Source organism: Chanos chanos, chromosome 2, assembly GCF_902362185.1.
Source record: "Chanos chanos chromosome 2, fChaCha1.1, whole genome shotgun sequence".
NCBI classification, from domain to species: Eukaryota; Metazoa; Chordata; class Actinopteri; order Gonorynchiformes; family Chanidae; genus Chanos; species Chanos chanos.
The window spans coordinates 38,134,459-38,206,547 of NC_044496.1; the positions used below are offsets into that span (position 1 = coordinate 38,134,459).

General features: G+C 41.2%; 3 protein-coding genes across 3 annotated transcripts; 2 read left to right on the forward strand and 1 right to left on the reverse strand.

Annotated features, from left to right (window-relative positions):
- Positions 1-2,635: 2,635 nt before the first annotated feature.
- On the reverse strand, positions 2,636-7,303 carry aagab (alpha and gamma adaptin binding protein). The gene is made up of 10 exons (XM_030766106.1): positions 7,161-7,303; positions 6,372-6,562; positions 6,151-6,247; positions 5,282-5,371; positions 4,999-5,082; positions 4,321-4,400; positions 3,774-3,870; positions 3,576-3,680; positions 3,359-3,408; positions 2,636-3,256 (listed from the first exon to the last, which is right to left on the reverse strand). The coding sequence occupies exons 1-10, from the start codon at positions 7,252-7,254 to the stop codon at positions 3,179-3,181; spliced, it is 966 nt and encodes a 321-aa protein (XP_030621966.1). The 5' UTR covers positions 7,255-7,303; the 3' UTR covers positions 2,636-3,178.
- A 382-nt stretch (positions 7,304-7,685) lies between these two features.
- On the forward strand, positions 7,686-34,254 carry iqch (IQ motif containing H). The gene is given in 21 exon segments (XM_030765314.1): positions 7,686-7,736; positions 7,941-8,063; positions 8,319-8,416; positions 8,561-8,636; positions 8,792-8,924; positions 11,906-12,025; positions 12,900-13,057; positions 13,692-14,246; positions 14,986-15,052; positions 15,832-15,915; positions 16,311-16,480; positions 18,117-18,389; positions 18,724-18,919; positions 24,987-25,100; positions 25,195-25,325; positions 25,327-25,482; positions 30,508-30,627; positions 31,997-32,122; positions 32,324-32,385; positions 32,745-32,853; positions 34,168-34,254. Coding segments are annotated over 21 exon segments (3,009 nt in total).
- A 1,193-nt stretch (positions 34,255-35,447) lies between these two features.
- On the forward strand, positions 35,448-36,109 carry c2h15orf61 (chromosome 2 C15orf61 homolog). Its single transcript, XM_030766863.1, has 2 exons — positions 35,448-35,796; positions 35,888-36,109. The coding sequence occupies exons 1-2, from the start codon at positions 35,454-35,456 to the stop codon at positions 36,013-36,015; spliced, it is 471 nt and encodes a 156-aa protein (XP_030622723.1). The 5' UTR covers positions 35,448-35,453; the 3' UTR covers positions 36,016-36,109.
- The last annotated feature ends 35,980 nt before the right edge of the window (positions 36,110-72,089 follow it).

Below are 72,089 nucleotides of genomic sequence, written 5' to 3' on the forward strand. Positions count from 1 at the left end.
GGGGGGGGGGGGGGGGGTTACTGAAGAATTTGCATTTCTGGAAGGTTAGGTAAAGTCACTTACTATGATGACCAGCAGTGAAAAAGTGCTTTTCTATGGAAGTTGTCTGTTAGTTGTCGTCGGGTGGACAGTACAGCTTCAGTAGACGGGCTGTCGAGTCCAGATCGCTTAGCTGAGAAGTCCCAGACCAGAGGAGAGTAGCAATCATACGTTCGTCTCAAGTGTCTCCTGGCCATTGCAAAGAAGGCCTCAATGGTCCCCCCCCCCCCCCCCCCCCAAGTGAAATCCATGAAGGTGAACTGATTAGCAAAGTCCAAGACACTCTGTAGACAAAGCAAAGTCCATTGATCCCATGATATTGACTTTGAATTGTTTTTTCCCCCCTTTTATAGGTACTTAGTCAGTTGTACCTCACATCTCATGATTTTAAGCACTTCTCTATACTACTCTATGACAGAGTAAAAAAGAAAAAAGTTTGGAATTTAAATTTTGTCAGTGACAAAGAGGTAGCTGTTGGTGCCATTTTTGGATATGTAATGGCAAAAGTAAATGAAATGAACTTTGCTCACTGAAGTGGAGGCAGAGATCTTTTTGTAATTATTATTATTATGTTTCTTTTGCATAATAGCCAGAACAGGGGAATCCCAAGAGTATATTTTTACTGTTGTTCTTTATCTGAGGTTGTATATAATATTATATAGTAAAGTGTTGGTACATCTTTAACACAATGGGCAGGTGAAAGGGCCAGATCCACTGTCATAGGCATGCCAGTCCAGATCCACTGTCATAGGAACGCCAGTCCAGATCCACTCGGGATGAGATCTTTCTCCTTTTCTTTCTTTCTCTCCTTCTCTGTAATTTTCTCTCTCTTTTTCTCACCCTGTCAGTTTTCTCACTGCATCATTCATACACACTTTCTCTCACTCTGTGTTCACACACACACACTATCTGACTGTATTGTTAAGATGATATCAAATTCTCAGGACCATCAAACCATGCAAAGGAAAGCAAATCAGGCTGTTTCATATCTCTCTGTATTACACACAAGTTTACCACAAGTTATTTTTGTGAAAAAAAAAATGGATGTTGTAATCTATTTTGAATCAAACAGTGAAAGATTTTTAATGGGGTAGGTACTGTTGGCAGCTCTTGAGTTTGCTGTATTTTTGTACTGAGCTTGACTGGATAGCTTTGTCTTTGAACCAGAACATCTCTCACCTAAATGGGCTTTGTTTCACTCAAAAAATCTGACTCTTTCTATTTTATTATTTTTGAATTATGATTCTTTTCTGTCTTGGTTTTGGAAATGTAATGTGGGTTTCACACAGACAAAGATGAGCTGTTCACTTGTATTGATGTATCGTGTGTGTTTTATCTTAGGATGTAAAACGCTGAATTTTAAGAGTATCTAAACCTTGTTAAGACATTCACACATCAGTCCCCACTTGTTGTTACTGTTATCTTTGCCAGAAATGGACACATTTCACAATGTGTCACATACTCTTCTCAAGGGTATGTGACACAAGGCTCCTATAGCATATTGACGACAATTTCAAAAGGCTTTGATCTTTGTGACAGCACTTTGTTTTTCTGTAGTACACCGTATATGTATGTGTGTGTGCGGGTATGCTGTACTCAGTGCCCTAGGCCCTGCTGGCGTTTACTCTTGTAACCCAACTGCTTTCCAGTAAGGAGCTCAGCGCAGACTGTCGAATCAGCTGCCCCCCCCCCCCTTTTTTCCCCTTTTTTTTGGAATATCCAAAAAATTGCTTTAAGAATGCAGGCTTTCCCTAAATCACCTTTCTCTGGCAAAACGGATACCTTTGGTGAAACATAACTTACAACACCTATGCTTCATCTTACGGTGTCACCATCTCTTTTCCTTTGCATTTTTAAATTGGTGCTTAGACAACTTGTTCAGCCCTGTATGTTAAGTTTCTTTGAATCTTTACCTTTAGATATGTTTCCCTTGCATTAATTGTTAAAGCTATTACATTGTAATGACTTGTTTTGTTATCCATGAAGTTTTAATAATAAAAATGGATATTTTAAACTTGATGGTTATTTTGTAAGTGTCTGAACTCTGTGTGTTATCTCTTCGGGTTTAGGGAGGATGAATCTCTCTCTTAACTCTCCTCAGGATCAGTTTATTGGGCAAATTTTGTGATTCTGTGACAGCAGCTTCAGAATCGCACCCATAATTCAGTGCTTTACTGTGACATCGGAATCACAGTTGTAAATAAGTCTGCACATTCAGACTTGGGGCACAACAGTATTTGAAATGTCTGAATGACTGGGCTGTGTCCCTGTTCTCAGAGCTTCCTTTTTGTGTGACCTTGCTCTCTTGATTAACAGGGCAAATCACAGTTTTGATGAAGACTCAGTAAGGCATTCATGTGACGTTTGTCTAGTATTGCTTCAACACATTCAGTCCCTATTGACTTTTAGGAACTTGGAAGGAAAAGGACACAAGGTTAAGAAGCCACTGGAGTAAACAGTAGTAGGACATGGTCTAGTCATTTTAAATACTTACATGCTTCTCATACGCTGAAGTCTGGGCTTATTGTAAACACACGTGTCCTTTTCCCAAGTGCTTGCTAAATATGTAACATCATGAAAAATACACGTTTATAAATAAATTTATGAAAAATTGTTTTTTTTTATTTTAGAGTTTTCGGTAGTGAGTTTCAACTGCGGACAGTGTTTTGAGGATAAAACAATGTTCTATCTGAAACAAATCCTGATGAAATGGTAAAACTTTTGATTTGATTTGGATCAATGTATGAATGATAAACATAAAGGCTTAAAAAAGCAAACCAAACAAAACAAAACCACTTTGACTCAGACTGAGTAGCTGTTTTGCATCGCCTATTTGCTCTCCCTAACACCCATCCATCGCATCTTAGCACAGAACTGAATGGTCCTGCCACTGGGGATAGAAATGTAGTCATCCTTGACCATTGCACATGGAAATGATAAGGTAGCACAGTACAGCCCTGAACTACACAACAGGCAAGAGAGAGTAACAATACACATATGATAACAAGCCTCTGTGGTCCAGTGTCTTTCCTCATCCATCTGTGATATGCCAGAGCCTTGGCTGGCCTGGATGGTGTGGGAGTGAGGGAGAGCAGGCTGGAGGCTGGAGAGGGGAGGACAGGGAAATGTCCACTCTGCTCTAATTCTCCTCTCCTGATGACAGGCCTTCGATCTCATCCTGGTCTCCACCAATGGCCATCCAAAAAGCTTTAGCTACCTAAGGAACAGTTGATCACCTGTCAGTCACTGACGATGAACAGATGTGATTTTTTTAAGAAAGCTAAATAAATAAATAAATAAATAAATAAAGCGCTCTTACCTTTTCTGCGTGCACTTTTCTCTGTTCGTGAGGTAACGATGATGCCTTATCTGTAGTGAACAAAGAGAAAGTACTGCGGTAAAGACCCGAGTCGAGAGACAATCGAAAGAGCGATAATTCTTTGTTCCAGTCTGGAAAGGTGCGATCGACGTCAGATATGCTGAGGTGCATCTTAAATCTTTTACGTTAACATGGGCTACACAAGCCTACACTTTACCTTTCATCTCTTTCAGCTTTGTGAAGAGCCGCTCAAAGTTTTCCACGTCAGAGTCTCCAGCGGTGAGGTTGGCCAGCTCCTGGATGTCCATGTCAATGGTGGGATCTGAAGGGTAGTCAGTCCCACACTACGTCAGTTAGCATCTGAACTGCAGCAGCATCTCCCGCCTTTCTCACAGCGTTACGTCGTATTACTCACCCGCCACCGAAGCCACGTCCGTCCCACTGCTCTGACTGTTCTCTGTTCTCTGGTTCCCTCTGTCACTGTCAGTGTTGTTGGACGGGGAGTAGGAGGACTAATGCACAGACAGGAGGAGACAGTTAAGGTCTAAATTAATCAAACCGCCGACAAACCACAGTCATGACACGTACGCTTTGGCAGACTTCCACTGCACAGGCTCCACGGCTTCAGATTTCACTATTTCAAACACGTTGAGATTCTTTTTTTTCTTTGATTTATTTTTTCTTTTTTCTTTTTTCCCTTTGGGGGTTGCTAACACAATGGTGGCTTACACTGAGGTTGAATATCAGTTGCCCTGTCAACGCTGTGTAGACTTGAGCCCCAGTCTAAGTTCACTTTGTACAAAGTTCATTCGATGATGAAACGTGCAAGTCCACGTGTAGTGTAAAATCAGTGTCAGTAGTACTTTAGTTTAACAGCACCACACAGCATGACTGTCTTCTGACTATCCTCAAAGGTAATTAGATATTCTACAAGTAGTCTGAGGTTTTTGAAGAGGTTTTACCGGAGGCTCCTGACTGGGCCGCGGGTTGTTGTGACGGGAGGCTACCAGACTGCTCATAAGGCCAAAGCTCTGGTTATGCTCTGGGGACGAACAAGAGAGAAGGAGGGTCGAAACAAACAGACATTTTGAATGACAGCTTTTAGTGAGAGGGAGCCAATAAGATTCAATTAACATTATCAACCCTACTCAGTGACATTATTGCATAGTTTCATTTCAGCGGTGTATGAGTTAGCAAGCCCTTTGCTGTGAAGTCAGGCTGGCTACTTTTACATTGAGCTTCATTTTTAATGAACATTCACAGTAACAGCCGATCTGGAATAAAACGCATTTGTGTAAAAAGCTGAACTGGATCTCAGTAATCATAACAGGGTTGATCATTGAGACACTGCATTCTGAATCAAAGGTCTGCTGTAAACTTTTGATAATCTGATATCCGTGGTTATTACACATGTCTAAAACTCTTTGATTAGAATCCTGTCAGACTAATGAGATATTTTACATTAATAAGCAGTCAGTGTCTGCACGTCTCGGCTGCTCACTGTGGCCCTGGTCATCTGAATCAAACGTACAGGACTAAAATGGGTCGGAGAGCCTGCATACCCCGCAGCTCTGTGGAGACAGAGTTCCCTACATATCAAGCTTAGTCTATTTAATTCATGTAAGACTTAAAGAACTCACCTTCCTTCATCTCAACACTGGACCACACATTAGCATTCAGGGCCTGTACAATTCGCTTCACCCCAGTGGATTCTGGGAAATCATCTGAGGGGTTGCATTCAGAAATAAGAGAGAGAAGAGGACTACAGGATGAGTGTAATATGAATGATGTTCAGTATTCAGAAATAAGAGTCAGATGGAAACTTAAGGACGAGTGTAATATGAATGTTTAGCATTCGGAAAATACAGACAAATGGAAACTAAAGGGTGAGGGTAATATGAGTGTGGTCTAGTATTCACTCACCATCCTCATCAGGTAGATCCTGTGGGTTGAGCTCCACCAATTCAAATGCATGGGCCAGGCACCACTGCTGTGCCTCATGTCTGTTTACACCTGTAACACAAACACATTCATACCAGGACTAACTCATCACTGACAATTATCGTAAGTCATAATCTCACGTCTCTTTACACCTCCCACTGTACAATAAAACCACACTTGTATACCAACAACCACATCAGCTTATTAACGTAACCGCCACAAAGTCAGCACTCTTCTAAGTACATTGCACTGTCAGAACGAGCAACGTAATGACTCAATCTGCTCCACACAGGCTTTCAGAATAAACATTCAGCATTACACATACAGAGCCAAAAGAGTTCATTTGACATGCACAGATGTGGTAAGGCAACACAACTGTCATGTTCCCTTCAGCGGATGTTTCGGTCTTAGTCATCCTCCCCATCACTCAGTGTTGGTCCCTGATAGTCAGGTGCTTATGAAGTTGTGACTGGAGTTACGACAAACAACACTCTCTTACAAGCTTGTATTGTCACTTGACAATGTTGCGTGACTTGTATTGTTGGAAAATGAGTGACTGGTTTTAATTGGCTCATCTGCTTGCCTCACTAATTCTGGCTGAAGAGACCACAGTGAGGAGAGGAGACTCATGAGGTCACAGGAAATTGAGTAATCCAAATTGAGAAGACGAGGGGGAAGTTTTAACAACAAACAAACAAACCAAAAACGGATCATGGAAAACATTAAAGTTCCCAGATCAAAGAGACAAGATCACAGGAAATTGAGGAATCTAAAATGAGCAGAAAAAGATAAAATTAAAATAACAAAAAAAGCAATGAAAATAATTTGATTTCCTTGTTCAGGGTACTTACCGCTATCACACACATGATCACACACCAAAATAAGTACTTCAGGACCTAGCTCTTCTACCACAGACAGCCATGGAGACACACTGCTCAGACCATCTTTCTGTAAGTCCCAAAGGCACATAAAGGTTAACAAACCTGCACACAAAGCTGCCTAACGGTTACATGACATAAATCACTGGACAGTCGCACAGCAAATGAAAAATTATTAATAATCTGTCACTCACTGCTTTGCTGTCAAAGTAGGCAATGAAAGCCTGCATAGACTGGGCAATCTCCGTGTTCATACTGAATGTGTTGGGAACGACACACAGACTAACATCCGCTGTGTAGTATTTGTTGTTGATGGTCCATGGGTACCATACCACGGAGCCATCCTGTTTGGATGGTTCTGGCAACGACGACGTACCCAAGATCTCTATAATGAAAATACATCGAATCTAGGTGCATTAGCGACATCAACAACAGTACTGCTCTATAACCGAAAAGCAGCTGTACTGATAGTATAGTAATTCTAACATTTTTTCTCTCTGAAGATCTAAAGAACACTAAACAATAAACATGGCACCTGCCTCATGTTCGAACGCAATCCACTTTAGATCACTGAACAGAAATTTAGACTTATTCGAAATTCGCTGACAATATAATTTATCCGTTAACGGTTGGATATGAAATGTACGTTACGTTAATTGTACAGCACATGATACAAGGATTCAATACAGGGATATACTAATGTTTTTTTTAACCATCCAGACCAAGAAACCTCAGTTAGATCCAACTCAAGATGACCTACAAATATAACCTACTTTACGTATCACGGCTTATGTAACATTTTGTTCAGATATCTGACAAAATATCCAGCCTCGTAGTTATAGCTTGGCAATCACTGAACCTTTTGTGGGATAAATGAACTTTACTTATATGTGCTAGCTGTCCTAACCTGAATTTCCAGCTAGCACGCCTTTAACAGCTCGATTGGCTAGCGACTACGAGCTATTTTTAAATTTGACACTTACGTCGGACCAATTCCTCTTCTTTAAAACCTGTATCACAACTTGAAATTAAGACACAAGGTACTGTTGTCACCTCGTCTTCATGTGACTCTGACATATTTGAAGATTCTTGGTTATTTCAATAACGTTAGTTCAGCTAGGATAGTTATTTGCAAGCCCAGAACATTTCAACTCTAACCTCGTTCGCAAGAATCGCTTCCGGGTTACTCTCGTATTTTATTTTGGAAAATGTCTTTGTTTATTTGTTTGTTTGTTTTGATATGGTAAACAACCTCTTTAAGTTAAAGTTTACACACTCCAATGTCACGGAAAAAAATAAAGTTCAGATTTTATTTTTTCAAACAGTTAATCTATGCTCACCCTACAGACGTTTCTGTCTAAGCGTCTCGTTGCTATAGCTACAGGCTGCGATGGAAGGCAGGAAAATGATTACTGAAATGACAATTTATGTTTTCGAATGGGCAGAGTTTTGATTAAACCGATAAGTTGACTCAGTAACGTTATTTACATATGAAATCAAGATCAAGAATGACGGATAATATTAGAAGTGAAGATAACCTGAGCCATGTTTTAGTAAAGGTAACTTTTATTGATTTTCCAAGCAGGAGCCAAAGCGGTAGTTTACATTAGATCCTTCTGTATAATAAAGGTATTTTGCAATATTTGGGCTATTTCCTCGTAATTCAAGTAACGAAATCTGGGAGCCATGAAAACTAATGGACATATATGAATAAATATAGGAAAATTGCTTTTGACTTAGTACTTTTGTTTACATTTCCCCAGGTTCAGGACGATTTGAAACGACTGAGACGGGACGTGGATCGCATCACTGCGCAGAGGAATGGCGAAACGTTGGACCTTCAGGCGCTGAACGCTGCCATCAGCAGAACAGAGGATACAATCAGAGTCAGACCCCCCCCCCCCCCCCCTTTTGTTGTTGTTGTTGTTGTTGTTGTTGTTGTTTTGTTTTGTTTTTTTACGGAAATAAAAGTTCTTATTTTTCCTCTGTTGTTATTTTTTATATTATGCAATTGTTGCGATTAAATCAATTGGATGGACCTGCATATTAATCAATAAGTTAAATAGTCGACCATTTAATTGAGCATTTTATATATCCACTTACAAAACCTCTGTTTGCTATGTGGCTCACCTTGTTAACAGAAACGGGCTGAGGAGTACTTAAAGATAGTGAACAGACAGATGTTGATGCTCCCGCCTATTGAAGACGTTGAGAAGAAGACTGTGAAGATTCCTAAATGGTATGAGTGTGCTGCAGTTGTGTTCAGAGTTTAGAGGAAATAGCCAGTGTCTGGGACTGATGTTATCGCTTTTGTAATTTTGTCAAACCTTCTTATGAAATTCTATATTAACTCAAGTTACATAACTCATGTTGTTATGTACAGGAAACCATCTACTGAGGCTCTCCTAGAAATACATCCTGAGAAACATCAGAAGGTTTTGATTTCACCTGGAGAGAAAGTAAGTATGTTTGGTTTGTCTTCAAATAGGATCAAACAATACATATAATAAGATTTGAATTGTTTGGTCGCACTCAAGATGTTTTCCAAATATCCCTTTATTGTTATCATCATCATTATCATCATCATCATCATTTTTTTTTCTCTTTGAATCAGCACAAGGCAGCATTTACTATGCGTTTATTGTACAACCCCACTCACCCACTGAACAGAGACCTCATGCACCAGAGATACGGCATTGAACTCCCAGAACCACCCAAGAGAGCTGGAACCAATGTGAGTTCCCCATGTAAGCTTACCTCACACAGACAGATCTTTATCACAGTAAATGCAGAATAATTTCTCCTGGAAACAATGAAATCTGTGGACCTCCAGTAGTAATGGATGTGCATTTCAACATGGCAAAGACTGAAATAATTGCTTTGTCGTCTTTTTGTTGTGTTTATTTTGGATGAGTTTTTGGGCTTTAAAATGTGGTTTTCTCCTCAGTATAGTTTCATGGCGCAGTCACCAGAACATTTCTCATAATTCAAAATTTTTTCATCTGCAGGCACTGTAACACAATCTCAGTATGTTCACTGAGGTGGTCCCATATGTGATGAGATGTGGTTTTACAGTTTAAATTATGTGGGGAAATGTTGTTTCGTACAAGGTGCTATTAGACTGGCAGGATGTAGTCTGCTTCAGCGGTCCTATCTTACAGAAATATTGTATGATTTTGTGGTGCAATCCACTCTTTCATACACCAATATTAATTAGATACACTTGAAACATCATATATTGTTTCGCTTTTCCTCAGGGATTTGTTAGGGAATTGTTACAGGTATGTTTTGAGCTAATTAAGATGAATTTGCAGTGGTAATGTGACAGTGGACAGGATTTATCTTAACTGACAGTTGCCTTAAACCCAGCAGATATCATGTAGCTCTCAGAGCAAGACTGAAAGGAGAGCTTTGGATTAACAGATGACTCAAGTCTCCACACTCACAAATGGGAGACAGGCACCTGAAGGTCACTTGGCTTTGTGTTGACAGCTAGAACATTTGTTGGTAAACAAATTAATCTTTTGAAAGGTCACCATTTGTTTTGAAGTGCTAGTTTTTTTTTTTCTATCTGCTTTCCTCTGCAACCATTTATCTATCTATCACACGTTGTTCGCGCGTCACGGGGAAAGGGTGTGAGGCTGTCACTTTTTTTGTGGCGAGGATGGGAGATCTGGCTGCTGGAGCTGGACAGACACAGATTGCAACACATCAGCATTCTTCAGAGGAGCCTAGCTGCCTGATTGCTGTTGTATGGGCTGCTGGTTTACAGCTGTCTCAGGACAGGCAGAGGTACCTGTTCCCGCATGCCAATAAGACGGCCGTAGTTTCCCCAACTGGTACTCGCTGGCTGTCTGCCCACTCCCTCCGCACCTCCGCACCATTGGCCGGCTCTCCTGAGCAGCTGTCTGTGATGGGAGAGAAACTCGTGCTTTTTTTCTTTTGCTTTTTCTTTATTTTGAATGCACGTCCCCGTCCCCATGCCCCCCCCCCCCCCCCCCCCCCCCCCCCCCCCCCCCCCCCCCCCCGTAGCATTCGAACAGCTGTAAGCTCTTCAGAGGAATTTCTCAACACACCTGGCAGGCGCTGCCGGTCTGTCGTGGGGTTTGCTGGTGTGAAAATACGGACGGGCCAGAGAACGTCAGTTGGAAAGTCTAGAGAGACAGGATGGAGATGGGACAGGGTCTTACCTTACATGGGTTCTCTCAGAATTATGAAGAGGCAGAGAGCTTTTTCCCTACCTTAAACTGTAAATCGTAGTGTCTTATGGCCGAAAGCTTATCAAAAGAATTTGATTTTTACATGGTCATTTCTTAATCTGTCCATAAAATCAGTGAGGGTAACCTGTTTTTCACATGTTTTGTTGTACTTGGACGTGTTATACTGTGGACATGTCTTTCATGTATTTTTATGCTTTCATTTTTTTTTTTATTTTACTAGGATTATGAAGATAATCTTGGATAAAAAAAAAAAATTAGACGATAATGTTATGAGATCTCTCTCAGCATTCTGAAAAATTCAGCCAATGTTCATTCACTTGATTAGTCTTCACAAATGGCTGCCGAGCTGTTCTTTTCTTTTCTTTTTCATTTCTTTTTAAACCTGCGGGTGGTTTATTTTATGGATAGACAAACCATTTTTAGGCATTTTTCGGGCAGAATTACACTCGTGTATACCTCAAACAGCTGTTCTGTTGAGGGGATTTAAAAAAAAAAAAAGAGCCACATGCACACAGATTTCTGAATGCATTGCCAGCATGTGATTGATTGCTTGAGGGGGGTGGGCTTATTGGCCAGTGTACAATGTCATTAACTGCTGTATCCCAGCTCCAACTTTCCTTAACGAATCCAGAAAATCTGTTGGTTGTAATCACACACCATCACCCTGTTCCCTCACAAATGCACTCAAACACAAATAATAACACAGTGGGTTAAAAAAAAAAAAGTAACCACATTTCTTGACACCTACAAGCTGCCACAAGCCTGATTAATGGATGGTCGTCTCCCAGTCTTTTACAACAAAGTTTTGTTTAGAGGGAAAATCTAGCCAGTGACCCAAAGCTAATAGCATTCTCCACGAACAAGCTATTGAACAAGCGTGATCTTGCTACTTGTGTGTTGGGTGGTTTGGTTGGGGCCTGCCGGAAGGTTCCTTTTGGCTTATATAGGGAGGGCAGTAGGTTAATACCCTCTGCTTTGTCACTCTCAGTGTGTAGCACCTCTGACCCTTATTGATCTCTAGCCCTGTTCTTTACCTCCACTGTTGATAGAAAGCGCCTTTTAATGGTTCTTTGAAGATGTTTTTAGGGTTTTGATTGGCTCAGCCTTAAATTGCTCATAATCATCATTGCAGACTGCACATGCACAGTCATTTGAGATGATTTGAGATGTATGTTGCAGATGTGACTAACAATATGATCTTCTGTTTAAAGAGTTCATGCACAAAAAGGTCCTGTAAGAAAACCAAGTTTGATATAGAGGAGACAGGTGCTTGCTGTTTCAGGTGGTCGCTCAGAGAGTAATCACTGGCCCTACGGTTGGCAGGTTGGCTCCTTTACCTGGTGCCAGGTTAGAAGTACCACCGCCATCTAAGGACAATAAGCTGACAGGCAAGAAAAGAGGACTCACTCAGACTCATAAACACTTAATCACTTTCTCTTCTTTGTAAACAAGTCCTTTCAAGCATTCATTTACTCTTTTTTTTTCTTGTGGTGTGATGTGTGCTTCAGGTGTCATCAGTCTAATGGACAAGGCTTTTCCCTCCTCAACGGCTTACCTCCGTCTGACCCCAGTTCAGTCCAAAGCAGCCTACCTACACCAGAGAGAAGACATCATTGTCAACAAGACTGGTCAGACTTATACCACACTCTTTACATGCACAATGAAAACCTGTCTTTGCTACTGAATTGGAAGCTGTGGATATGTACATTAATTCTGTCACTGAGTGAACCATTATAGGAATTGCAATATAATCTTAAACCAGTCATCAATCCCAAATGTTGGATTTTTTAAAAAAAAAAAAAATTGGATTTTTGTAATATATTGGTTTTCACTTCTAAAAGCAAATTAAAACATTGCACATCTTCTCAGTGTATAAGCACAGGTGATGCTCACTATGTAATCTGTATTATAAACACATAAATAGCTCTCAAAATGCTTGGCTGGGCAAGAAGAAAAACTTGTCTCCTTGGAAAACGTCCTGATTTTTGGAGGGTTTGGCACATCTACAATAGCTATGCCTCACCGGCAATCAAGTGCTGTGTTGAAAGCTGATTGCTACATCACACAGGCGATTACACATCCCTGTTCTGTGCCAAATTAAAAAAAAAAAAACACACACACAGACACACAAAGATGTAAGGAATTATTTCAATGTGATGTTTGTATTTTTGTCTTCCCCAGTCGCATGTGATTAGAGATGACAACTGATGACAAGATGGTTGATGGGCTCCTCAATGTCCACTGTGTCTAGTTTCATGCTTTTATTGCTTTTGTCTAATTCCCAGCCGTGGTCCAAGTCACAGAAGAATCCTGTTCTTTATAGATGACCAGGAATCCCAGCATAGTGGGGACTTGTGTTAGAATGATTCAACCCACTCGTATCTTAAATTAAAGGTCTGAATACTTGGCTGGGGGTTTGTTTTGCTGAGGAGAAACCCTTGGGGAGCAGGAGCCGACTGACTCGCTTTGCTCGGATTAAGAATTGTGTTGATTTGATTACAGGCGTCTTGAAGCCAGACAAACGTCAGAAGGAGGTGAGCTGGGGTAAGAGCGTTGAGCAGGTTCATGGCAGGACCCCAGCGTTGGGTGCCTCCAAGGCCTCAAACGACAAAACACTCCTGATTCAGGGAACGTCTCAGCTCACCCCGGTCACTCCAGAGGTAGCACTAATGAGATTCAACATGACCTTTTTACCATCTCTATTGAGTCTCATCCTCTTCATTTGAAAGTGGCTTTTTGGTCAATTTCATGTATAAAACAAACAAACTTGTATGTCAAACTGATCTGACTATTTAACAAACTGATATACATTTCAGAGTATGTTCTCTGCCAAAACAGTTATGTACTTATTAAAACAGTGTACATCACCATCAGTGAATTTCTTCTGCTGATATGATTAGAAATCAATTGTCCCTTTAGCTGACCTTTACCCTTTAAGTACCAATGTTCTAAACATTAGCGGTCGCCTAAGGCCGTGCATGTGGCAAATCATTTGGAAGCCATGAGCTTTATGTGAAATAGGAATATCCCTAACAAATAACCATTTTGTCATTGGGACTTTTGCCAGAGGGAATAGCAGGACATGAGATTTAAAAGATTATTTTGACATGTATCTGTCAAATGATTTTAGTGAAAGACTGTTATCTTGAATCACATCTCACTGAAATATGATACAAATCCTGAGCCTTTTTTTTTTATTAAAACCATTAAAGATCGCTGTAACAGTCATATGACCTGTACTTGTACTATCCACTGAGGCATCAGCACATCAGTCTTCATCCTCTGTCTCCTCAGACTGCCCTGGTGCCGTATACGGGTAAGTACTCCTTTATCATAAAGGATGGGCGGATAGACCCGGCTGCGGAAGACTACTGCTGTTTTAAGCAGCATTACTGCCTGTGTTGGGATGGCCTGGTGGAGGTGTTAAGGCAGATTCAGAGGCTGCTGAGGGACTTTGCTGTGCCCCTGGCGTGGGTCTGTGGGGAACGGCTTGTGTCCCTGGTGCAGAGCGGGCAGTTCGGCTGGACTGGATTTGGCTCACGGGCAAGGTACGGCTCTGTGGAGCTGCTGCTCTCGGTGCTAGAGAACAGAGAGGAGGTGTGGAAGCTCCTCCGGCAGCCTGGCCGGCGTTACAAGGGGGAGGGAGGCGTGGAAGCGGCTGCCATCCGCATCCAGGCCTGCTGGAGACGCTACTACACGCGGGCCGCCTACCTGGCCCAGCGCAGGCGCAAGTGGGCGGCCGGAACCATTGCCATCTCCTGGCTGCTGCACACCCAGCTGTGCAGGGTGAGAAAGAGCCTGCAGGTGTCTCGCTACCGCCACCTGGAAAACTTCCGCAGACGGACTGAAGTGAGTGTCACACACACACACACACACACACACACACACACACACACACACTTACAATACATACATGTATATACACACAGACACGTCCATGCCTACATAGACACATAAGCACGTGCATGAAGGCTCAAATACAGACTGAAATACATGTATAATGAAGTCAGTAAACTCCCTTGACTCATCCAGATAATGTGGCTTTCTGCCTAATGCTGCACACTCATGCAGTGACATTTCAATTAGACTTAGACATATGAGGTTTCTGTGGAGAGGTAGGAAAAACAGGAGTGATGGTGAAGTGCTGTCATGCTTCCTCTGCTTTTCATCCCAGATGTTTCATCTGGGCTGTCATCTCAGTTAGGCTCTTTATGAATGTTGTCTGTGTCTTAATTATCAGCCACACATTCGTTTATTTTTACCGTCACTCTCTGTGAGGGGAGAAACCATGCGTTTGCATGTTTTCACCCTTCAAACATTCATATTCTGTTAATTAAGCTGTAATCTTCCCCTGGCAGAAGCATCATGTAGCCTGCTAATTGATTTAATTGAGTGAAGATGTTTCTAAATATGCACTCAGCTAATTTAATTAATGTGATTTATGCTTGGTTTGTCTCTGTGAGGCCCAGAGAAAAAAAAAAAAAAAAGACAAGCTTAATTTTTTTTTCTTGTCTTTTGTGTGGTGACTTGATGAATGTGTGCGCTGGGTGTCCTGTCTGTCACCGATCGCTCTTTCTCTGCTATGTAGCATCTGGCAGCCAACTGGAAACACATCAGCTCCTCCAGGAGAACCATCATCCACATCCCTTCATTAGGTACTCTCTCATTCTCTCTCTCTCTCTCTCTCTCTGTCTCTCTATCTCTCTTTTGCTTCCTCCCTCTCGCTCCCTCCTCTCCTGTCTTCTCCTGACATATTTCTCATTCTTTCCCTGTACATCTTATTTTTCACTGTTTCTTATCCCTCTACGCTCTCTAGCTCTCTCTCACTCTTTTTCTCTCTGCAGTTTATCTCTCTCTCCAGCACTGAGAAACACCTTGATCAAGAATAGGATGCGTTTTTAGCTGGCTAATGTTCTATGGAACAAAGAGCTGCAGCTTCTTAGAAGATTGCTTTCACTTCTCTGTTTAATTTGAATAAGTGTAACACAACACCACTCTCTCTAAAATGTTTCAACTTGATATTTTTAACCCAGCATTTTGTGAGTAAGGTCCAACTGAAGTGTCTGAATTGTGATTATGGGCAGATGGACTGTTATATTTACACTGGGTGTGGATGAGAAGAGTGCTGGTAAAGTTTGAACAATTAAGAAATTGAACCCTATTGTTTTTATTGTCATGCTTTGTTAGTCTGTGTATATTTAATCATTTTAGTGCTTTTGTTTATGTGTGTGTGTGTGTGTGTGTGTGTGTGTGTGTGTGTGTGTGTGTGTGTGTGCACGCGTACGTGTCTGGAGAGAATGAAGTTTGGGCAGTTAAATAATTATACAATATATAAATATATGTAGAAATATGAATGACATAATTGTTAGTGTTTTTTTTTTTTGCTCAGTCATTCTCATATTCTTTGTGTCAATTGATATATGGTGTTTGATAGGATATCCTCAGCATCAGCGTTTTGGATTAAGCGGCTTTGACATTCTTCAGAACACACAGATGGGCCGACTGTGCGAGGTCAGAGGTCAGCGTGTTTCATATACACTCACCCAAACCACCTACGCCTCACAGGGCACTCTTTCTGCCCCCATCTCTCCCTCCACACATGTGTGAACAGTAACTAACAGTGTTTTGGCTACTGGACAGATGTTTCAGATCGAGAATTCTCAGTTAGACAAATAACTCTGGTATAAATATCACTCCCAAAGGATTGTCCCATAGGAGAAAAGATTGGGAACATTTCCATTAGATCTTTCGATGTTGATTTAAATAATAATGCTACCTGAATAATAACACCTAGCGAAAAACCCCAGGAGGTGACATTTTTTACCAAAATAATGATAGACTAGTAATTAGGAGGATAAGACAAAAGGAAGCATTCTGTGATCTGTGATGTGACTGAGGGCTGTATCTGTACAGATGAGAACGTGGAAGTGATCTATGTATGTCCAGTCCAGCTGACTGAGGATGTGCTCCAGTATTACAAACGACTACTGGTGATGGCAGAGGACGCAAACGCCTCTACACCACAAGTATCCTGTGCTGAACGCTTTACCGTCCTCACGCCTGAGGCAAGGGCATATTTTCCAGTGAGTAACTCTCCTTTTACTCATACACACAATTACATGAACAGTGTAAATATATACGTGCACAAAGACACATTGATACACACATACACACACACACACACACACTCACTGACAAACATTAATATTTAATATCAGACACAAGAGGTAAACAGCATTTACATGTATTAAATGTGTGGATGATCGCTCACAATTCAGTGGTTGTCCTGTAGGGGGAGTGGCAGAGCTGAAACATAAGAATCGGCAACAGACTACACTCCTATTGTAAACTGCATTTTAAGGTCGTTCATTTGTTCATTCATTCACAAGTCCTTCATATTATCTGACCCACTTGTATTGCCTGACCCATTAAATTTCCACATGTACCCTTGGGAAAACTCTTGAGACGGTTCTGTTTTTATTTTATTTAGATCTTATCTCCTTAGAATGGTGAGTGTGAAATAAATATAGCCATTACAATGCTTAATGATCTACTCTGTGTATCTTCAGGCGGCACAAACACTGTGTTTATATATAAAAACAAAACATATAATTTTGCTATATTAATAATTAATGACTCCCCATGGATTTTTTTTACCAAGGTTAAAGGTTGCCTCATGTATTTTAATTGTAACTACAAATCATTTATTTATGCAAGAGTCTGAATAATCCTCTATCTAATTACTGGAGGCCTCCAAACACACTGTCAAGCACAGAGCTGCTTTGCAGAATGGGAGTGCTGTTTATTCATTTGGATTCCATTTTATCTGCTGTAGCATTACAGTGAGAGCAGGTCTAAGACAACACACTGTTTAATAGTACCTGCTGGGATCCCACTCCCAGTAAAGCAGTACCAGCAGGTGCAAGGCTGCCCACTTTTTTTTTTGTTTTGTTTATTTTGCGTTTGTTTTTTTGTTGTTGTCGTTGTTCCCTCCCCAGTATCAAATGCCACTCCCAGCACTCAGATGCTAAAGAACGCCTGAGGTGTTTGAGGGTTGGATCTGTGTTGGCTGGGTCTGTCGTGCCAGTGACAGACGGTATAATTCCACATGGATCAAACATATACAGATGTGTAGTAATTAGTGCTATTCCCAAAGAGCTCATCGCTATGCACACTGAAGAGACGCTAGGGGTATGGGGAGCAAGCATTTGCTCTCCTGCCTTTTATCAAATTACCCTACCCTGTTACAGGAGAGGTCACGACCCCTCTGTTTGTTTGTAACATGAGTCCTATGTGTTTATAATGGGGCACGGTGTGTGTGTGTGTGTGTACACAGTCATAAATTACACACAGAGACACAAAGAGATTTACCATGACTGAAAGATGGAGACTGAAAGAAAAAGAAGTTATGTTCAAATGAATGACACTGTGCATTTCTGTACGGCATTACACATTTTCTAATTAAATACTTGTTATTAAATATAGTTAAAAACTGTCCTCAAAACAGTTCACTGTATTTTGTGATTCTTTAGATTAGACGCCACTGTTTGCACTGTCCAAAGACTCTCTGCTAATTAGATATTATATACTAGTTCACAACTGACACGTTAATGTCTTGTTTTGATCTCTTTATCATATTGGATGACTTGTGGCATTTTTAGTGTATAATCTCTTTTAATTGAATCAGTTTTGGAATGGCAGGTGTCGTCTGCTTTTCAGCTGCACAACATGTGTTTGTCAACACTGTTGAAGTACAGTCCACGAACATTACAACGCATCAGACTCCAGATCACGGGAAAGCAGGCGTACATTGTGAGTGGCGTGGCCCATATCGATGACCTAGCCATCGCAGATGAGCTGGGAGTGCCTGTACTGGGCCCAGAGCCTGGCATAGCCCAGTTATACAGCACCAAGTCTAGAGCAAGAAGGATCTTTGCCAGCGCAGGGGTCGACGTACCCCCAGGACAGTGGGACATTTGCATGAAAGAGCAGGTTGGTGTGTTACTGGGTTCCCTCCAAAAATCAACAAGTAAGGAATCAATTCTACTCCAGCTGATAATTATTATCAAGTAAATGCCTAAATAGGAAAGTCAGAGATACCTATTTTAGGTTAAAAAAGAGGAAACCTAAAATGACCAGGTGTTTGAGTAAAGCTTTGAGAAACTTTACATTATGATCTCTGCAGCGATCTCTCCAGTGCATAGACAATACCACGACCCACTATAGAATCACTAAACCCATGTACAGGAAGTGTGTGTCTATTCCACACTTTAGGCTCTCTCTGTCTCTCTCTCTCTCTCTTGCTCTTTCTTTTCTGTTCATTTAGCTGTATGACAGTCTGGCCCAGTTAATGGCTGATCATATGGAGGTGAAGCGATGGCTCTTTAAGATGGACAGTGAAATGCGTGGTTGGGGAATGGCCTATGTGGATGTGAGCAACCTCAGCTGCCACTCTTGGGCCCAGCAGGAGTTCATCCGACATGAGCAGGAGCACTGGAGAAACTCCTGGGTTCAGGTAAGGAGTTCTCGGTTAGGTTCCACCATACATGTCTAAACTTTGACCCGACCTTCATGATGCAGAGGATAATTCTGTGTTTTGATCGTGGGCCCAATATTTAACACGAAAAGCAACAATATTTGTTTTGGGTGCACATTATATGCATTTTTAAATCTAGATTTTTGCTGGTCTGATATAGATCATTAATTGTTTTAGAAATGTTATGATAGGCATAAAAAATAACTTTGGAATAATAACTTCACTCATTCTCTGAGTCTGTGATGTCATCTCAGGTTACCGGATTCCATTCCTATGGCACCACTGGCAGAAACTGGTGGATTACGTTTGAGTGTAGTTCGCCGTCATTTTAGTGCTTGTGTTTGTAACACTGGTTTACCTAGTTCCCGTACAGTTTTACGTTGCTTAGTTCTTGTCCATTTCAATCTACAAATAGCAAAATCAGCTTTGAACCTAAAAAGAAGTTACAAATGTTTAAAATTATACATATTTATTAAGGAACAATGTAAATATACAGATTTTTCATAATGTAAACTGCTTGGTTGATGGTTGTACATATTCGGGTATTAGGGACATCTAACAAAAAGTGCCATTGTTCTAAAACAGATGAAAATTTCATTTCTGAGTTGTTGTCTATGGTTATTATGATATTGCCCATGACCCTCAGATATTTAATATTAATGAATTTAGAAGAATGTGATCTCAATGATAAAATCCATATGAGCGGAGACCAGGGCTTTGCTTTGATGTGCTGTCTAGCGGAGTGGTCTTATGAAATGAAACTGAAGTACATGGACAGCGAGTCATTGGAGTTGTTGAGTGTTTTTTGGCATATTGAGGTGTATTCTAATTTGTTGTGTAATACCCTTCAATGCACAAATATGTGTCTAACAGTTAGAGATGCATTGATTTGACACGCTAGTAATCAGCTCGCGCAACAGTGTTTACTCATCATATACTTACAAAGTAGCCTTTGATTTTCTGTCACACCTTAATTACTGTGTTTTGCCATTAAACAGCAACAGCTCCGTGTGAACCAATTACAAGGTTATCAATCACAGCTATGGGCAAAAAAACTAGCTTTGATACCTTTTTATTTTGATCTTTCTTTTTTTTTCTTTTTTTTTTTTTCTTCCTTTTCCTCCCTTATCCTGGGGCCAGGAGCATCGACACTACCCACCGACAATTAGCCCTGTGCCTAATTCACGGTGAGGCAGAGTGTGGGGGCCGGGGGTATGTAATTGTGGTGCCATTGGTGCTTTTAATTACAGGGGTAAGCGGTTGAGGCCTGGCCAAGCCACATTACGGTTAAGGTGGTGAGGAAGGTTTAGATAGATGGGAGGGGGGTGGGACACTTCACCAGCTGGGGTCCCAGAGAGCCAGGGAGAGGGGAGGGTGCTGGGGGCCTGATGAGCTGGCCTGCACCCTTAGGGCTCTGGGACCATATGGAGCTAGTACCAGGCTTTATCCTGAAAACTCAGCCTTTTAATCAATGGCAAGCCTGCTACCAGAATGGAGAGCACAGAGGTGATTTCCTTGTGTTATCCCCCCCCCCCCCCCCGAAACTCCATTACCTCTCTACCGTTTCCTCTCCCACTCTGATTTACACAGCCTTTTGCCTGCAGCTTGTACTGCGGATGATGCAAGTAGTTATGTTTATGGTCCAGATATTTGCATATTGTTTGTGATAGAGCTCCTCTGCTCCTTTGAATATTTTATTCAGTGAATTCATTGCATTTTATCTTCATGATTGTAGGCAATTAAATTCCACACAGATGTTGAAATATTACAATGTCGTATTATTATTCTAATTCATTAATTGCAGTGCGATGAGTGCTTTGCACCATAATGGTTAAATATAGCTGTCCTTTATAAGTGTAACATTCAGATCAGTTTTTATTATGTCTGATGTCCAGACACAATTAAAATTGAAAAGTGTGTTTTTTAGGATTTTTAGATGGTTTATATGAAATTCATCTGTTGGACTTGGAGCATAATCAGCAGGGCATGGTGATTATTGCCTCAGTGAACTTGCATGTTTGTCCATTTCAGTAGTTATCTGTCTTCGGATCTGAAAATCTGCTTCTCTCCTCTGGGAGCAGGTTTTTTTTTTTCTTTTAGTGCAGTACATCATGTGCTGTCAACTGTCATTGCTGGGGAGGGCTCTGTGTGTGTGTGTGTGTGTGTGTGTGTGTGTGTGTGTGTGTGTCTGTGGCACGTGTGTGGATTCCCTGCCATTCTCCAGGCTGTGTGCATATTGTTTAATTATTGATTGTGTTGGAAAGCTCGGCTAATTCATAGGGAAGAATATCAGAGCCCATGTGGCCTTTGAGAATAATAGGTAGCCATAGTCAGCCTGTGGCAGTGTGTGTGTGTGTGTGTGTGTGTGTGTGTGTGTGTGTGTGTGTGTGTGTGGAGGGGGGCCTGGAGGGAGTTTGGAGTCTTTTTAAAGCGGCACTGTTCGGGAGGTTCATGCCTTCAGGCGCTATGTTCCAGCTTTCACTGACCCTTCCAGCATTCAGCTCATTTAGAGCAGTAAGCTTAAAGACATGTAGATCTAAACTCATTCATCGCCTGGCTGGACCCATACACACTATAACGCACACACACGCACGCACACACACACATACACACACACACACACAGACCGTCTGCACATGGGTCATAGACACAATGCAACATTACACTTAATAGCATCAACAGATGGACGCACTTTGCCTTGTTGTGATTATTTTAATTTGGCATGTAAAAACAATCACATATTGACAACCCTTAGCCAGTATTCTCAGCACACAGTCATTGTTCTTCCGTAAGGTATTTACAAGATGGGCAGCTGCGGAACTGTGTATGCTTTTGAACTTATGGGGTTGGAAATCTTGACGTTATGGGTGTCTCTTATTTCTGAATTACTTTACACATTAAGTAATATTTATTTGCATTCAGCTACTAAATTATTTCCAGCCTAAGTAAATCTGAACAAAAAGACTAAAATACACAACACATGTGATGAGCAATATTTTAGACAGACAAATGGGGAAAATAATATTCCTTTATTCTTAAAAAAAAAAATTTGAATAAACATTTTAAACAGCTTTGTTCTTTCCTCAAACAAACTTTTCAAAATTATTGGCATTCTGAAAGATTAATCTTAATAACAATCAAAGCTCATTCTGAAATGAACAAAATATAATTGTACCTGCTTAAGTTCAGCACGGTCTTAAAGTCAAAATTACTGAAACAACTAAAATCACTGAGGTCCAAAACTTTAGGGCCTTAGCATTTAAGAGACTGATCACTTACATCAAGGTCAGTCTTCAGATGTTTTGGTTGTGGCAGATCCCTTGTCTCTGATGTTTGGTGCTGGATTTTGGCGCACCCCTAGAACAGTGGTTGCTTTTTAGCAGTAGATTGGTCGATTTTCCACTTGTGCCCACACCAAGGCTCCAAACCAACAGTTAAACTACACAGTCATGCCAATAGGCTATTTGGAAGGGTTGCCAAAAAAGAAAAAAGCCCTTGCAGAGAGCAAAAAAACAAATTGAAACACCTGGAGTTTCCAAAATAGCGTTCACACTTCAGATGAGGCCAAAATGAATCTAGAAAAGAATCTCATTCTCACCCTAAAATATAGCGCCGTTTATTTATTTATTTACCACAACCAAATTTGGAATCTGAGAAACGTGTTACTTTATATATCGGTGGATTCCACTAAATCATCAGTTGTTAATAAGATACAACGTGGCCCACATGCTGGAAGTTTAACAGTATATCTCAATGCTTAATATTACTTGTGTCATTCAGCCTCTTTTGTTAATTTTCATGTCAGTACTGTTTAAATTGACTGTGCCTCATACAGTCCTCATACACACTGCATTCACTGATCTTTTCAAGAGATGTTTTCAGTTTAAGCGAACTTTTGTCCACCTCTTTGAAAGCAATTACAGCCCTCATCCCCATCAAATATCCTTGCATTAATACAACGACTGTTTTATCACTTTGAGTTAACATGCGAGAGAGCCATAGAATACTGAGGTCTTGCACTGTGCTAGCAGATGTACTATTAAATGTAATGCGCCTTGAAGTGATATACCCTTTAATGGCGAGATCAAACAGCAGTCTATATAAAGAAGAGATGTCTGTTTTATTTATTGTCAGATAGCTCATCGTTATGTGGAAACCAAGCAAGGCTTGAATCCTCTCACTGACTACAGTTCGCAGTCTCAGTCCAAATAAAGAATAGTTTTAAAAAAACGAGAAATGTTTTTTTTTTTTCTCTCTTTGTCTGCTACCCCGCTGTTCGCACGAAGTGCATTGGCAAATTCTCGGAGTGCGCGTGTTCTCTGGAGAGGAACGGGGGCCGTTTTCCTTACACTTTTTGACGCGTCATTGTGTGCTTTATGGCTTGTGGCGGGAAGAAATCACTGCGCAGCGATTGACCCTCGTTCTTACAGTACTTGAATATGATGATGGCTGTTTCATGACCAGAATATCAACAGCCTAATCTCTTCTCTCCGCACATCTACACTGGAGCCAAATGCAACACACACACACACACACACACACACACACACACACACACTGAATGTTTGAGTCTCTGTTTCCGTTTGAAAAGAATATTTGGTTAATGAAAAACGAGATGAATGTGCATTTTGGGAACTTTACATTGTCATTTTACCACTGATCTCCTGCTCGATAATAAATATGTAACATGTATTTCTACTACTGACAGCAAAATGAAAGTTTAGATTATGCCGTGTTTATGACTTCCAAAAGAGATTTGAAAAATAAGAATAGAAAAATGATATGGAAAGTAAAATGGCACCACAACTTTCTCATTTCAAATCAATACGTTTGATTTTTCATTCCCATCCGATGCAGGGCGCATCTTGCTTTTACGCAGTAAAAATGAATGTGAGAAAGACTTGTGTCTGTGAGAACAACACCACTGATACACCAACTGCAGTGAGAGAATCGCAAACAGATTGCTCTGTTATTTTTTTCCTTACTGATTATTTTGTTTGTATGTTTTAAATTGGAATCATCGTGTTTCAGACATCGAGTGAGAACTGAATTATAACATAAATGTGTCTTTATGCTGACACTCATTTTCCGTATTCAACCCTTTAAATTCTTTATTCCATGAAAGTCTGTAATAGAATCACAGTTTTTGCTTTTCTGACTGTTCTCTGTTCTATGTGTGTGAAAACCTAATAAACTAGGAGAGTGAATTACATATTCATTTTAATTCAAATGTTGTTGGGAATAGAGCAATGTATATCACACCACAACACTGAAAATTTTCATAATAATGTCTGTGCTTGTTTCTAAGCATCATGTCTCCAAACAACTGGCCATTCTCTCTAAAGAGAGTGTCAAACATAGATTAATTCAGCTTAGCCTGTATTTTGTGATAAAAAAAAAATGAGTGTGACTTGTATTGACTTGTGTTAGCTATTTTGTGCTGTAGAGCATTTTCGTCTGAGTCCGTGATAGATTTTAATAATGAATGGAGGCGAGAAGACAACCTTTTAGTCACCGACATAAGGTGACTAACATAAGGAGAACGCCCAGAAAGTCAAACTCAGCAATTAACAACATAATTAAGTGTCAGAGCCATTATGGTGTTTTCTACTTACCGAAAGAAGAGCTGCATTGATCAGAGCTGGCTGTAGATTGATTGGCTGATTGATGGGCTTACATAGGTATTCATCTAACAGCGTGTGATCTGAGGCTTTATTGGGGGCAGGTGCAGTTACTACAGCCTTGAGTTAAGGTCATTAGATTTACACCATACACTGGTAAATGGCTGTCAATCTCTCACACCACACCCTCTCTCTCTGTATTTGTGTGTGTGTTTGTGTCTGTCTGTCTGTCTGTCTGTCTGTTCTGTCTCTCTCTTCTCTCTTTCTCATACATTTAACAAATCTAAAGCAACTTGGTATCTCTATTTTTTTAACAGCTTTGATGACTCCTTATGAAATCCACTGTTTATCAAATGCTCCTGTGTTCATCATGTGCGTTGGTGTAGAGGAACTTATGCATTACAGAGTGTTTTCCTCTTTGCACAGGAAAAGTCTGGCAAAGTTTCCTGGATGAGGTCCCGTACCTGCTGTTCCACCATGCAAAGCTGCTGAGAACATCCAGATACCGAACCTGGGACTGTTTTATGCAAGACTTTCTCAAACAAGGTCGGTCTGGCACTTACCATAACTCTAACAGCAGTGTTGGATTTGACATTATGAAGTCCAATTCTTCTTTCCCTCCTTCTGTCTCCTTCCTCAGGTGGAGTAATAGAGGCCTACCCTCCATCAGACAGCGTGACAGGTCTAGCGGTGGACCTGCTGGTGGAACCGGATGGAGAAGTGAAGATGCTTTCCTGTAGTGATCAGCTTTATGGTCCCAGAGAACTGGAAAACCATTGGTTGCTCCATGCCCCAGACCTCTGTGTGTCCTGAGACCCTCTACTCTATTTGCATTCGCGTGGGACAGGCATGTCGGCAGCGCCGGATCCTGGGGTATCTGTCCTTAGACCTTGTCACCTTCTTGGACCCCAACACCCTGGAGCAGCAGGTCAGTGGTTAGATTCCATGCTGGGTCTTTATCCTGAAGGCCTGCTCCCAAAAATGACTCCTGAGGGTCAGCCAAGTTCCAACCAAACAACCTTCCATGTCGCATTACTCAATGGAACGTTGATTAGCTAAATCAGATGCTTGTCTAGGTTTGGAGTAAAAACTTGCCTACGCTACAGCTCTGTGGATGTTGGATTTGTGCCCTAAGGAGAAGATCAATGTAGCTTTCCTTTTTAATGTGACCAATGTGTTTTCTTCCCGATGTCTATGTCCCTTACTGACAACCCAACAGCTCCTAACCCGTTACTGAACTCTAGGTTCAGAACTTCAGGCAGTGTATTTGAATGATAATACTGCATGCAGCTAACAGCTATTGTACATGGTTTTAGCATGTATTCATTTAACATTTAAGTCTATCAGCAATGAGTTTGCTCTGGTTTAGTTATAGAGTCTTCTCCATTTCAGTGGTCAATCACAGCTCTGATTGAACACATACCCTGACCACACACACACACGTTCTCTGTTGAGATGAGAACTGACATTTGGTTCCCCCTTTGGTTAGAGGTTAGAGCACTATGCCTTGGCTCCTGATCGTCAACTTGCTGGTCTAAGTGTTCAATCTATCTACGGTGAGATGGGATGTTATTGGGGAGATGGATGGATCTTGTAAGGTTCCCTCGGGGGTTGTGAAACAGAGAGAGTGAATGGAAGAGGTGGGAGAGAAAGAGAGAGAGAGAGAGAGAGAGAGAGGAGGGGGAGAGAGAGAGAGAGAGAGAGAGAGAGAGAGAGAGAGAGAGAGAGGGATGGAGAAGCTAATGTGGCGAAAGGCCATCTAATAAACTGTCAGGTCTTATTGTGTCAATAAACTAATTCCCCCTGTATGGCCTTGCCCTCTGACCTTATACCAGCACTGTGTCGTTTGAGGCTTATCAGACCACAGGTTAGACTAAAAAGGTCTTTTGTTCAGGACTTGTTCAGACTTGCTGCAGTCTTCAGGTTAGCCTTCATCATTGCTCTTACTGTGTTTGCATTGTCATTTGAAATATTTTTTAAAGTGTTTTACAGCATTTGCTGGTGCATTACTCGTTTCATAAAATGTTTTTTTTCTGCAATATGTTTACCAGCACTACTGTGATTTTTTACTTTCATTTCCTGAGAACAAGAGCAGTAAGTGGAAAAGTCTAAATCAGTGCCCAATCAGTGAAGTTATAGGAACGTTCTGAAACAATCTCAACTTTTGTAGTTTACAATTTGGGAAATTCAACTTTTGTAGTTTACCCCTCAGGTTTCTTCATTTTTCTTTATTCTGTGATTTCCAAAACATTTCTCTCACTTTATCTCTTCAATTTTGCGGGAGTCAGAGAGGAGACAGAAGTTGAGAGGATGTGTCAAAGCATCAGGGAGACATTGAGAACACAGCGGTTCTCAGGCGGAGACAGGCCTAACAGTAGGAGGCTAACTGAAATTCAGCTCATGCTAAGCTGGGGTGCTGCTGTTTGTATTACATCTCTGAGAAAGTGTTTGACAGTTAAAAACGTTCTCAGTGGGGGGGGGGGGGGGGGGGGGGGGGGGGGGGGGGGGCAATATGGAAGGAGGAACAATTAGAATGAAATCTGATGATGATGGGAATTTTTTTTTCTTTATTTGACCTAACTGAACTTAATGTCATATATTGATTTAGTATTCCATAATGAGTATTTAACTTCGCTTCGTTCTTTCCGTGTAATTTCATCCCCATTCACTGCATATAAATGCCAATGTTGCATAACAAAAGATAATAATAATTAGCCATTAGTGAGTCATAGAATCTGCCCAAATACAATTATGCTCTGAGATCTGCTAATAATGTCTGTTGGCCAACCTCATATGAAATCCGTTTGCATCTTAATGCACCTGCAGCGAACGAGGCCAACACCCACTGCCACTAGAGGGTGACAGAATACACTCTCATTCCACCGATATGACTGAAACCTACCTATACTGGAAATCTCAAGTACGACACTGGGTTCTAAAGAGCCCTAATGAGAAATAGAGAAACCAGCGACAGTATTTTTTTTTTTTCTTTAGAAGAAGTGGTGATTGAGTTGTTCCAGGTAGCTGTATTGACCTTCGTCGGGCTCGACAATGCTGCTGGGAAGGCTGGTGTGTTAGAAATCCTGGAGGACACTTTGTTGTGCTCTCTAACAAGAGGGAAGGGATGTTAGTGAGAGTAAAAAGGCAGCTTTGGGCAAAGGCATTTATTTGGTTCAGTTAGAATTCAGTGCTCCCAGACAGAGGCTACTGACTCCTCCGTGTTCCACAGTAGAGAATGTCTCTAAGATACTTTGGAGCTTTGTTATTCAGTAGGATATCGTCCTCAGCATTGCAACAGCGTATTTAAACTCTGAAAGTCACACACACACAAAAAAAACAACCACCCCGTCCCAATCATTCACCACCTGAGAGCGTAAACTCAAATAGCAGTGGCTCCTTTATGCATTTTGCAGTTTTATAGTGTGTAGATCAGGCAGATCACTGAGTGGACACAGCGGTTTGTGACTGGCTATGGTGACAGAATCATCTTCTACAGAATGATGTGTTGAGATTAAAGTCTATCACAAGCTTTGAGGACTCATTCAAAATTAAGCTATTCACAATATTCCACTGAAATTCTGATAGAAAAAAAAAACAACCTGGAATCAGATTCTCTATGCAACATTTCTCTTGCAATCCCTTCGCATCGTAGCATTTTTTTTCTTTCTACTCTTTCAGAACTTCAGAAAAAAATACCTCCAAAGAAGCACTGTGATCAATCAGACGATGGCAAAGATACTGAATATTCAATAACTGCAATGAACAACATGAAATACTTTTAATTCAGAGTCACTGCATTCACACGAGAATCAACAATAAGAGGCGTGAAGAGAGAGGATGGAACCTAACAGCTCCATCTCCCTTCACTTAGATGCAGACAGAGCCGACAGAGACTCCAGCAAAAACCCATCTCCATTTAAATATCAATTTACATTCAAACCTGTTGCTGAAAGCTGTTCGTATTTGTGTGTGTGTGTGTGTGTATGTGTGTGTGTGTGTGTGTGTGTGTGTGTGTGTGTGTGAAGGAGAGAGGTGGGTCACATATGTTTGCCCTTGTATTCCTGTCTCATATTGTGTGAGCGGTGGAGGCTCAGCTGCAGGATTTTGGGTTTTAATGAAAGCGAGGGGGCTATAGAAAAACAGGTAGGATCCCGGCCGTATAGATCAGATGGCTTTGTGATGCCTGACAATGAGGAAGGGCAGTTTGATTCTTAAAGGCTGGCTAAATGGCTCTCTGGAGCCTAGCTGTCACCCAGACCCAGGTACTAACTGTGGAGAGGAAGCATGGCAAGATCGATCCGCAGCAAAATAAATAAATAAATAAATAAAATAAATCCACGCTTCCCTCACACCACTGCTTCTCTCACTGCTGACTCGCTTTCAACTGCATTACCAGAACTGAGCTTAATTCACACATTTCTGTTTTCATACTGATAAGCATGAGATTCTCAAGGTTTTGTGTGAGTGTGCATTTGTGTGTGTGTGTGTGTGTATGTTTGCATGTTGTGTGTACTAGTGTGTCCAAATCTGTTTGGGTATTAAAGAACAGGAAAATACAATGAATGATTTCTTGCATCCGGTGATGGATTGGTGACCTGTCCAGGGTGTTTCTGTGCCTTTCGCCCAATGAATGCTGGGATAGGCTCCAGCACTTCACGACCCTAATTAGGATAAGTGGCTTTGAAAATGAATGAATGGATGAATGAATGAATGAATGAATTGATGAATGAATGAATTTCTTGAATCCTAGATTATTATTTGGTCTGGAACTTTCACTGATCTTATCTGGATCGAGGACATACTAATCCGAAAAAAAGGGGGGGGGGGCATGGTATAGATACATGTGAGGTCAGCCAGCAGCAAAAAAAACAATTTATCCTCACCAAAAAATGATATTTTCAAAGCAGCAACTGAAGGCACTACTGATTTTTTTGCAAGGACCAAATTTGGACCATCCATACAAAAACAGTCACTTCCTCAGTCAGTTTGGTGTTACAGAACAACACATCTAAATGTTTAAGAGTCTTGTGTCAAATGACATCCAGCAGTAGAGAGATGTTTAAAAGTGTGTAGTAGAAGTGTATAGTGAAGGAGCTGATCCTATAAGACATCCCTTATGGTGTAATGTCAGGTTAAAACAGCCCAGCGATGAGAGCAGGGCTTCAGGAGCCTGCTGGCCATTTGCATTTCTTGGCAGGAGCGTTTACGTTGACAAATAGGAACGGCGGGAGAGTCAGCCAACTGCCACTTAGTTATTAACAACTCCTTCAGCCGTGATTTATTGGCACTTTTTGAAGAGGGGGCATAGCTATTAGATTATTATGGGGGGAAATTAGCCCTGTTTAAGCAAAAGGCCATGACTTGCACTGACCCCTTAATATCCTTATAATGATGCCATTAACCATACAGATGTGGAGTGAGTCTCCTGTCAGGCTACTCTCACTTATACAGACTCTGAGCAAACACAATCTCTCTCTCTCTCTCTCTCTCTCTCTCTCTCTGTCTATTTCTCTCTCGCTCGCTCTCTTGTACTCACACACATGCACAAACACACACACGCACGCACACACATATGCAGGCATTAGGCAGAATCCAAGGTCTGATTCATTCTACATTCTCATATGTCATGTGATGTACCTTTAATTTAGTTTAAAGCATTTGTCTCAATGAAACATCAGTCTTTAACAAATCTGTTTTTTCTCCCTTGTGCTTTTCACTGTGGATCACAGTAAAAGGTAGTGAAATTGTCTCATGGCTAACTTTATGAGTGAAGTAGTCTGAGTATACAAACTGCAAAAACACTAATGTTTAATAATATAAATTTTAATTAATTGTTTGAATCACTGGTATACAAGAGATGCTGCAATGAGAACCTTAGCCCCTATTAAGCTGTTGTGTGTGTGTGTGTGTGTGTGTGGTGTGTGTGTGTGTGTGTGTGTGTGTGTGTTTAAAGGTGTGGGTCGTTGATCTGGATCTGGGTTACAGTAACCAGCTTGCTATGACCCAGTTGATGCTTATGATGACTGGAGGGACTTTGGACTGCCGCAGCAGCCGCCTAGAGGTGCCCATACAAGTCAAAGAGAGCAAGCGCACACCATCCCAGAGAGGAACCAAATCAATCATGGTATGAGTCTCTTAGTTCTATACCTTAATACTTACCCATCTCTCTCTCTCTTTCTCTCACTCTGTTATTTAGAAGTGGATGGAGAGGTTATGTTTATATTGCAGAATTGCAGACATCTTTTTCATCTAATAACTGCACCAAATCTTCAGAGAGGCCAGAGTGGTATCAGCCTCACCTAGACTTCAGAGCAGATCTTAATCCATAGACTCTAAGTAAACACAGAGCTTTGGCCCTTCTGTACTGTCTGGAGTCTTAAACAAGATGGACTTGCATAGAAATGTCATTATCCAACATCTGTTCCCAGTGAATGGACCAGGGAGCAATAAGAGGTTTCTCTACTGGATATTATATCCATATATCACCACATCCATAAAGATTGATCAGGGCTAGGGTTTGTTGTTGTTGTTGCTGTTTTATTTTTTGTTAAATACAACTAAACGCTGTAATTACGCTTCGGTCCTGATTGGTGTTTAGATGCTGAATTCATTATCATTTTGATAGATGGGCCTAAATAATCAGCTCATTAATAATTCATAGTCCATTCATTATGCATGTGTATGCATGCCTGAACACCTCATCAGCCTGATGTCTGGCCCCTGAAACAATAGAGTTCCTTTATTAGTGGCGAACCGGAGTTTACGCTTGTTAATCTGCGACTTGTATTATTTTATCAAACATTCATTTAGCGCGTGTGGCCCAGCTTCGCCGTGTGTATTTCCCACCTCGTCCTTCCAAATGCTTTTAGCTTTGGCCATGGTTTGGAAGGGTTCTGAATATTACAAACACAATTAAATCCCCGCCGGACGCTTTTATTGTTGTGCTAGGACGCGGCGTTTGACAGCTCAAAGCGCCGTGCCGGTCCGAGAGAATTACATAGCCTCTCTGGAGTGCAATCCGGGTTTATTCCTGTTTGCTTTGCCTCTGTCACAGTGAATCTGTCTTTCACCCTGCCATGATCCCTCTGAGCCCTGCCACTTTTAACTAATCAACTTTTGTCGTCTGTTGCTGAACACAAGCTTTACCTTTTGCCTCTGTTGTTAGCGCGTGTTGGTGTAGAGAATATTCGCCTGTGTTGTTGCGTTTTTATTGAATGTTCGACCACAAACTCCCAATTCTGAAGAAGACGGGTGAGAGAGATGTTTTTTCAAATTGTTAAGACTTTTGCTTGTCTGTCATCTAACTCTCTTTATAAATTAGCTTTACTTTCTAACACGTCCTCAAGGCCACATTTGACAAGCAGGAATTTCGGCAAAAACAACAGCAATGTTACGCGCGTTCTCTCTGGTGACTGTTTAATCCACTGTTTGTCTGTGCACAGCGAGCAGCAGTCAGGAGTCGCTACGCGGTGATAGGTAGCCGACTGCTTCACAGTAACATCTCCATGATGTACCACAGTGTGTTCTTCCAGATCTGTAAGGCTCGTTGCATAGCCTTTGACATCAAGGTAAAGATAAATAAATAAACAAATTCTTCCATACTTGAATAGTGTTTGGCTAAGATCAATGCTGAATATGTTATTATATACCTATAAGAATATAATAATTTGTGTACATCTCTCAGAGAATGAAAAAAACTGAGACTGTGTAATTAGGTTTATGTTGAATCCTTGACTCACATGAGACCACACTTGCTGTGTGTATTGCAGGAAAGGCTTGGCACAGTGTTTGCCCTACATGACAGTAAGGAGAGATACAGTCTTGGTATGATGTGAGTACTAAAAACACACAGACACAAGCACACATACACACACACACACACACACAAAACAAACACCACCTTTTAAAACACTAACACCATCAGTATTAATGATTAAGAAATGAGTGAGACATGGGTGAGTCTGTGTTGGAATTAAGGGGATTTAGGAGCATATATCTTCTTGTTAACCTTTCACTTCCCTGTTCCTTCTGTCATCTCTCTTTCTGAATGTTAAAGAAGTTCTCATTAGCCTCGTTCTAATGCCAGCAGCTAAACACAGTGATTGGATTGTCTGTTGCTGGTGTTGCTGGTGTCTGAGTGGCATTGGGCGATCATTGGTAAGCTCATTTGTTTCAGTGTGTCATTAACAGAACAATCTCAGAGGATCTGCAGGAAGCACTGCTGACCTTTGCCCGAAACCTGTCGTTCATTCATCAGGAGATCTCATCCCCAAACATGCAAGGAAAGACTAATTTTAAGGTACAAAGTAAATTAATGAATGAGTCTGTTTGTTTTTTGCTTTTTTGTGAGTCTATGTGTGCGTGCATGCATTTGTGTGTGTGTGTGTGTGTGTGTTTGTTTTATCTCTGAGAGTATTATGAGGATCCTACCTGCAGCAACTGCATGCATTTATCTCAATCTTTGACTCCATACAGTGAATTGAGCAATTATTGACTCTTGGAAACACACTGATCCAAGTTGTTATCTGTGAGTGTTGTAGAAATTTGGAGAGATAAAGATATAAGATTGGACCATTTCTTAATGAGGTAGCTCATTAATGGTAAATTTAGACTGGAACTTTGCAACTAAGCATTTCCTGTAATATCATATATGTATCACAGACATGAAACTCATAGGACACACAATTACATTTTGACAATGGCAACTTATTTAGATTAAAATGTGAATGAATAATAGCTGAATTACATGGCCATGGCACTGGCTTTCCTTTTAGCCAGTACAGAGCTATTCAAGTTCCGTCTAACCAAGAGAATAGGTACTCTCTCTCTGGATTGAGGTCAATATGATGAAAGCTTTTTAAATACATTTTAGTTATAAATATAATACAAACTTTAGCATTGAACCTTCTATAGCTGTGCTGTGTTGTGCAGTACAGTTTCTTGCATTACAGTAGCTGTATAGTATTGTGTGTTGTAGTTTCCTGGCATATATGATCATATCTTTTTTTTGTCTCTCTCTCTTTCTCCATTGGAAAACATTGCATTTAACATGTCTATTATTGTGTGTTGCTCATTATGGCACACCTTCATGTTTGTGCTGAGACTCAAATTCATCCTCTGTCCCTGAACTCTAAAGGGCCGGTCTCACATGAAAAACAGAGACTGAAATCAGCAGACTAGGGTAACCCTCCCTGAACTGCCTGCCTATTGTTGAAAATGCTCTTCTCTGGATTAGGCTCGGCTGGATATTTTAGTGGTCTGGGTTTATCATATTATCTCTGAGACTCTGACAAAAATGTATCATAATGTATTATAACTTATATTTGTATTGTTCACTGAGTGGTAATACCTTCCTAAGCCTCGTATTCATTGTAGATTAACCTCATCACCTGTGAAAAATTATCCGATGGCTCTGGATGAATGCTCTATAATGGGTTGATACTGTACGCAGATGCAAGAGAAGGTTCAATTAATTGTAATCAGATATTAATAACTGAATTATTATTAGTCCACAAACCTGGGGACAGTGGTGTGAGAATTCTGTAGGCTTCTGTAGATCAAATTGTGGGACTGACTGTGCACTGAGTCTGTGTATTTTTCTGTATTTTTGAAGGACGTGATCAAAGCCATTGAAGGAGTGTTGAGTGTGATTAAACAGAACGAAACAATCGCAGAGAAAGAAGAGGAGAAGATCGCATAGTGACTGTGATTAAAGAAGGACAATTCAGATTCAGAGCCATGTCCATTGTAATTCATAGAATCTTAATTTATGTCATTCTCAGATCATCATTAAAGACAACTTTTTTTTTTTTAATATTATTATGGAATATATACAAAACTACTTCAGCCGCATCCATAAACGTAGGATCATAAATATTGCATTAAATCATCAAACAACTCTGGAAAGCTATTATTTTTCCCCAGACTCTGACAAGCCACTTAATCAGTATAAGAGAACTTGACGTATAATGTACCAACCGCTATTTCAGTCGTATTCATTGACAGTATCACTTATTATGATGTTTTATTGTGATGATGACAAATGCGTTATTACTCTTTTCCGGATCTCTGCAGGATCACGTTGTCAACTCTAAGCACAGTAGTAATTGAAGTTGTCCTACTTGCCCAGCTTTAGGCTGTATCCTATTAGATTGTTTATGCAGCTAACAGCAGGTACCATGTAAAAATTTTCAAACCCCCCAGGTCATCGTCTTGCCAGCAGCCTATGGCTACAAGATATTGTTGAGATGAGCACGAGCTCTGAGTACTGCCTGCCCCGAATCATTGTGGGAACTTAGTGTTGCTATGTAGTTTCTAGTCGGAAGGATAAGAGCGGTGCCATCAGTGAAGGTTAGCTCGTCGGACTTGTGTAGACAATTTCTGAGGGAAGAAATCAAGACACGCTATATTCGTTTGGGCGATTTCGGTCAGTTTTTGAAAACTTGCTTTGAAATATGTTGGGGCGAGGATTATAGTTCAGCTTTATAATTAAATGAATGATGCAATAGCTTACAAATCCTTTTTGGTTATCGCACGTCCACAGCTGTTACGAAACTAATGTTAATTAAACGAATTTATGTTTCACTTTAAAGACCTTTTTCAGTCTAATCAGTCTTGTCTTCAATTTACTTGGAAACCCCCCCCCCCCACCCCCCCCCCCCCCCCCCCCCCCCCCCCCCCCCCCCCCCCCCTCCAAAAACAGATGTCCTTCTCATCAGCTGTAGCATTGTTTTAAATGACAACTGAAGTGACCGTTTTGTTTGAACATTACAACTCCGCAGTCCTGATCAGTGTAATCAGCAACTGGTGTTCACGTGAAACGCTGAGAAAAGTTACTGCATATGAAGAGAGCAATGACATGTATGGTGAACTCTGATATTCACTGTTCTTTATTGCACCATGAAAGAATTACTGCGGAGGATTCATCATATATTTCTGAAAGTTGTACTGTTCCCCAGCACGTTCAGAAACAAAGGCGCGCGTCCTGCCGCTTCTGAGGTGTTAACCTGTCACCTGTCTCAGCGCAAACTCCCGCCATGGACCTCATTCTGTGTGCGTTACAGCGCAATAATCAACGACCAGTTTGGCCTGTCCAATTTCAACTGGCAGGTGCAAGGAGCTAACTATCACATCCTCCGTACTGGATGCTTCCCTTTCATCAAATACCACTGTACCAAAGCCCCTCCACAGAACCTGGACTTTGAGAACAAGTTCTTCAATGCACTGAAAGTCATCAATCTAGGTGAACACAACTTTTCTTGTTATGCATTACCAATACCTGTATACTTCCCCGTTTATATTGTTTTTCATAAATTTCTCTCTTCTCTGTGCAGGAATTCCATGTCTTGCTTATGGTTTAGGCTCATGGATGATGATTGGAGCAACAGAGACTGTGCAGACGTCTGCAGGCCCGGTCAAAGTGTATTTCCTTTACAAAGAAAGAGAGGGAGCCCAGTACTAATTGTATTGGAGGACAGCTCTGTGGGATGGTTGGTTTGTGTCATAGCTCCTGAGCAGATGTCCTGATGTTTTATTGGGATGTACTTGAAGCTTGAATAAAGCCATTTGTAATTTATTGAACATCCTGGCACATCGAAGAGCTCTGTGAAATTCCTCTGTTGGAGGAGAAACCGTAGCATTGCCAATTTTGCACAATGAGTAATGAAACAGTAATAAAAAACCTGATAGACTAAGCCGATCTGGTTTTGTCCAAAAAGTCATTTTAATTACCGGTAAACCTGATACGTTCATTTGTGTTCTGCACTTCAAAAATCTTTAGAGTCACTGATGCACCACTGACAGTTTGAAAAGCATTACACACCTGCCCTTGTTCTTTTATTTGTTGTCTTCTTTCACTAATGCAGACATTTAAATACCTTCAGCTCATTTAGTTAAAGTCAAATTAGTGCTCACTCGCTGCCCAGCACATTGTCAATAAGGGGCAAGAGGAATTGTGGACAGGACAGGTCTGATAAAATGGTTTTTAATTACCATAGACTAAGTGTGGCTTTCATTCAGGGCCCTGGCTATTCCCACTCCCTTGTTACACTCAGCCCTTTGATTTCTGATAATGTACTTTGCTGACATCGCACAGACTTCTTGTTCTCTCTCTCTCTCTCATTCTCTTTCACACACACACACGCACACAGTCCCAATGAGGCTCAGTTTGACAAACTGCCGTATTGATTCTTTCTCTCCTCTCAATGCTTTGTGTTCAGTACATTTATCAGTGGCCTTGATTTTCTGGCCTTGCCACCTTCTCTCTGACTAACAATTAGACCAAAGTAATAATTTCATGTATTACATGCAGATCAATGGACCTCCTGGCCTTTTCTTTTATCGTGGGGTAATTCTGAGAGACAGCCTAGATTACACTAAGCGATTGCTCAACTATGATTGCTAGATCTTTTATCGGCTCTCGCCTCTCTTTTGGTCATAGTTTGGTAGTAGATTTTATACTATGCAGATTGACTGGTGATGCTCCCTCCCCCTTTTTTCGCCAAAAAAATGAAGGTGTTTCTTATAATACTAGGGGTTCTCAGACAAGGCTTTCACTTCTGTGGGGAAAAGGGTCTCCAGAAAGTCCTCTTTGGAGCACTTTACCACTCTCCCAATGTTCCTTCTTTACATGACATGATATTGGCTGTGTTCAGATGCTCTCCCTTCAAACGTACGCACACTCAAGTCCTTACCTGTGTTACATCATCGTTCATGAGAAGAACAGCTCTTAATGACAGTCGTTTAGGCGCATACCGAAATCTGACCAGTAGTATTAGTACAAGTGGAAACCTCTCTCCTGCTTTTCTCCTCTAATCCATCCGTGTCATTAATGCTGAAACTCTGCATGGGGAATGCTCAGGCAACCATGCCTTAATTCCTCATTGACCCTTTGACCCCCTCTCCTCTCTATTGGCACTGAAGTGAAGTTGCTGGGTGAGTAATGGCGTGGAGGGATATTAGATCGGGGCTTTGTTTCACGGCCCTGATGGAGTGATGCAAGTCCGGTGAAACCTAAGCCGGCGGTGGCCGGGATTGCAGTGTTCCTGTTTTCACCAAGGCGCTATTGAGTTTAGTGCTGAGCTCCGGGGGATGGTATTAGTCTGAACAGATGCCTAACATTACACCTCACCTCGGTCAGCAGTCTAGGATAACCAAGCAGCAAATTGGTTACTGTAAATTAGCAGAAAATTTAGCTCCTGCTATATTGAGAGATCTATTCCTTTGTTTTAAGAGGCTGCGCAATCAAGTCTTGTGTCTGTAATTGAATGACTAAATTACCCATTCTAAATATAAGGTAGTAATCAACCAAGGATTAAGCACTTGTATTAGCAAGTTCAATTACATGCTAATAAAGTGTGCCAAGTCGAAATCTTTAAATACTATTACTATTTACATCTTAGGTAAGTAATGGGAGAAAAATTTAAGAGCGAAATTTGGTCGGGTAACAAATTTCAAACATTTGGGCCAATAAGCCCTAAATTAAGGTAATTTCTTTATGCAGGACTCAAATCTGTTTCACGGTGTATAATCTATTATTTAGAAGGAAATATCACATTAATTTTGCTATGACATAGAGATATATGGGTTTGGCAGAAACAATTATTGTATGAGTAACCCCTGCAGCTAAATCTATAGAGGTTATCATTGAGCTTCCAGACCAACCACAGGCACCTCTATCAAACGGGGTGCTCCTCCAGCAGCAGGGGGATGTTATATGCATTCCAATCAGAGCAGGAAGATGGAAAAGAGGGGAGTGATTTTTATAGTTTATTTTTTTCTCCCTTGGAAAGACAGTAAGACAAATGGGTTTTGAATTGGACTTTTGTAGTCATAAGTCTTTTGGTAAGTCATCAGATGTCAGAGTTTGACAAACCAAGGTAAGCAATTATAGGTCTCAGTATAACATTAGTGAAGAGTTGCAGGAGAATGCTCTGGTCTGTCAGTTTTAATTGTAGTTGTAGGAAAGGGCACTTCTTTTTTCTCTGCTGCTATGCTCAGAAAAGGATCACGTGTGACAAATCTTGAGGAAATATCTGTGTCCAGGAGAAAGTTATGCTTGAGACAAATTCCACATATTTTGTTTTGAATTTCTCTCCTGTAGGTTTCTCTTTGTTATTATTTTCTAGTCAGTGTAGCGGATCTTATTTGATGAGGGTACTGTGACGGCTGAGTTCTGGTCTTGTCCGTGGTGCTGAAATGTTTCGCGAACGTTTGGACAGCCACGCCACCCAAGAGCCTATCCAAAACTTACCTTTAAGACATGAAATCCTCTCCTTCAAAAATTGGTTTGATGGCTAAATTTAGCTATGGAAAATATTTCCATTGTATTATGTTTGTACCAACTGCTCCAGCTATACAATTCTGTATGCCCAGTGCACCTATACATTACCTGACACAAAGCTGGGAAGAGATCTGAGATTCTGTACGGTTTCCCCTTCCTCAGTGTGTGAATAAAGCCAGATAATAACTGCTCTTTTAATTGAGATGTCCTTCTTTGCATGGTGTTAGCATAGCATTAGCAGAAAAATTGCTTTGGCAAATAGATTTACTGCAACAGTTAAAAGCTTTAGTGATTTCAATGGATTATAATTGCTGACCTCATAGCATTGAGGCTGGAATTACTTCTTTTTTTCACATGCTATTGGGTGCTGGAAGAGATTCCTGTGGAGGGGGGGAAGCCATTAAAAATCTATTATAGCAGATTTTTTTCACCCAGGGGGAAAGCGTTCTCATTACTAAGCAGATTGGTAGGGATGACAAGTGGCTCCACATATCTTTTTTATTTTCTTCTTCGCCTTTTTTCCTTTTCTGTCTTTTTTTCCTTTATCTTTTTTACAGGGACCAACTGAGAGACAGCATGCCCACTGTGCCAATCAGTGTTGCTACGGCTACAGACTTCAGGTGGTTGAAGGGTCTGTTAAATGTACTAAATTCCACCCCTCTCAAGAAATGACCCTTTTTCTAAAAAAGGTTTTTGTAAATCTATGTTACTCGAATTTGTGTTAAATTTCCTGAGGACATCTCTTGTTTAGTTTTTCAATTAATCCACAGACATCTTTGTGCGCAGTGTATCATGGTAAAGCCTTCAGAAGATGCTCCTTTTAGATTAATTGCTGACATCTGAATGATGCTTGGAACAGTTGTTAATGTTGTCAGTGTCTCACTACAAATTACTAAAGGTCGATCTTCATTGTTTACTTGTATGCGTTATCCTGAGAAATTAGTTTAGTTTTTGACATTTATACTAATGCATCTTTTCTGTCCTTGTGCAAGTTGATTAGGGTTTTGTTTTCTTTTCTCCCTTGGTGCTCCAATGATGTTCCCTTCATCCATATTTACTGTTAACAGTGTTGACATTAAGAATAATGGATTCTAATGGTTTCTCCATGAGTTATCGTGTGAGTTAAATGAACTATCCATTTTTGTTATATATTATGCAGTATTTAAAGTTTCGGGTCATTAAAAAACAGATGCCACCCTCTGCCTCTCCTTCTAGGTTGTCTTTTACCCCCTACCAGCTTGCAGTGATGCTCCTGTCGCCATGGGCTTGATTTAATCTGTTTTTCATAAAAGCATAATAAGAATATTCTGAAATAATTATTTATTTTCTATTCTTTGTGCTCGCTACCAAATCTCACAATATTCTTGTAGCTATTAAAGAAGAATAGCTGTTTAACAAATATGCTCTGGTAAAGTTGATATGCTATGGTTGGGTTTTACATAAACCGTGCCTCAAAGGTTCTGTTTTCTCAGTTCATGACTGAAATACCGCTCATTTCATTTGTCTGTATTCAGTTTGATGGTTAGAAATGTGTTTGGAGGACAGTTCACATATGTGTGCAAAAATACACTTTGTTCTCTGGCAGGACTCTCTGTCATGAAAGGAAATAACAAAAATTTGCATATCTATTTCTGCCAAAGGTTTGTGACTCAAATAGCTTCTCTCAAGTATCTCTGAATCGTGTGTATCAAATCAAGGGTCAGCGGAGTTCAAGAGGTTGTTGTTTGTAAGGTCATGATCTCTCTTACTGAAGGTCAATAGCATCCACCAGAGGTCATGAGCCAGGCAGAGGTCAGTACTGACATCCCTCTCAGAAATAGAAGTGTTTGTGTGTGTGGGTGTGGGTGTGATTTTATCCATACATTTTCAGTATACACAACTTGCACAAGTAGTCAGCATTCAACCTGTCTTTAAGCCCAGCTGTGAAATAGTTGGCCCTTTCACATACTCCTGTTCTTGCAGAAAGCTAATGTTGAAGACCAGTATTTGGCATGATGAAGGTGGTAAGGTGGAATAAATCATATATATATATTTTTTTCCCCCTCAGATGTGATGTTAGATCTCCCATCTTTCTGCAAATGAGCTTGTGCTCCCAATGTAATGGCTTTTTGCTTCTCGTGGGAAGTGTGTGTCATGACTGCCAAAAAAACCTGCTGATTGAATGGGAAAATGTAATACAAGTGTAAAGCAGATTTGATGGGGGTCTTATGCAAGGGTTATGAATTTTAACAATCTTCATCTACACAGAAGCTATATACACATGTATCAAAAAAAAAAAAAAAACTGTGTGGGAATGTGCTGGCTGGACTGTTTGCAGCACCATCGAGACCTGCTGCTTTCTGCTGGGCTGTCGTTAATTCTGGATGAGAGGATTGCTATTATACTAAATTAATAGGAATTAAGGATGGCTGAGTTACTTAAGCAAGCACTTGATTAAGCAGGGAGAGGAGAGGAGAGGAGAGGAGAGGAGAAGAGAAGAGAGGAGAGAACAGGAGAGGACAGACTTGCAGAGCAAAGGAGTTGTTCAGAGAGAGAGACAGAGAGAGAGAAAGAGAGAGAGGATTCAGGCCATGACACTGGAGGACAATAGGAGGGAGTTGAGACCTGATCTTACCCAGCCAGACAATGAGGAGCAACAGCAGAGTAGGTCCTGATGGTTTAGTCTTTTGTTTGGAAGCCTCGGAAGCACTCTGCGTCTCAGCTAGCGTTGCCACGGTTCTGTGCTATCTCAGATTGCCCTGTCTCTCATGAGCACGAGAGACACATGGTGTTCTGTTCTACCTCTTTCTCAAAAACAAGAACAGACAGTACTCATACATGAAAAATGAAGCAACACACTAAAATGTAGCGTACTGGTAACCATAAATGATACATATACAACTGTGTCATCACGGTAGCTTATGGGGCTGCGATTATACCCCTCAGTCATGGGGCAGAGACGGACCGGAATAGACCGGAATAGCATTCAAAACTTGCCCTGGTCAGATGTGACCATGTGACCTTGTTTCTCTGCGGTCCCAATGTGGAGTGTGGACTAATTGAGAAGCGGACTCTTATCTCAGACTGCTAATGATGATGAGGGTGCGGGAGCAGGGTTCCTGTCCCCCCAGGCTGAAGGATGGTGTTTGTGAAACAACCCTTTTTACTTATTGTCCAACAAAGGGGGAATTCACTTAATACAGCAGTGCAGATTAGTGGGTAATTGTTGCCATAATCAATAAAGCAACGGAGCATAAAATGAAAGGTGTGATTGTCTGCGGAGTCAGACCTCCAGAATGTGTTTGCAGAGGCCCTGCTGCGTTCTTTTATCTACCTGTGTGTGTAGCTGTGGCGTGTGTCTGGCCAACATGCGTTTTACAACCATTCTAAAGCAATTGCTCTATGGTGTTGTGTTTTGCGTGGGCACAGTGGACACAGAATGTTTGACCATGTGTTCATTTATACATTTGAAGGCCTTGTGTGTGTGTGTGTGTGTGCACGCGCGTGTGTTTGTTTCTGTGTTTCTTGTTTGTTTCCACGACAGCTTGCGCTGTGATTGCGCGCACACTTGTGTGTGTGTGTGTATGTGTGTGTGTGTGTGTGTGTGTGTGCGTGTGTGTGTGCGTGTGCGTATGCATGTGTGGAGGCAATGGGCAAGGTCTGCTTGGATGAGCCTCATTGTTCCTGTGCGGCCTAGTGACAATGCTGGGGGGCAGAGAAGGATGAAACCTGAGCAGGGTGACAGTGATAAATAGACCTTTTAATAACAGCTGCCCCACTTGGCCAGCCACTCAAAGCCTGTGTCCTCTGTGTATTTATATCTGTGTTTATTTATGCATCCATAGCAAGAAGGAAATCACCACCGTAGGGGTCCAATATGTCTTTTTGGAAGGGGTGAACAGATTTACATTTTTTGAAAAGGTGTTGGTCCTATAGCCCAAACATATCATTTCCAACGCAGGCCATCTCTGAACGTCTGCTGTGCACCAAGACGGCTTGTCTTGCTCTCAGAGTGAGAGTGTGACCTGTGTTTGTGTTTTTGTTTGCTTTTATATATGAACAAAGTTACTGAGAGAATGTAATTAGCTGTTATGAGGTCTGACATGATTGCAGTGTCTTACGGAGATATAGAATACTCTTGAAATTGTTGGCTAACAGAGTGAGGTTGTCCTTTTGCTAATTCAGCATTTCTCATATCTGTGAAAAAGACACAAGTATGCTGTTTTTCATCTAAAACATCTAAAAGCTGTTGGTGTCATAGATTGCGTTGTATCAGTTTTGCTGTTGGGCACAAACCATCATACATAGTTCACTGTTTTAGCAAATTTATTTCCTTCATAACCCGTCACCCCCCCCCCCCCTTTTTTTTTTTGAGGGGGAAAAATTCACACACAAAAAAAACTTTAAGGTCCCAGCTACCCCACAAATGGCTTTTGTGTTGATTTGAAGCAAAGCATTTGACTAAGGACAAGTCCTTTTGTCTGCTGAAATATTACCTCGGGCCTGAATGACTGAATAGGGAAAGTTGAGGCAGTAGATCAGAGGTGTCAAAGCCCATTCCTTCAGGGCTCTGTCTGCACTGTTCTCATTCAAACCAATTCCACTGCCTTAATTGGCTCAATTAGTTAAGTATCCATATACATAATCATCTATGCATTTTTCATGATCCGTCTCAACGCACCGCCATTTAAACAGAACAACTTTCGGCTATGATTTACCATTCGAAAAAAAAAAAACTGTTAATGTCAGAATCTTGTAAGTGATTGGGCTAATTAAGTAATTAAAAACAGATGTTGGAGCAAAAGCCAAAATGCACGCTTTGCCCTCCAGAAACTTGCAGCACATCGTTTTGACACCCCTGTTGTGTGGGGATATCCCAGAGGTACCTGTTACATAGTTACAGTTTCACCCTTGTGATTATTCGGTTGGAGTCTTTGATATTGAACTAAAATGGTCTTTTATGTTATTGTACAGAGGGGAAATGGGCTGGAAAAAAGGCCGCGATCGGAATAGCAAATCACGTTGCCTAATGGCTAGGGCCACTGGACCAGAGCTCTGACTCTGGGAGTGAGTTAGAGCTGCCACACACACACACACACACACTACCTCTCAAGAACTGCACTACATATATGAGGACAGTGAGACTGATTTCCTGTTTTGCACCCTACTGTACTGAAGTGTATCAGATCATTAACTGAACTGAGTTTGTGAGTGGTGAAAAGGCAGGGTCTTGTGGCATTACAGTGGAGCAGGAGAAACAGCTAATGATTCTGACAGTTCCAGTGATTGGAGTGTGGCTGGCAGGCATAGCAACATACGGATCGATCAAAGAAGCAAATTTTCCATTAAAGAAAGATTACTTGGACATTGCTCTAGAATAGCCGGTGGCTGTTCCCTCTTAGACAGACTGGTAAATATTTCCAGATCGGAGTATTACAGTGGCACCTCTGATTATGATGAGGATTCTGAGTCATTCATGATCTTCAGTGGATTGCGTAATTCAAAAAGAGCAATAATTATAAAGAGTCAGTCATGATCCTTAAAACGTAGCTGTTGCCCTTTGGTGTCTTTGCACTTTATTTTGTGTGTGTGTGTGTGTGTGTGTGTCTGTAGTTCCTTTAAGAATAACCATCGCAAAGCACAGCAGTCTCACTGATCCCTAAAAAAGTATTTTTATAGCCATCCTCATAAACTGTTCATTCAACAAAAATCCGCAACTCACCGAGTAGTGGACAATTCACATTTAACTGATAGAAGTGTGTGTGTAGGATGATTACAAGGCAAAGGATGCAGAGACCCGCTTCACATAGAAAAATGACACAACAGGCAAAAAAAAAAAAAAAATCGCCACTCTGGCAGCAGAACAATCAATCAAATCTGTCAGCTCTTTTACCACATGGTGTAATTCACTGGTATTGTACTTAGGAAATGGGTACAGCTGCTAACGTGTAGCTAAACTCCCCTTCTCAAACACCTTGCAGCGGTTGACACGGAAAGCAATCTCAGACTGTGTCCTTTGATCTGTGACTCTGCGCTGTGTTGGTCGCCGTGCGGAAATTATTATTATTATTCTCCTTAGGAAATGAAACACTGCACCCTTCAACTTAACTTGGCAGAAATATTAAACTAAACAACGTGCACTACATAAAATGCTGCGCCATCATGCATAAGAGAGCCAAGGTGTTGTATAGCAATGAAAGCAATAAATATGAAGTTATATATTCAAAACTGAAGTTCACCCAAAAATTTGTACACCATAAAAATATTTGTCAATACTTCAGAAGCATCCTGCTCATCTGTGTCGAGAGCGCTGAAAGCTATGTGTCATTCGACTGTGTTTTGTGATGGGACAGCGAGGATATATTTAAGAGCGGTTTATATTTAAGTAGAAATCAGAGCGGTGTAGTAGACAGATCTGTGCTGCTGTGGTGTTTAAATACGAATCAGAACAGTGTGGAGAGTGTAAAGACTATGAGGCCGTTAACACAGGCTGGCTCCAGCAGACCTCTAAATCATGTTTCCTAATTCCCTAAGCCACATCTCAATCATTTTCCCTGCTAATTTGAGATTCACCCTCATTTCTTTTTAAACGATTCATTTTCGGCACATTTGTACAGTAAATGGCCCCGATGTGTTCCACAATTTAGTCAATTACTGTTTCAGCCCCAGATCCACCAGGGAGCCTGAACACACATGGCCTGGAGGTACCATCTCAATAATTGTTTCAGGAAAGTTGGGAATGGAACAGCAATGCTGTGTTCTACTTATTGAAATGTCAATTGAAGCCAAGAATTCAACATCCCGTTCGCTGTTTTTTTTTTTTCTTCTTTCTTTCTTTTTTTTTCTTTTTTTCATATATATTCTGTATGTTTAATTCTGTGCTGTGAGGGATAATATATGTCATTTCCACTTTTTTGGTTGTATGTCCCATTTACCAACATTCCAGTTCTTTTAGCTGCACTCAAGTTTGACAGTGCTGTGTGACTCGGCTCTTTACAGCCATAGATGCTTACTTGGTTGTTTTAACTGCGTAGTATCTACAGGTTTTACAGTGGTAGTGACAAAGAGGAGACTTCAGTGTGGAATAAGTTGTTTTAACTGTAGCAGCCTCTTTTATTTGTTTGTTTGTTTGTTTGTTTCTTGACAGTTTTGTTAACAAGTAGTAAGACCAGCTTTAATTTTTGAAAGGTAAGCGTTATGTTTGAGTGCTCACAATGACTATCACATAACTAATATGTCTCAACACTGCACAAGCACGTACAATGTTTTCATGAGACCTTTATCATGGACTGTATGTAATACGTTTTTAATGAAACTCTGTGAAAGGAGACGATCTCATTTTTCAGACATCATTTTTAATACTTCGTCATCAGCTTACTATTGTGAACCCATAATGTCATTCAGAAGGAGATAAAGGGTATTTTACCTCATTGTTGTTTTACTGATGATACACCTAATATAAATGCTTGGTCTGATCTTTGTGTATTCTGTGAATTTCCCTAACAGACTCTCTCTCTCCTGTCTCACTTGTCGTCGGTTTTTAACGAGACTGTGATATTCACACTGCTCCTCTGGAGGTCCTCTTTAATTACTTATCCATTTAACTGAAATCAATTAGAAAAATTAGATTTACTTAATTGAGGTCTGAATGGCCATTAATAAGCAAGGAGGAACATGTTAACTGGTCCAAACAATATGACCCACAGACCCCAATTAATCAAGTCGATTTTTTTTTTAATGTGTGGGGTTTTTTTTTCTTTTTGAACTATTTATATTATTTTAGAAATGATTACGCTTTCGCAGCAGGAGAACATTGGCATTTTGGGCTGAATGCTGTTAATCTGATGACTGACTTTAGTTGGTTAGTATTCAGCGAATCTATAAATCCATCTCCACTGTCCAGGGTTGAGCAGTGGACTCTGAAGTCTCTGAGGTGTTAGACAGACAGTGTATCAGTATGTATTAAGCCGTCTCAGTGTGTACACACAGGTGATGAAGAGAAGTGGGCTGCTATCACTGGACGGTCTGTCTGCTACGTGGGTCCAGCCCTGTTAACTCCTATTGACTGTGACACAAATGTCGTTCCTAAATGAGCGTTTCTGTATTGATTTCTTTCAGACGTTCCTCGCTGGCTACCCCCCACCTACCTGCATGCACACACACACACACACACACAAACACCCCCCTCCTTTTCATCTCTGCTGAGGCTGACGTCTTCATCCTGACTGATTGTATGTGCATTGTCTCTTACTATTGCTTTGCTGCCGCTTCAAACCCAACGTGCACACACACACACACACCGTGATGCTTGCTCTCCCTCTGCCCCGAGCCAGCAGAAGTATGTCGGATGCAATAATGACCTAGGTTCCCCTGTGCCACCTGTAATGTACTGAACTAATAGAGCTACGGGTCCACATACATACATACATCGACTACAAAAATGTATGAGTCTACTGCCATATACTAACCCCCAGCTCATATTGAAATATTTGTGTGTGTGTGTTTATATATATATATGTGTGTGTGTGTGTGTGTGTGTATGTATATGTATATGTATGTATGTATGTATGTATGTATGTATGTATAGGTTCACTTAAATCTCTCCATTCATATTGTTCTCACGCCCGCTCATATAAAGCATGACAGTTAATTCCTCCCACGCGCATTTTTCTGTCTATTTTGCCAATAAAAGGGGCTTTCATCCCCAACAACCACTCTCTGACCTGCCACCATGGTCCAAACCAACTCTGACAGCATGTATCGACTTCACATCAGGTCAGGCTGCCCCAGAGAAAAAAAATGATCATCCGCCGCTAAAATCAGCTATTGATAGACATGGAATAGCGTCACCTCCTCCTGCCCTCCTCCTGTCCTCCTCCTGCTGAGAGATTTATTGATACAAGGCCTTTTATATAGAGATTTATCCAGTTTCTTGTCATAGATAGCTTGATGTATTTAGTGTGTCTGAAGGAGTGTGTGTGTGTGTGTGTGTGTGTGTGTGTGTGTGTGTGTGTGTGTGTATGTGTGTGTGTGTGTGTGTGTGTGTGTAAACTGTGTCACACTCCTCTACTCCACACAGCTGTGACTGGGATTTTTACACCCCCTCCCCATCTCTCGCTCTTTCATTCCTCTCTCTCTCTCTCCTGCTTTCTCTCTTTCTCTCTCAATGGATATGCAGTCTATGAAAGCTAAATGAAATTGCTTCGCTGTTTCCATTTCAGCAAGGCTGTGGCTCTGTCTAAAAGTTAACAGTACAAAAAAGGCTAATAATTACATTTTATTCCTTCATTTTCCCCTGGGCCCGAGAGCGATTTATATACTGTGACCTTCACGCTTTACACTAGTTGTGTGGCATGTCTGTGCTGGCCCAGCTACTCCACCTCAAAAGCGCTGATCATTAAAAAAAACCCTGCTTGAGACTATTTTTCACCATAATTTCTCATGTACAAATAAAAATGCATGTAGGCAAATAGATTTTTATATTCTCTGAAATCTATTCACGGATTTTAACAAGTGTAACTCTCATAGAGCAGCGTAGTTTTGCAATTTAGTTGGTATGTTGTGATTAGATGTGCTTGCTGTACTGTATTTTGGTAGGGTGGTGGACCCTCCTTAAAATAAGATGTATCCAAAGGAACTTTCACAGGTCTAGGACAGTGACCACCCAGTCTTTACCAAACTAGTGTTCCACCACCTAATGTTCTTGATCCTATTCATTCAGTGTTGAGGAAATATGCCCATGTTTTTCAGTGCCAGAGTTTCATTAGTGCATGCAGTGGTTTGATAAAAGAGGGTCCATACATTGCCGTGATTTAGTCATATACATGGCCATTAGAAGTACACATACAATCAGGAAACAGGTGTTGTAATGGTATGTAAAACATTTCATTTGCTGATTTAATGACACATCAGTGATTCCAAATTCATTCCTCTGATCACCTTGTATGTCTCTTGTGTTCTTATGCTTGGTTCAATCGCTACCACAATGATAAATCTGTGATTAATGGGGTCAGTGGTGGTACTGTTGTGGAAATGACAGCATGCAGTGGATAGAGATTCTCAAGGAGAAAGCAATACAGCAGCACACTGAATATGTGAAATAGCCTTTATCCTTTGATTACAGTGAACTAAATCTCCTGAGACGCATTGTTTGTGAATGTGATTGATGGCTGTACTCTGACTGTGAATGTTGACATGATATTGTGATTATTAAGGATTTTTTCTCAAAGTTTCTACTCAAACTGCCTTTGTCAGCAAAAAATCCTGCTTTTCTCATTCTGCTCTGACAACTTTGTACCCAGGTTGAATGAAATCACCAGTCAAAAACAGTAAAGAAAGAAAGAAAGAAAGAAAGAAAGAAAGAAAGAAAGAAAGAAAGGAAAACCCAGTCATCACCAGTTCATCCATTTCACCGCAGTGTGTTAATATGGTCTTTGGAATTGGATGGCGATTGTTGTATTGATCTCCACTCTTTGTGCTCCTGAACTTGAGGGGGCCTGCTGGTCTTGTCTTGCTGTTTGCATCTTCACCTCCTAAATGTTTCAAACACAGTGTCCCCTGAATGTATTTCAAACATCTGACACACACAGCAGTCTGGGAATGTCGTGTTTATTGAATTGTTTCTGATCTGAAGGTAGGAGAAAAGATCTAATATTGATTTTTGAGGGTGAGGGATGGGAATGTTTCCTGGCCCACATGTGCGTGAGTCTCTCTCTCTCTCTCTCTCTCTCTCTCTCTCTCTCTCTCTCTCTCTTTCTCTGTCTCTCTCTCTTTCTCTGTCTCTGTCTCTCTCTCTCTCTCTCTCTCTGTCTCTCTCTCTCTCTCTCTCTCTCTCTCTCTGTCTCTCTCTCTCTCTCTCTCTCTGTCTCTCTCTCTCTATTACCAGGATGATTCACGACCGCCACTTCACAAGCTTGTCGCCTCTCTTCTTTACTACATGCTTCAGTATCTACCCTTCCTGACTAAAACACAGCTCAGTTCTGCAGAGAAGGGATGGTCAAAATGCACAACCCAGAGTGAAGTATTGATTATTTCAAATGGTGACTATTTAAAAATATTAGAATAGGTTTAAAGGTGACAGTGGATGACATTTAATGATCCTGTATCATTCTACCCATGCCCAGTAAAAACGTGATTGGCTTTTGGCTTCTTTTTTTTTAAAGGTGACAAGGTCCATATTAAGAGATCTTCTGCGTTTCTGCAAGCGTTTCAGTGTTTTGTAGTGATGGGAAGACCTCATTAATGCTCTGTGGGTTTTTTATGACAGCGTAATTGGACCTGAAGAAAAGCACCTGACTGCTCCACGTTCCAGCACACTGAGAAAGTCAATACTGCAAGCCAAACATCTTCTCACTCAATTGAACCCACAGAAAATCTATACGCACCAACCCTATCTCTTTATGGCACTGAGGAATAACACTGCTTCATTTGGGGTTGTTTTCTCTTTACTCTGTCTCTCTCTTTCAATCTGTGCAGTCTGTTCATCAATGAAACCTATATTTTATCTTTATGTGGATGATTTAGTCTGAATTTCCAGTAGATTGGGGAATTCAGAGGTTTGGGATGCTCATGCAGCTTCAAATCACTGATAATGAAGTTTTTATATGGTGGATACTGATTGTGTATGTGTGTGTGTGTGTGTGTGTGTGTGTGTGCGTTGTGTGCATATGCAGCGTTCAAATTACAGGGGGGGGGGGGGTCTGGACCCCCCTAATTAAGACTAGGACACCCCCCCCCCCCCAAAAGAGGCAAAAACAACAGTTCAGGGGGGGTGTCTGTGTGTGTCTGTGAGGGTGTGTGTGTCTGTGTGTGTGTGTGTGTGAGTGTATGTGTGTGTGAGTGTGAGTGTATGTGTGTGGTGTGTTTCCTCAAGCACCTCTGCTGTGTTTGTTGTACTTCTTAGTAGGTCAGAGCGTGACATCTTGCTGGATGCACTTTATTTTCAGTGTTGCTGGCCTAGCTGAGTCGTGTTGCCATTTAAATGGCCTATAAATTGTTTTGAACTCCACCACTTGTACTCAACACCTTGTGTAATGTAAAACACAATCCACTCAGAACGCCAAGCTTGCATGCAGTTATTTGTACAGAGTAGGGCATCTGGGATATTGCTCTATATTGCTTTCAGGAAACATAATTCAGTCGGGAAATCTAGGGGGCTTTCAAACCCTCACTTCTCCCAGCCATGCCATTATAAGACTCAGTCAAGTCACTGCTTTTCTCTTTTACTCTTTCAAAGGTACACATGTGTATGTACACACACACACACACACACACACACAGACACACACTCTTTAATAGATCTAAGCTTCATAGAACCTTCAACAAAAAGACAAAATAGCAAATGATTCTCATGAAAAAAAAAAAATGTCCTTCAACTGAGTGTGCATGCTAAACTACAAATCTGTCACACTCACACAGAGGGGCAAGCGTTTTTAACGTCTGAATGTTTTAGTTTGTTTGTTTAATACCCCTAAAGATGGAAAGGACACAGGTTTAATCAAACTGACGCTCCAGTCCCACAGTTTGATATTTCATGAACATTATATTCTTCAGCCTTCAAACAGGGACTCTGTTGACACTCTGGGTGTGGCCTTAAAGTGTCAATACACAAATAATCACCTATCCAGCTAGCTACTATACAACGCCAGCTACTATACAACTCCAGCTACTGTACAACTCCAGCTACTATACAACTCTACTTACTATACAACTCCAGCTACTATACAACTCTACTTACTATACAACTCTACTTACTATACAACTCCAGCTACTATACAACTCTACTTACTATACAACTCCAGCTACTGTACAACTCTACCTACTATACAACTCCAGCTACTGAACAATTCTGTCCACAGGCTGAGAGCCAGGACTGGCCTGACCAACTGGATACACTGTCACTGCTGATTTGATTTCACAGATTCAGTCTCTGTCAGAGTGCTGTGATCTCTTTAGACGTGCCCAGTGTGTTTACACTGGTTAGAGATCATTTACTGTTCCCCGTGAGTTAAATTCCTCTGGATTGTGAGTCCTACACAGTGCATTGATCAGCTATGTCTGAGGATTATTCTGGATTTTAAACGCTGAGGTTGATGTCATCAGCAGTGCTTAATTAGACTGAGGTATGTTCTTTCCTCACAACATAAAACTGTACTAACTGTCTGAGTTTTATCAGTGTTGTATGATTTATGGAAATGTTTTAAGTGCTATACATGCTATACACACATTAAAAGCACTTCTATATCTAAAATGAACTGGGAATACTTCATCTAAGCCTACAGCCAGCCATAGTGCATCTTGTATTCCCTCATTCTTTTATTTCATCATTGAGAGGTATATACCTGCATATATATACATATAAATAAAATACCATATATATAATATATATTTATATATTATAACATATAACACACACACACACACACACACACACACATATAGATAGATAGATAGATAGATAGATAGATAGATAGATAGATAGATAGATAGATAGATAGATAGATAGATAGATAGATAGATAGATAGATAGATTGATGGATAGATAGATATAGATATAGATATAGATATAGATATAGATATAGATATTTCTAATTAGGAATTACTCAGCAGTGGTGCTGGTTTGAAGTTTCACTGCTTTGATGTTTTCAGTGTTGTGGTATAGTCCTTTCAGCTGTCTAGTGAGGTTTTGTTGTCTTTAGTATAATCCTATAGAGAAGCCCTGAGGTGGTCATCAGAGGGTCTTATACAGAGGTCTATGAATAGTACATGGCCAAGCTTTCATTACAGTCAAGCCTGGAGAGTAAATAAGATACAGGGGCCCAGGACAACGGAAAAACAGTCACGGGGGTCAGACGAGCCACGGGAGGAAAGAGCTGTCAATCAAACTGGACCTGTTCTCCAGTATTCAGTCTCTGAGGGTACACAATGAGCACTGTGTTAAAGCAGCCGACTCATCTCCGTAGGTGTTCTTTCTCAGTACGTTTTTTCCATTTATTTTTGTATCCATCTTCAGAATACAGGTAAATATTCATTCACTTTCACTGTATGCTACTACAAGTTGCAATAATCAGCAAAAAGGATTCGTGTATATAGGTGTTCCTTTAGTTGCCTATTCACTTTCAAGGTAACATCCATTTCTTTTCATTATAAATATAGGTGAAATAAAATGAGCATCTTAAATACAGTTTCAAGTGCACTCAACTCACAACACATTAGATCCTCCAAATAGGACACACATACAGGGTCGAGCTGTTTTCCGTCAGTTTGGTGTCTCTAAATGAAACAGTCAATGTGTTTACCATGTTTGTGGAGAGTCTACACTATAATGCGGGAGAAAACATCTTGAGCTGACAGAAGTCTAATTACCTCGCTGCCAGTATACAGGGAGCAGTGTAATCACTATTAAACGTCAGACACCATAAGGCTCCTTATGCTTCAAAATTAATATCTCCCTCAGTACTTAATTAAGAAATGAAAGTCTTGCTTAACAGGTATTGATTGCAGCTCAAAGGAAAAGTAAGCCATCAACACTTAAAGAGGAAATAGGCCCCTGGAGTGGATACCAGGAACTAAACTGTAACATAGGAATAAAAGATAAAATAAAATTTAAAAAAAGAACATGAGAGTTGACCAAACTATCAGAATTGTCAAAAACGGATAGTTCTCCTTCTTGCCCGGAATTTGATGTTTGACATAAACTGAATGAAGCTCTTCACAGCTCTGTAACTCTACACAATCAGATAAAGATTTGAGAGTGTGACATTTTGCTGTAATCAAGGTTGTTGAGGTCTACATATACCGCTGTCTTAAATACAGCTCTCCCACTGACAGCATAGAGTGGATTATTCTCGACTGCTGGGAGTTCTGGGACAGACACCAGGGCAGATATATCAGTGTCATTGATAAAGAAGCCCCTGAGAGAGCGAGACCTCACAGGAACAGAAATAATCCTGAGGTAACATTCTTTCAGGACACTGCTTTCTCCAAATATGCTAAGGTCAAGATTTTTAAAGGTTGTAGGTTCTGTGAGGTACATTTTGCCTCTCTTGTGATTTAGGACTTTCTGTTTCTCTTTTTTTTCCTAAACCTCGCTTACAGTTTCTTGGTCTCTGACTTGCTTTGTCTCTTTCTCTCTCTCACTCCCTTGCTCTCTCAAACTTACCAGTTCAAAATTCAAAAAGCTTTATTGGCATGCTTGTACGCTAAACAATAATGAGAAGCAGGTAACAGTTAACATGTAAAAAGGTATTTCAAAAAGGAAAAATTGTTTAGAAATAAAAGAAAAACATAGAACAAAGAATCCCCCTCGCCACCTCCCAAAAACACAGTTCTGAATAGAAATCAATAGAATCTACACAAGGAGATGTCTCTCTCAGTGACTCTGTGTCCTTTAGCAGAAACCTGAGCAGACAGTCTGAATTAACCAGTATCATCATTAAATCATCAGGCCTTCTTTGATCGGGCTGTAACCCAAAGCCAGGCCTGGCACAGTGAAACAAGATCACTGAGTATGTGAAGACAGGCTGATGGCTTTAGATTGCCCTCTGAATGGACCGATGCAACCGGTCCATAAACCCGAATCGGCCCACCTAACACCTGACCAGCGCTTATCTGAGCATCTCTGAACCGTGATGCTTACTTACTGCTGGTATACCTTTATTTACAGTCTGAGTCTCCATCTCTCTCTCTCGCTCTCTCTCTGTCTGGGCTTGGCCTTGTCTTTGACACTGCTACCATTACAGAACACTCTGTCTCCATAAATATGTAAGAAGAGAGAGAGGCTGTTTATTGATGGTGATTTTATTTTCACAAACTGGGTTGAAACACTACATTTTGGAAAGGTCAAGACAAATGACTGACAGTTCCACTGACTAAGCAGGGCTCAGTTGTCTCGGCGGTGCTGAGAAGGTCTCAGGGAGGTAGTGAATCTGGGACTATAGACACTTAACATCTGCAGTTAAGGTCCTCCAGTGAGGTGACTTTCCATCCACACACACAGTCTCAGGCAGATGATGATGAATGGCTGTGTTCAAGGGAAGATTGTAATTGTCCTGCTCCAATCGGGAGGCCAAACCTGTGAAGCGAATTTTATAATTAAAAGGTTTTACTCTCAGCACCAAACTTAATGTGGGCTATTCTGACCCTTTTGAATCACCTCCCCCCCCCCCCCCCCCCCCCCCCCCCACACACACACACACACCTCTCCACCCCCCCACCCCCAACTCTCTTTTGTCCTCTCCCTCTCTCTCTCTCTATTTAGTTTTCTCAATCTCTGAGGCAACTGTTTTGTCTCTTTTCTTCCTTTCATAGCATGCAGCTCTGTCCTTGGTTCTCCCTTGTCTGTTCCAGCTCAGTTGACCTAAACCCAACCATTTCTCTACAGCTCGCTGATGGTAACATTTATTCAACGCCTCAGCATTCCTCACTGTGACATAACATTAGGCTTAATGGCTTTATTTAGAGGCAACCAAACAATGCAGCACCAGTGGCTCCTTAACAAAGCCTTTCTCCATATTTGTGGAAGGAAATAAGTGTATGTGAAGGACCAGGGACAGCATATAGCTTTACCAAACTTACCCAACTTTTCTGATAATTACATTCAGCTATAAATGTGAAACTTGTTTTTTTTCTCTCTCACAACTATAATACCTCTTCAATGCATTCAGAGGACTGTTCTTGCAGCTGGCTTTCACATTTCCTCCATTTTAACTGAAGGTCTTTATCGCTATGCCTCAAAATGCTTTTTACGAGACAGCTTTTTTTTTTTTTTTTTTTACTGGTGATAGACTTTATTTGTCCCACAGGCCCTCAGATTTGCTTTAGAGCTGAGACAAGGTCAGGCTAGTGCTGTGGGAAAAAAAACCCAAAAACAACAACAACAACAAAAAAAAAACCCTCTTGCCCAAATCCATTCACACCTCTCTGCAGGAACACAGTTTTATAAAAAAAGCCAGGGAGCTATGTTTTGTTGGACAGTCTCTGTGTTAAAAGCTACATGGTCAGCTGTAGTCTGCTTTTAATGAGTGTGGGCCAGGGGAATGCAAGTAGTTAACACTGACAGACACAGAGACTATTTGGTCTTCTCTACCACTTGACAAAGACTTTAACAACCAGAGACTTCAGAGTGCAACAAAACAGCTCTTATTCTCTGTCAAACAGCAACGACAACAATGACAACAATAACAACTTGTTTGTGCCTTACATAAAAGCTTTAAGTGCTGATGCCGGCTACATCTTTACCTTACAAACACACTCAAACTCAGAACAATATGCCCTCATGTTTCTGACTCTGCTATTGAAGATTAATACGGTTTGTTCAAAAGTCTCGTTCTCTCATTTGCCCAGATCATGTAATTACGATGGCCTGAAAATGTGCCCTGAATTGCTGATAAGTTTTCGCTTTTCACAAATAGGAGGGTTTGAACTTGTCAGAGACTGAATGAGTCTAGATTCATTGAGCTCTGTAAGGGTATTTATCTCTCAATAACAACATTCATATCAGGACTATTCAGTTATAGATTCTATATCCAGATCTTCCACTATTACGCATATTCTATTGTCTTGCAGTTCAGGAAACAGGTATGTAAGTTAACAGGCATAACAGGTGAGCCAGTTAGTGACATGTAATGACTGACCAAACCAAACTCACAAAGCTTTCTGAATGTAAGGGTAAAGACTACATTAACATGACTCAGAGAATGATCATCCATCCACACATGATGAAGATATAACTCCTTGCTCGTATTTCCAGACTCGGTGGCGTCATCCAGTTAGTCTCAGGGAACCAGCCCATGGCCCCACCCCATAGTCTTGTTCATGGTTACACATCTATTGTGTTAAGGCATAGAAATGTCTGTGTTGTAATTACCATTTGCACAAACAGGGGGTATAGCCTCATTGATATGCGGCGGTTGATGAGGAGAGTACCAAGCTGGCATACAATAGTCAGGGTGGCACGGGATCTGTAGGCACCAGGGACAGGGCATCGCTGCTTCCTCCATGAATGCAGAGGGGCCAACAAAAGCCATCCGTCATTCACCGCACGCATTAGCTTTAATTAATTTTCATCTTTCTCTGTTTTCTCATGGCGCTCTAATGATGGTGACCCATTAGATGGGACTTTTGAATACAGCCCGTTACTCCTTCTCTCTCCATCAGAAGGTCAGTGTAGCACCCCGCTCTTCCCAATGAGACCCTTGACTGTGTCAGCACACAGGGAGTTCTGGAGAGTGTGTCTATTGTACCATGCTTTTGTGTGCATACTTCTGTACTTACAAGTGTTTCACTGTGTGTGTGTGTGTGTGTGTGTGTGTGTGTGTGTGTGTGTTTTGTGTTTTGTGTTTGTGTGTGTGCATGTGTGTGGGTGTGAGTGTCTACATATACTAGCATGCAATTATTGCCGCAGTTAAGGCAGTCTTGACAAGTTACATGTTGAAATAACACTTTAATTTCACTCTTCAATATGGCAGCCATGTTCCCCTGATTAAGATTATTGATTCTCCATCTGCAAAGGTGAGGACTTCCTGTAGCCACGACAAATGGGCCCGCATCCTTCTTTTTGGCAGTTATTGACGGCCAGAGACGTAATCTCGATTATATTGGTAATTGACGAAACCATTTGAGAGAAAAATTCCATGCTAACATTGTATGTCCTGATTGTCTGGCCAATCACTCAGCTGATTAAAAACAGACCACTGGCTGATACACTCCCATACGCTCTGCCATTGGTTTTACTGCTTGTGAAGTAGGTGGCCGTGGATAAGCCTCTTCAGGGGTTAATAAAATTGGTCTTGTCTTTAAACTCTGCCTGATGCAGATTAATCCACAGGAAGGAGCCGATTTGCTTCATGTGTAGTTCTTAACGTCCTCCGTTCTCTCAGCCCTGCATTTGATTGGATCAGATGATCCACTGAGCCCTTGTAGGAAGAGGAACATTTACTGTATGTTACAGATGGAATGAGCCTTTGGGAAGAGGAATGTAAGCATATCTTCTGTCTGATGCCCACGGCAACCCCTGTGTCACCCCGGTGAGTAACTCAGCAGGTGGCAGTCTTGGAGGTGATTAGCTAATGGTGGCAGTGCCGTCAGAAGTGAAGTCCAGCGGGGCACACGGAAACCCCTTCAAAGATTCTGCTTGTCTCAGCCGTTCCTCTGCTGGCCTCCCATTAGAAGATTAGACCACCCTCCCTTACCGCTCCAATCCAGTTTGTCCAGCCACTGGACGCCTCGGCACCCAGCAGATACACCCAGACCCCTGGAACTCACCCAACGCTGGACCCACTGCAATAACGAACCGTGTTTTTGCTCACACAAGCCCGTCAAAACAGGTATAAACCAACGTAACGTGTGAAAGATGCAGAATGTAAAAAAGTGCCAATAAAATGAGCAGAGACATTATGTCTGCAAAAATGGAAAAAAAAAAAAAATTGGTCCTTCTGAAGGTTTGCCTCATCAAGATCACATATCAACTTGGCTTATTTATTCTCACAGAAAGACTGCAATTGTCAGCAAAGGTGTTAATTATTGTAAATGATGAAATGAATTTTGATAGTTACTAGAAAACAAAAATTTTAGTCAAACCAAGCAAACAAAAATAATCTTCTTGCTGTGCTCCATTCCGAATGTGCTTTATCTGTGGAAAACATCTCCCCATCATTTTCCTGCATCAAAGTGAATGATATCTGAATGGACTGAGGAGCAGTGTGAAAAAAATAAATCGTGGTTGGAGGCCTTTTTGCTCACATTAGTATGCTTCCTCCTGAGGCCCATAGCCAACAGACATGTGACAGTGTGCTTTCCTGCCCCAGGGCGGATGCGTAAAGGTGGCTTCTCCCCCTGCCAGTCCTGGTTGTAGTAATGGAACTGAAGCATCTTTGGCTATTCCCAGATGCTCCATGTGTGTGTGTGTGTGTGTGTGTGTGTGTGTGTGTGCGTGCGCGAGCGCGTGTGTGCATGCCCCCGGCATGTCTCATTTCAAAGTGCTGTCACTCCCCGCTTCCCGGCATCTATTAACACTGCCATTATCATGCTAATCTACATTGTATGATTACATAAAGTAATTTATGCACACTTTTATAGTTTGCCCGTGCAGAGACAAGCATCTTCACTGATAAACGCATTGTGAAAGATCGTGCTTTTGCTCTTGCTACCTGAATCTGTTCATCTTATCTCTCATTCTGGATTAGAAGGCTCAGTTTCTTTTTTTAATGAACCACCATCACTGCATGCACATTGGTTTTTATCTCTTCTTTAACTAGGCGGATAGAAAGAGAGGACATTCTATGATAACATTTGCTTATTATGTGCTTAACATAATCATACCACAGATGGCATTTATTCTTTTCCGCGAATATCTCCTCTCTTGAGCTGTGAGAGGCTGTACAAGTTGAGCCTCAAAAAATAAATAAATAAATAAATAAATAACATTAAAAAAAATGTACCTCCAGGGTTTGTTTTTTTTTCCAAGGTCAACAATGTGTAGGTGAGTTTTGTTTCTTTTTTTTATATAAGCATCACAGAGACAAAAAGAGAGCAAGGAATGGATTCTAGAAAGAGAACAATTCTGGAGGGAGTGGTAAATTCTAGAATGAGCCATACTCCAGAAGCAAAGTAGCAGATGCACTACAATGAGAACAACACCAGGAAAAAAAGCAGTGAATCCTCTCTCTTTCTCATTTAGTCACAGACTCTGGTCTAATTAGAAATGCAGAGGCCTGTTAAATTAAAACCGCATTGCACTTATTAACATTTTAACTACCAACAACACCCATCTCTGATGCCAAACAAGGACAGATTCCAAAGCTAACCCGTGACAGCCGTGCCACTGAGAGGTAAGGCTAAGTGTTAATCAACCAGCCTCACGTTTGGAGATGCAATCTCATTGAGCAGGTCTTACACTCATGTTGTTTCATACATTTTCTCCATCCCTCCCTCTCTCTCTCTCTCTCTCTCTCTCTCTTTCTCTTCTCCCCCCTAACGTGACAGGAAGCCTTTTACCACATTATCCGACGCTGCAGAAACAGTAGTGTTAATAGAATCCTATTTGTGGTCATATTGGATGGCTAATGGTGTCCCTGTGAGGGGAACATTCCAAATTAAATAGCACAGATTCACATCTGTCAGACAAAACCAGGAGGCTCTTTGTAATCAATGACCCAGACCGAGAGAGACTCCGTGGGGGACCTCCCCAGCACGATGGTATCAAACATGAGGACACACGGGGGACGAGAGAGAATCTCCCCAGCATGAGCTTCCCCAGTGCAGGACCATCTTCTGGAGCAGAAGGCTTGGATAAGAGAGAGAGGGAGGGAAAGAGGGAGGGGTGGGGGGCAAGGGGGGGTCAAACAGGGTTAATGTACATTTATAAAACAGCGGTGTAATATGCTTAAGCCATAGCCTGATTTATAATACCACAATATGACCGAACTGTAAAAGGAAATCTTGATTCCTCCACTACCCCCCCCCCCCCCTTCTTTTTTCCCTGTGCAAATATTGCCGCTGGTGTTGTGTTAAAGTGTTGAACCCCATTAATTTTATCACCCCCCCTCCCCTCCCTCTTTCTTTCTCTCTCTCTCTCTCTCTCTCTCTCTCTCCTGCTCTCTCTAAATCTTTAAATTTTGTTTGGAGGAGAGTGAGAGAGAGAGAGTGAAAGAGAGAGACGGAGTTAGAGAGCGAGAGAGAGAGAGAAAGAGAGAGAGAGAGAAAGAGAGAGGCTTCCCGCTGTTGTGGAGGTTTTCTCCTCGTTGTTAATTTTCCCTGCTCCATATGGCGCTGCAGACTCCTCACCTGCGGGCTGTAGCAGGCTGGCGGTGAGAGGCAGGCGGGCAGGCGGGTTGAAGCAGGCAGCCAACAGACGTCCTCAGGCCGGGCCTGTCATTTACGCAGCCCTGACACACACACGCGCGCAACCCGCTACAAACCAAAAACACACACCTGAGACATGCGGCACAGGGGCCTGTGTGTGTTAGAGAGTGGGCAGAGCAGTCTGATAGAGAAACTGGAATGGAGCAGAGAGGTGAGGTCACAGTGGGGCATGTTGTCACTGTGAGAAACCTCATTTTGGCAGGTCAGTCTGCTGTAACCACATGAAACGTTGGTTGGGTATGTTGGTGTGTGTGCGTGTGTGTGTCTGTCTGTTTGTGTGTGTGTGTGTGTGTGTGTGTGTGTGTACGCATGCATGTGCGTGTGTGTGTATGTACGCATTGTGGTGCGGGGGTGTCGCCCTGTTGCGGTGGGACACACAGACAGAAGAGGTGGGTAGCATTCTTTTGTTGCTCCAGAGCAGAGGACTAGATGGGAGGGTTTCATCCTGGCTTGTCATTGATTAGAGAGGGCCCTTTAATTCCTTCATACCCCATAGTGTGATACATTTGCATGTTCTGGCGGGAGGTAATGGAGTTTTGTTTTACGATTCGCTCTGAAAATCCTTGAAGACATAAGACATGATCTGATGCATGTGCAGCCGCCAGCGAATTGTCTTCTGATTGATTGTCTTTTCCTCACTTTTTTCTTCTCTTTTTTCCCTTTTTCTCCTCAGTCTCATTGATTTGTTGTGTTTTTGAAGTAGTAGGTTGTGCATAACGGCTTTTATGACTTTATGAATTTTTATGAGAAAGGTTATCAGTCATGCTGATGATGTCTCCATATACCAATATTGTTTTCATGTTCCATACTGTACACAAATATGAAGATCTGTTTAAAAAACAAGAAATACCTTTTTTTTCTCTTTGTCTGTAAAACCCAAGGAGAACAGATCTGTGAACAAAACTGATTATGTGAAGAAAACTGAAATGAGTTCAAGTGCAGCCCTGACTGATGTTCATGGTAAACATTCTCTTTTAAATTACTCCCACCATCCATTTAGAAACAAGAATAGAAGGATATTTGCAAAGGACAATTTCCTTCATCAACTGCACAGCTGTGGTAAATTGCAGGTGGAAAAAAAAGGTTCTAAAATAGTTTGCTTTCATTGCAATCCTAAAATGTGTTCTTTCTATAAGCTTTAGCTTTCCATTTGGTCCCTTACTGCAAATTTTCTGTTCCTGAGAGTATGAATAGCATCCAGTCATTAAATGAAGAGCAAAATGTCAGCGTGAACTCGGGGACACATGTATAACAGAGACTATCCTTTCCTTCCATGTGTAATGCTTTTTTTTCTGTGTATGTAATTGAGGAAAAAAGAAGACAGTAAACTGTCCTTGATAGTGAGCCCAGAACAGGATCTGTGAGGAATTATTCCATGATGTTGGTTTTACCCTTCAGGACACACGTTACCCCAGTGTATCATAGTCAAACAGGTCAGTGTATACGGACATAGGGCTGTGCTGCCCCCTCTCATCCTTAATCTTTCTCATTAACACTGTCATTGTGGGACTCAGCGACTGTTCCCTGACACTCTGTCTTTTGACTCTCTTACCTGCTGAGATGTTTGATATGAGAGAGTTGGGATATGGAAGCAGGGTCAGTGCTGCTGTGGGGGCTAGAGAGAGACTGGCTTGAATAGGCTGTCAGGGTGTGTGTGCTTTATGGGGTGGTAGTTGGGGAGAGGGGGGTGTACGGAAGAGAGCTGTTGAGGATCTTGGAAAGTGGTCGTCATAAAAATTTGTCAACCACTGGGAGAGGCTGTGTCTGGGGTCATGGCTAAATCTGTGTGCCGCGGGCAGCGGGCTGGCCCATAATTCCAGCGCAGATGAGCCGAGCGCTAACCTCTGAGCCAACACAGCCACCACTCCTGGATTTCATTTCACCCGCAGGATTGTCATTCTGAGAACAATGGAAAGTCTCTCTCTCGCTCTCTCTCTCTCACACTTTCTCTCTCCTTCTTCCTTCCCCACATAGGCTACTCTTCACTCATCTCCATGGAGACCAAAGCTGAGTGCCCTTGCTAAACGCCCAGTGTCCTCCTACCGTCAACTCGCTTCAGTGTGAAGTGGAAGAGATAGTTTATCTACCTACTGATCACAGATGTGTCCATTATTTTATTTCATTTTTAATGAAATTCCCCAAGGTCAGTTTCCACAGATGAACACTAATCAGTGCCCACATTACAAATTCCAAATGGTGAATCAGTGCAACAGGTTTGATTATGGCAAATGTGTGTTCCTAACCAAACCTACACAAACTATGCTGTAAAGTTTGACACGTTTCATAACAATTGAATAATAATTCTGATAGGGTGTATTAGTGCAGGAAGTGTTGCTGGTAATGCGGATGTACAAAGCTGTCTGAGGCAATGTGAGTTTGGCTGAAGGACTGATACAGAAGGTGACACAACAAATATACAGTGAATATGTGGGAAAGCAAAATCAGTAATATACTCATTAAAAGAAAGTTAATAAGTTAGCTTGTCTAACCTCTTTGTTTATTAGATCAATTTCAAAGAGAATTATTATCATTTGGAAAAGTTCAATTCAGATGAAGTACCACTTGACGTAATCTTTTTGAGGTTGAACCAGAAAAATTATATATATATATATATATATATATATATATATATATATATATATATTAACACTGTTCTTTCAGATCTCTACTCTGGAATCTTACCCGTAAAAATGATAAATATGCAGATTAAACTGTGTTATATATTCCCAGAAACATCCCATCTGAACACCTCATGAAAGCACATTGTAATGTGATAAATAATCAGTTTGTAAAATGGAGCTGAATGCCAGTTTGAATTGACAGTGAAATAAGTAAGCACGGAAATGTGAGTTTTATTGCAGATTTTAATGACAGTTCTTATTGACTTGGACAAATGGATAATTCACCTAGCAAACTCACATTAATATCATTTTTCCAATTTTCTCCTGCATGTGGCTGGCAATTATGGTTATTTCAGGGAAACTAGATGAATTCATTATCCATGGCAACTGATAATTCATTTGGTACGAGCAGAATGGATATTGTGTCCGGTGGGGGGTCTGTAGGTATTAGCAGAAGGAAGAGAAGCCAAAGCCTTATTTAATTGAGAGAATGAATCAATAACAGCAGTGTAGCTTTGTCAAAAAGAAAAAAAAAATGCAAAATGAGCCAGTAATTTACTGTGTCCGATTCAGGTAAACAGGGCTTAAAGGAAAGCTGAGGGGGAGAGAGGTTGTACAGCCACTCTCAGTGAGAGACAGCTTCGTTCGGCTGGGTGTCTGAGGACTCTGCTTTGCCTATGAGGCTCTATATCAAAAGGCTAAAGACTCTCAGGTCTCAGTCAGAGGCCTCCCACTCCACACTCAGTCACTCTGAAGCAGGGGCAGCTAACTGTCTTACTATAGACCCACTGTTCTGTGTAACACCGTTCAAATTCCAGTCCATAAATTTCAATCTAAACCTTTAATCACACACCTCTGGTTCTGATAATCATATTCTCCTCAAGACCTTTGTTGATTGGATCAAAGGTTCTTGCCGTTTCTTCATGTTTTCTCAAATATGAGTCTGGGGTATATAGAAAGACAGATACAGACAGACTGACAGCTAGATAGATAGATACATACATACGTACATACATACATACATACAGTTCGAACCGTGGTGCCTTCAGTCAGCCAAGAGGCTCAACCAATGATTTGTTCATTTGTGTTTATTTACAGTAGCAGGCTTTTTTTTCCCCAAAAGTGCATCTTTCTCATCTGAGCAGCACAGAACTGCACAAAGATGGAGAAAAGGAGATGAAGGCCAGCAAAATATGTGTCGTTAATTTGAACAAAAAGTCTCCATGCAACAAAAACAAATTGGATTTTCTTCCTATACTTTCACTTTCTGAAACTTTTTCAACCATGAAATAAACTTATGTTACGGTGGCATTGGCTCGCTATTGAAACCCTCTTTCCAAATGCTTATTGTTGTTTGCTGTTTGTTGTTTTCTGTGAACCCAAGAAAAAAAAGTTACAACAAGAAAGTACTTTGCCATATTTTTCATCGTTGACTTTTTCCTACAATCTTGTCTTTTATAATGTTTCTTCTTTCTCTCTCATAGATCACTGGTATTCTGTAAAAAAAAGAAGAAGAAGAATATTAAACCAATCTTTAAAATACAAGATAAACCATGCACATTGGCAGACTTCCAAGTATGCTAATTCCTGCAAAAGATTTCATTTCAGTTTCAAATTAAATGGGATTTTAATTGAAAATGAGATTCTTGCATGAAGCCCCTGGAGAAGAGTAGCAATGAAATGGTAGTTTTTTTTTTTCTTGTCAGAAAAAGAAAACAGTCATATTTTTGAACGAGTCAGAAAAACAACATTTGGGAATGAATTGAGCCTATGTATGTGTGTGTGTGTGTGTGTGTGTGTGTGTGTTTCCTCAACCCTACAATTCAGCAACAACCTAAGGGCTAGTGAAAAGTGCAGTGTGAAATTAACGTTCTACTCCATACTCCCTTACCAAATCAAGGCTCGGGCTATTAACATTTGTGTATTTTCATTATGGAAATGCTGTTAACACGTGCCCACGGATTGCCACCAGCAATGCAGTAATTTCCTCCCCGCGATCATAATGTGTCCGAATGAGTCGTTTTGATTATGACATGCTAATTACATATTGCCTCTCCTTCTCCTCTTCTTTTATTCTTGCTTGTCGCACTCGCTAGAATCAGGAATCTTTGATGGTGAGCTTTTATGAGTTTGAAGAAAGGAGAGAGGGAGAGAGGAGGGGAGAACGAAAAAAAAAAAAAAACATCACTCCCTTCATTCCTGACGGCGGTGTGTGTCCCACGCACCAGTGACTCCCTTTAAACTTCCCAAATTGCATTTCACAATGAAGAAATACCCAAGCCCTTAACTGCCTGTATTAGATTAGATACCATTAGATGTAATAGAACACTCTACCCCTGTGATATTTTCATAAGAGTTTGATGCGTTTGATTAATCTGAGCACATTTTTATTGCATTAATGATTTTTGCCTTTTGTCGCTCCGCCGTAAAGACATTGTATGTGCGCTAATGCCGTTTTCTCTCCCTCCCTCTCTCCCTCTCTCTCTCACTTCCTCTCTTTCTCTCTCTCTCTCTCTCTCTCTCTCACCCTCCTTTCCATGGCCCGCTCAGGCCCGTGCAGTTACTGCAATGCATTGTTGATGAGGTGAGTCGGCGTCTTATGTGCTTTCACTCCTAAAGTCATTCTTAATGGAGTGGAAACCCTATATTTTGTTTCCTAATGAAGCACGGTGGAGTCCCAGGCAGCTCAGCTCTCTGTCTCGATCACTGCCACCCAGACTTAACCCCCACCCCCTCCCCCCCACCCCCCCACTCCAGCCGTCCAGCTCAGAGGAGAGCAAAATAGGGCGGGGCAGGGCTTCACAGACCCAAACAGGGGCACTCATCCATGGCGCGCAACTGACCGGAGGAGAGAGGAGGTGAGGTCAGAATATAACCTAGCAGTGGGTCAGGGAGGTTAGGCTAAATTATCTCAAGGCCTTGAATAGGATATGTATATATATATATATATATATATATATATATATATATATATATATATACACAGGAACAGGTCTGATAAAGTTTAAGAAGAGCTTCTGATAAGGAAGAATGTGCAGCTGAGTGAAAATACTTTGTTCTACCGCTAGACAAAACTTGTCACCATCTGACACCAATGTGCCTTTACTGAAGAGGTGAACTGTCCACTGTTAGAGTTTAAAGAACAAAAGTGAAATTGCATAGAAAATGTACCAGTGCAGAGGACTTCAGTGAGGCAGTTAGCACTGGTGAGGGAGGAAAAGTGTGTGTGTGTGCATGTGTGTGAGTGTGTTCATGTGTGCGTGTGTGTGCGTGCACGTGTGTGTGTACGCGCACGTTTGTGTGTGTATGTGCGTGTGTGTGTGTGTGTGTGTGTAGGTGTGTGTGTGTGTGTGTGTGTGTGTGTAGAACAGAGAGAGTTATTCTGAGTCTTGCTTTCAGAGCAAGGTCATTTTTAAAACAAAATGTCTCTGACACTAACTGGGTCACAGCACACTCCCTCTCACAGTTTTCTCTGCAAACTTCCCACCACTGCTGATAATTAAACATACTCAATTATCCTCAGTTTAATAGGATTTCAGTGCTGGTGTTTTATTTAAAATGTAATGAATAATACTTTCATTGCATATGGTCTGTAACTGTGTGAGCCAATTGTGCTTCTTTGCCTGCACGTGTAATTACTAAACCAAACTTCCCAATCTAACATAGTATCTTATGGAGTATAAATTAATCCTTGTGTTCAATATAGTTGCATAAAATGTGTTTAAAACATGTTAAAAGGGTGTTCTCAGCCACTTTAAGCAGCCAATTTGTGCACTGTATGTCTGTTACTGATAGTGTTAGAATGAGATGTATCCGTATTCAGTAGGAAAGGTTCGGCATTAGGAACATCAGCTAAACTTACTCTAGTTGTCCCTTCCCTCATAGAAGTGTGTAATTAATAATTAAAGAGCCGTAGTTGTAATGGGTTGACCTCTTTGAACTGTTCATTACTCAGACTGCAAAGGCATCACTCAAACTGTTTTTTTTTTTTTCGCCTTCCCTCTCTGTTTCTCCCCTTTGGCAAAATGAACAACTATTTTTGCATCTAGATTAAGCTAACCAAAGGCTTAACAGTTGCTTGGACTGAATTAAGATTCTCAGCTCCACAGAGGATGAAAACCCACCAGGTCCCAGGGAAAGCTTTCTCTGCTTAATGCTGATATACCCATACACTGAGACACGACCACGGAAAGAATGTGTTTGGGAGAGAAGAATAAATAAGTCAAGGGGAATTCATAATTTTTTCCTGGTACATATCCAGAACATATCCAGTTCTGACCAGTCCATTCTATTCTTATGATTCTATGAATCAGTACCCCGTGAGGATTGATTTCACTGTATCAACCGGTTGTTTGTCTGACTTGGTGTCCACCAACATACCAACTCTAAACAGGAATCATGCAGACTGCTAATAAAAGGTCTACGTAATGTTCCCTCATGTAATTACTGATCCACTGCGCCTTACTTGTAATTGGACCGTGACAATTACATGTATATTTACTAATTACATTGTGTGTGGGTGTGGTGCGCTGTTGTGAGCGTAGTGTTTGATAATGACGAGCACAGAGTACTCCAAAACGGAGGCTTTCATCTCCCTTTCGTCTCCCGGTGCCACATCAAAGCTGCTGTCATTATGAATACATGAATGTCTGCCGGCCAGATTGCCGGCTTCTCTAAATGGAGCTCATGCTACGCTGCCTAGCCCGCGGTCCTGGAATACGTGTTGGGGGGGGAGAGGTGGAGGGATGAGGGGTGGGATAGGTAGGGAAAGGCGGATCTGCATGACTGGGGGTAATGATACATTGCTCATCTGAGTAGCTATGCCCCCCCCCCCCAAAAAAAGGCCCTGGTGCAATTAAAGCGAGTCGCCCCTGAGTTCATTTAAATGCCTACATCTCTACGACAGGTACTCTGAGCTGAGACCAAGCAGCCAAGAGCTGTTTGTCTGAGCTTCAGGATTTTAATCAGGAGCTTTGTTTTTGTTTGTTTGTTTGTTTGTTGATTTGTTTTTACTTTTGCTATGTAGCTGGAATGAGATTGTTCTGGTTGACTCACAAGAGGCACTTGTTTTTCTGTCACAGCGGCTGAGTTTCTCCCTCTCATTCTGGTTTATTTCAGATATAATCTCAGTCTAATGGTCAATCATTCAAGAGCAACACCCGGGAATCAAACCCATCAAAATAAGCCTAAAACACATTTCTTCATTTCTTCAGCAATCAAAAGCATTAGTTTGGTTTGAACTTATTGCATAACATGAACTTCGATTGGTTCGCTGAAAATATTAGTGCACCTGATAGACAAGCCTGGATTTATAATTAGTATAGAACAAACCGTGTGGTTCAGAAATGTCAAAATAAATCTCTATGAAAGAACCAAACTAATCAAATGTAGACAGGGTGAAATCTCTTGCTCTCTCTCTCTCTCTCTCTCTCTCTTTTTTTTTTTTTTTTACGTGCTCTCTCCCTCTTTCTCTCTGCCACAACTCCACACTGTAAATTCCTCCTCCATTGTCCACAGGCAACAAAAAAGGGGGATCAGGTGTTGCCAAAAAAATTACCTACACTGTAATTATAAGCCAAAGAAAAGCTATGATGGCATTAGACTTTCTCAGAAAGCCTTATCAAGGGCAGAACTGAATAGTCTGACGGTGATGTCACCTCAGCTGAAATGGGCTTAATTTTGCTTTTGATGTTCAGGTTAGGACAAGGACGCTCAACGTATGTATAGGAGTAGAGGCAAATGGTTTTATTCAGACCACTGAAGGGCCTGCAATCACTTTCCAGAATATTCTACTCTTTTAACAAATGAGTGAATCGGGGGAAATCTAGAGAGCACAAACCATATCAAGAAAGAAAAAAAAAAACATATTGTTTGTTGTTTGTGAGAATACTAATGTACTAATGGGGTATGTTTTGAGCACTAATGAGGTATCCTTGCACAGTAATGTGTTATTCGGTGGAAGCTATAAGGTTTAAGATTACAAGCACGGTAGCTAGGATGTGCAGAGTTTAGACATTAAGAAAATAATGAGTACCATTCAAACGCTTATAGAGATGGAGTGAAGGAATGAAGGTCTGTACAGACATCAACATGAATTCAACTCAACACAACTCGTTTTTCCCTCTGTTTCCTTCTTTAAGATACAATCTTTCTCTTCCTGCAAGTGTGTGTGTGTGTGTGTGTGTGTGTATGCTTGTGTGTGTGTGTTGTGTGTGTGTTGTGTGCATATGCAGGGTTCAAATAATAGGGGGATTGGGGGGGGTCTGACCCCCTCTAATTAAGACTTGGGACGCCCTCCCAAAAAAGAGGTAAAAACAACAGTTCAGGGGGGTCCAAAATTTTATATATCCTATGCTATATGGCCCTGGAGAAAAAGCCACCCCAACTGTCATTGTATAATTCACACCCTGTGCGCATGAACATTTGTATGGATGTGTGTGTGTGTGTGTGTGTGTGTAAGAGAGAGAGAGAGAGAGAGAGAGAGAGAGAGGGAGAGAGAGAGACATTAAAGGACCAAGCAGAGTTATTATTAGTCTAACTCTTGTATGCTTAATACACCTCAAAGCAAACATCTCTCTCTCTCTCTCTCTCTCTCTCTCTCTCTCTCTCTCTCTCTCTCTCTCTCTCTCTCTCTCTCTCTCTCTCTCTCTCTCTCTCTCTCTCTGTCCCGCTATCTGGGCCACAATGATAAACTCTAATTTGCTATGCAGCACTGCAAGCTAACATTCAGTCTAAAGTCAGCTACAGAAAGTGTGCCATTTAGGATGAAATATTCATTTTATACTCACAAAACTCATGATATCATGTAACACAAGGGAGGAAGGGTAAAAAAATGTCTTCTTTCAATTCCTGTTCCTCCTCTCTGAAAGGCCTCTTTTTCTCTTTAGAGAGTGTTTGTATGATCACTCGCTTTTTGGCTAAGTACCATCCAAGTGACCAAAAAAGTTTCCGTTCTCTTTTGACCTCTTTTAGAAGTTATCTGAGTTAGTGCTGCTGACAGGCATGTAACACACTTTCTCACTTACACTCTGACCTGATGGAAATATCTGGTTTTTGTGTTCACACACATAGGTCACATGACAGAAGCTATTTGCACTTACTGCCTTTGAGAATGCTGATAGACTGTTTCAGCACCCTGGACAGCAGCCCAATAAAAGGCTGTAGACTGTAAATGTTAGACGGATGTTAAACCATACACTTTTATCTGTGTGTATGTTTATATGTAGGTGTATCTGTGCCTGTGTATGTGTGTGTGTGTGTGTGTGTGTGCTCGCACAGGCATATTGCTCTTTCACACTTCGATAATGAGTTGAAAATAGTAAAAGCTGATTTTAGCACATGGTACAGTAAATTCAAGCCAGCTAATCAAATGAAGACTGTCATTAATGTGTCTGTATTTGCCCTTGATATTTGTGTAATAGCAGTTAATTCCCTCTGTCTCACCCTGCAGGGAGAAGGATGAAGATACAGAGGAAGAGGATATGAGGCCATGGCCTGAACTCTCACCGTTGTCATCCCCTCTCCTCCCTACACACACAAACAAACACACACACACATATGCACATACATATGCACACACACACACACACACACACACACAAACACACACACACAGACATACTAACGTCCCTTTCTGCATACATATCACCCCTCCAGAGTCTTTCCATCTGTATGGAAATGCAGACTCCACAGCTGGAATCCTACAAAAGCACTGTCCTTCACTAATAGTTATTATCTCTGTGGACTACTCCTACAGACCCACCGAAACAGGCTCGCGTCTGCATCTTTATGGTAATGCTCTACTATAGCACCACAATGCCTCAGGCTATGTATACACACACACACACACACACACACATCCAGAGAGATACTGGATTTCATTACTATAATTCCCATTATCATTCAGATATGAGAAGTAGGATTGGGACTATTGGCTAACATGCTGAGGTGACTGAGTTTCTGTCTAAGGCTGTTTTTTTCACCATTTGGTTTTTTTTTTCTTCTATTTTTAAGTAATGCGTTATTGTATGTTAAAGGACATTTGGACATTCGTTTTGCAGAACATGCAAAATTGTTACATTTTTGACACAATAGCAACAAGCGAGTTTTATTGTAGTGATAGTTATAAGTCGTAATGAGGCTTCATCAGCAACACACCTTCTCAGGAGGCGCTGTACTCAGATATTTAATGTTTCACACAAAATGCCTGGACAATCAGTCCTATCATTTTTGGCCTCCTTTCATGACAATAACAGAGCAGGCAAGTCTAAATGTCCTATTTTACTTCTCCTTGGTCTTTATAAAACCTCAAATGTAATGGAAATTGCTAACCTGAACTGGTTCATCACAGGACGATGACACACAGTTTAATACATAAGGACAGATTGTACAGGGCAATTTTATCTGTATGTGTATGGTGTGTGTTATTAACATGTATGTATCATGTACTGGTCAAAAAGAACATTTTAATGTATTCTAAATGTGTTTAAGCATTCAAAAATTGGCAAACAGGTGTTGCTAAATTAGCATTGTGCATGTTTGTTCGTGTGCGTGTGTGTGTGTGTGTGCTTGTGTGTGTGAGTGTGCACGTGTTTGTGTGTGTGTTTGTGCTTGTGTGTGTGCATGTGTGCGTGCGTGCGATCTGAGTCTGTGATTGGGGAATGATTGACAGCTCTTGTTGTGTGAGGAAGGCGTCTCTCTCCTCAGAGTGCCCCCACTGTCACTCTGTCTTTTAGCACCTTTGTTCCCACAATCCCTCTGGAGTGCTCTGGACCCTGCAGTAGCAGATGAGCC

Excerpts from the sequence above, each read along its gene's own strand:
- aagab (XM_030766106.1), bottom strand. The coding sequence starts at position 7,254 with ATGTCAGAGTCACATGAAGACGAGGTGACAACAGTACCTTGTGTCTTA. Across the intron at positions 6,248-6,371 it reads CCTACTTTGACAGCAAAGCA|AAAGATGGTCTGAGCAGTGT; the intron begins GTGAGTGACAGA and ends TGGGACTTACAG. Across the intron at positions 3,257-3,358 it reads GAAAAGTGCACGCAGAAAAG|GTAGCTAAAGCTTTTTGGAT; the intron begins GTAAGAGCGCTT and ends ACTGTTCCTTAG.
- c2h15orf61 (XM_030766863.1), top strand. The coding sequence starts at position 35,454 with ATGAAAGAATTACTGCGGAGGATTCATCATATATTTCTGAAAGTTGTA. Across the intron at positions 35,797-35,887 it reads ACTGAAAGTCATCAATCTAG|GAATTCCATGTCTTGCTTAT; the intron begins GTGAACACAACT and ends TTCTCTGTGCAG.